Source organism: Ischnura elegans, assembly GCF_921293095.1.
Source record: "Ischnura elegans chromosome 13 unlocalized genomic scaffold, ioIscEleg1.1 SUPER_13_unloc_1, whole genome shotgun sequence".
NCBI lineage: Eukaryota > Metazoa > Arthropoda > Insecta > Odonata > Coenagrionidae > Ischnura > Ischnura elegans.
This window is the reverse complement of record NW_025791657.1, coordinates 12,119,549-12,185,600: the sequence shown is the minus strand read 5'-3', so window position 1 is coordinate 12,185,600 and position 66,052 is coordinate 12,119,549. Positions and strand designations below refer to the sequence as shown.

At 37.7% G+C, this 66,052-nt stretch overlaps 2 protein-coding genes across 2 annotated transcripts; both read left to right on the top strand.

Moving 5' to 3' along the window:
• Nucleotides 1–5,554: 5,554 nt before the first annotated feature.
• Nucleotides 5,555–44,075, top strand: LOC124172513 (zinc finger protein 41-like). The gene is given in 9 exon segments (XM_046551953.1): nt 5,555–5,677; nt 14,408–15,171; nt 16,089–16,256; nt 18,651–18,770; nt 23,607–23,804; nt 31,622–31,741; nt 38,885–38,957; nt 41,659–43,285; nt 43,287–44,075. Coding segments are annotated over 8 exon segments (3,075 nt in total). The 5' UTR covers nt 5,555–5,677; nt 14,408–14,628; the 3' UTR covers nt 43,513–44,075.
• An 11,527-nt stretch (nt 44,076–55,602) lies between these two features.
• Nucleotides 55,603–60,030, top strand: LOC124172512. The gene has a single exon (XM_046551952.1). It carries the CDS (start codon nt 56,066–56,068, stop codon nt 59,201–59,203), a length of 3,138 nt encoding a protein of 1,045 aa, XP_046407908.1. The 5' UTR covers nt 55,603–56,065; the 3' UTR covers nt 59,204–60,030.
• Nucleotides 60,031–66,052: the final 6,022 nt, after the last annotated feature.

The following is a 66,052-nucleotide window of genomic DNA, read 5'->3' as shown; positions in this document are numbered from 1 at the left end:
CAAGGTGGAAAGAAATTTTCAAAACTTGATATGTCAAATGCTTATAATCAATTAGAGCTAGGGGAAGAAACAAAACCTTTGTTGGCATGGAGTACACATAAAGGTATTTATATTCCTAATAGATTGCCATTTGGTGTGAAGCCAGCTTGTGCTATTTTTCAAAAAGAGTTGGAAAAAGTGTTGCAGGGTTTGGATGGCGTAAAAAATTTCTTGGATGATGTCATAGTCACTGGTAAAAGTGATGAAGAACATTTACATAACTTGAGGTTAGTTTTTTCCAGGCTTAGAGGAGCTGGATTTCGATTGAATTTTGATAAATGTGAATTTTTTGAAACAGAAATTTCATACTTAGGTCCTATTATTGATGCTGCGGGAATTAGGAAGGATCCTTGCAAGGTGAAAGCTATAGTTAAGGCGGCCAGGCCTACTAATGTGACTGAGGTTAGATCTTTCGTTGGTACCTGCAATCACTATGGGAAATTTGTTCCTAATATGTCAAAAGTATTAGGTCCATTGTATAAATTGTTGCAAAAAGGAGTAAAATATGAATGGAATGATGATTGTGAGAGAGCTTTCATTCAAGTTAAAAGAATTATGTCATCAGATGTGATATTAGTGCATTATAATCCTGATTTACCAGTAAAATTGATTTGCGATGCCAGCAGTAAGGGAATTGCTGGGGTGTTGGTGCATATTTTTGAGAATGGTGAGGAAAAACCTATATGCTTTGTGTCAAGAGTTCTATCACCTGCTGAAATGAATTATTCTGTAATTCACAAAGAAGCCTTAGCAATTTATTGGTCAATAAAAAAATTTTCTCAATACTTGTTGGGAAGAAAATTCATTTTGGAGACAGATCACAGGCCTTTGATAGCATTATTTGGTGAACATAAAGGTATTCCACAAATGGGAGCTAATCGGTTGCAGAGGTGGGCGTTGTTTCTGTCTGAATATGACTATACAATAAAATACATTAAAGGCAGCAGTAATTTGGCAGATGCATTCTCTCGACTACCAGTTGATGAAAATGACATTAAGGATGAAACTGAGAATTTTGTGAATGACTATATAAACTTAGTTAGTAATTGTGTACCTATTGATAATGATCAAATAAGAATTGCTACAAAAAAAAAGACAAGGTTCTTAGTAAGGTTTTGTATTACATTAAGTCAGGATGGTTAGATAATTGCGATTCATTGGAATTGAAGCCTTATTTTGTACGGAAAAATGAATTGTGTATTGAAAATGGAGCAATCATGTGGGGTTATAGAATAGTCATTCCAGAGAAGTTTAAAATTCAGTTATTAACTGAGCTGCATTCTACTCATATGGGAATGTCAAAGATGAAAAATTTAGCCAGAGGTTATTTTTGGTGGCCAAATTTAGATGATGAAATTGAAAAATTTTGTAAAAGTTGTAATGTTTGTATGTCAAATAGCATAAACCCAAAGAAATGTGAAGTGATCAATTGGCCAGAAACTAAAGAGGTATTTGATCGAATTCATGCAGATTTCCTAGGTCCAATTAAAGGTAAGCAGTATCTCATTGTAACAGACAGCTTTTCAAAATGGCCTGAGGTATATGAAATGGCAAAGCTAGATTCAGAAACAACTATTGAAAAATTGAGAGACATATTTGCAAGGTTTGGAATACCAAAATTGCTAGTGAGTGACAATGGGAGGCAATTTGTTTCACAAGAATTTGCAAACTTTTGTGCTGTGAATAAAATTAAACATGTTACTTCTGCTCCATTTCATTCAGCAACCAATGGTGCTGCTGAAAATGCTGTTAAGACTTTCAAATATTCTTTATGTAAACTGTTAAGTGATGATAAACACAAAGGTTGCTCATTAAATACACTGATAAATAGATTTTTGTTTAGCTATAGAAATACTCCACACTGGATAACCAATGAAAGTCCTTCTTATAGGATGTTCAATAGGAAAGTTAGAAGTAGATTTGATTATCTGAAAGAAACTACATTAGATTGCAAACCTTCTCGGAAACCAAGTGGTAGGGAGGTATACTTTGATGTAGGAGAAATTGTTTATGCTAGAGATTATCGGAATGCTAACAGAAGAGTATGGCAAAAATGTAGGGTGGAAGAAGTGTTGGGCTGCAGAAATTATATTGTTAAACTTGAAAATGAAGATTTAATATGGCGTAGACATGCTGATCAGATGATTAAAACGTGCGAGTTCAATTCAGGTTTGGAGCAAGGGCATGTTATGAATAGTGACTTCGAAGAAATTAACACTAAAAATGAGTTGTACAAGGAACCTTTTTATGGTAGAATTGAACCTTATTCAAGTCCAATTGATTGTGAAACTAATGACAAAGTGATGAACCCAATTGAGAGTGAAAGTGGTAGAATATTATTGAAACCTGTTGATGTTAAGGGTAATGAAGGTCCAAGTAAAGATTTGGATTGCAGGATTGAGAAAAATATTGGGTGTAAAAATAATGAAGAGATGACAACAACAAGTAGACCAAAAAGACTTATAAAACCACCAGATAGGTTAAATTTGTAATGCATAATTGTATTGTTATGTAATATGTAATTGTGATTTAAGGGTGTAAATTGAAATGTTATTGTAAATTTAATTGGAACTTGATGTGGGAGTGTTGTACATCTATTTTATTTATGTTGCTAAGTGTCTCTAGTAACTTGCCTCTTGGCAACTGTTTTGTTTGTGTTGCTAATTACCTGATTGTTATGCCAAGGAGGCTGATGTGTGTGCAATAGCAAATATCCATTTATACAGATGGAATTAATAAATAATGAGTTGCATCCAGATTAATAACTCAGATACTTGATTTACCACATATCTAAACTGTAAGTGCTGGAATTTAAAACCAAACAGGAGGTAAAAAGCAAAAGAAATACATCGAAAACATATTCCACAAAATTTTCATGATCATTGATATCTATTTTGAGTTGGGTATTCATGAACTCAAATGATTCACTTTTTCGGCTATGATTGAATTGTAAACACTTAGTTATACCAAAATAAAAAAACGACTTCACCCTTCACCATTGAGTAACCAGATGCGACTTAACTAATGCCTCGTCAGGATTAACTAATTCGGAAACACTATGTGGGACATTGGACTCTTTTCACTGTTCAGTCGATCATGCACAAGGGCCTTTAGTACCATCTTATGTTGTTCATTAACAAATTTAATACCCCATTAACTTTTGATGCCTAATCAAAGCGATTTTTAACAAACGTTGCACGTACCAGTTTGCTACAGTCATAAAGCATTTTACTTACCCCGTCGTAGCAAGTGCTTCATCAAATACACAATCAATTTACTTTTTAAAGTAACTGTTATAACCAGTTCAACCAACAAATACAAATATCTTGCTACATTTTTCATTCTCGTTGATATAAACTTAAAACTACTAATACTGGGCTACACGGTACATAATCACGAACAAGTTAATATCTGTTTGCGAGAACGATTTAACATCATGTGGAAGTTACACGAGGCATCCAATGAAAAAAATAATAAGCACTCACCCTGAAGTAATTTCTGGACGAAAATTTTCTCAGTTCTGCGTCCGATTCATGACAAATATTTTTGAAATCGCAGAATTCGATGATCTTTTTCAAGCACAATGGACATAAAGTGGCAGGCAGGCCATCTCCCACAGCAACCTAAGAAAGGAATGAAAACATATGCAAGAGATTTCAGACGTACCAAGGAAAATATGTACTCATAGAACGGAATAAAACAAGAGGTGAGGAAATCGATAACATGTAACCCGCCACTTACTTTTAAGTCGACTAAATCATATAAGGCATCCTCTACAGTTATCTGGCTTGCTACAATTGAAGTGAATATGTTATAATAATATTCATTTTTCTTCAAGCAAAGTCTGCACGGGGTGTCCTTAGAAATCCTGTCTAAAGACTCTAAGTAATTCCCAGTGGTAGCACTCATGGTTTCACAGCTATAACTAATTCAGTCTCTAAACCAGTTCACTTCTCAAGCAAAGCATCCACACAGCACTCAGTGATTACTAAATTCCTAATAAATTACGGTCATTTCCATTGCGTACACCAATGCAAAAACATTGGAATTATTAAGATAAAGGGCGTGTTAAGCTCACATTTAAATATGACCTCAAAAAGATATCACATCGCAGCAGAGTAATCAGCAAATACTTCAACAAATTCCATGTTTATTGACGTTCTACGATATAACAGACCAAGGTAGAAACGTTTAGTTCAGATACCAGACTTTAATTGCCTTTCTGACTACTAGAGGGTTACGTACGCAATAGGCCTACTTCGATAAATGATGTATTTGCAACGATGAGATATATCTAATTGAGCTACTTGAATTTTTTTAAACATAAATATTTAAAACTCTTTAAATTCAGCGTTCAAGATATTTTGTAACCTTTTTCATATTTAAAGATCGTAAATGAAATGTGATCGTGTGGAAGCTTAAGTCGGCCTTAAATTCAGTTTCTGTCCTAAGCATAGAATAATAATTAAACATAAATTATAATACTACCAAAAATTGAAAGAAAATTGGCGAATATATATTAAATGTCCCTTTATTTTTTCAAATGGAAAGAAATTTGTCTTGAAACGCGGATGTTTGGCCTGTTCTATAGGTGTGCTGTTTGTGGATAAAATGGGAACTAGATATCATCGATTCTAATCTGAGGCTTGATTGCATGTTCTTGTATTAACAAGTAAACGTTGCGGTCGTGCATGATGTATTCGTAAGATTTACAACTATGTCATAAATTGTTGAAAATATTCTCAGCCCTTTCTATTGAGTCGTGAAATGTCTCTCAGGCGATTGTTGTTCCTTGTTGGCGTCGCTGGTCCTTTCGTTGAGCATAATAATCATAAGTATTTTCATTTTCAAACATCAACGTACTGAATGTAGTTTCCTTGTGTGATTTTGAGATCTTTGTCAGTGAGTGGATGATGTCTTTGACGATGTACCTGATTAAAACAGTGAATGAGATTTTGAAGTGAAAACATAAGTCGCACCAGCGGGATTTTCACGGAATCTTCAGGAAGGAATTGCTGACTTAGTAGGAAAAATCATGATTATTATTACAATATATTCACTTCGGATGTAGCATGCAATAGTAGCTGTGAAGGATGCCCTACATGATTTAGTCGGCTTACATGTGAGTGGCACATAAAGTGCTATCGATTTTATTTACAATGGTGCTTCATTTATTTTGTTTTTTCCAAGATAATTACGAGATCTGTTGATGTATGATGATGCATGTGCCTTTATGACCAAAATCACTTTTGTAAATGCTTAGTTTATTTTCTGTTTTTAAGTTCATTTGTTGTTTTTTTATTTGTGAGTATGTTTGTTTTTATTTTTATTTATTTGTTTGAGACGATGCTATGGTGATAAAAGATAAAAAATAAATTGTTAATGAGAGAGCCATCTTGAAGTGGGTGTAAATAAAGTGTATTGAGAATAAAACAGAGTGTCTAGTGATATTTACATGAATTTTATCGCTGTGATACGTTATTAATTTGTTTATTAATATCTCAGATCTGTGGGAGATGGCCTGCCCACTACCAGACAAGTATGCTTGAAGAAACTTACGGAATGCAGTGTTTTCAAAAAGATTTTATCATCAGCAGACGCAGTTCAGACAGAATGTTTGCCGAGTAGTTGCTGCAGGGTGAGTACTTTTCCTTTTTTCTTATTTGATGACTGACGTGGTGTAAGTATGGCAGAGTTAAAGGTGACACTCTTCAGTTTTTGTCGACAACAGGAGGAATCTTGAAAGATAAATTTTGCGGACTGAAAAATTTGTTGTATAAAGTTGTGAGGATTAACTCTATATTGTAATCGATTAAATTCTTGGTGACACAATTGGAGAAATATAATGTTGTAGTACTACCGGTGGCCATTAATTGGAATGCTAACTAAAAAGGCGCTTCGATTAACGGTCAAAAGATAATTTAGCATACCTTTTGGTAATCTACAGTAATAGGGCACATGAAAGGTCCTCGTCCATGGTCTACGGAAAAAATGTAACAAGTCCAAATTCCAATAAACGGTTTTTCCTAATCTCTGAGCACTTGGCAGGATGCTATTTATGTTGCAGTTGGTTTTTCAGTGCCAAAGACTGAAGTCATTTCATCTTCTGGTAAAACTTAGTGTTTAATAGACAAATGATATTCAGGAAAATATGGGATTCGATTTCACCCTTTATCAACTTAGCAAGGCAATTCACACACATGGCTCTTCCATACTTGATCGGTTGTCAATTTTAGTTCCAAGTGCATGTAAACATATTATATTTCTTTTTTCTGTGTAAGAAAAGTTTAGAGGGTAATGCAAAATTGTTGCATGATTGGTTTTGCAAGTTTTAAGGATATGAATATCAGGTTTTTTTTATTTTTTTCATGAAATAATTTTGTAAGAGAAGATGACTTTGAGGTTTCTTTTTTCTAAAATAATGTTCTTGGTGCAACGGTAAAGGCCTGTTTACATGGTACCTACCTGTACTAGTTAATGTCTTCGTGTAGGAATGCATAAATGGACACGAAAATGCACAGTTGGACCACCCAAGTCGTATAAGTGCATGAAGAAAAAATAGAACCTGTTCTAATATGGTTCATACATTTGTACTTGTTCCATTCTGGTGTACTATAATCGCCCAAACTTTATCTTGTTCAAGTGTATGCATGGTGTGCACAGGCCAGAAAAGAACGGTGGTTATTTGTTTGCTCATGATTACTGTGTTATTGTTTTTTTTTCTGTTATAAGGGGGTCATTCCACGTCAAATCAACCAATATTTTGACCAAATGACACCCACCGACTCGGATTTTCATGAAACTTACCATGGTCATACATTTAGGTATGATTAGAAATTGTGTGCAATTTTAGCCTCCAATTATCATTTGTTAATGAAATATGAGCAATTGAAATTTGGGCGTGACCCCTAAAGTGCCGCAACGTGCAACACATGGTGATTTTTATTTTCATCCATAACTCCATTCCTGTGAGATGAAAAGTCATGATTTTTTTTCTGATGCTAAGTGGTCCATAATGATCCACCATTATCATTAGATATTCACTGCATGAAGTAATTCAGCTGCAAAAAAATTAAGTTTACAAAAAAATCTCCCTTGCACTATTTTCCATTATCAGCATCCACAGGGAAAGGCCATGCGAGTACAGACTCTTGGTTTAATTTAAAGTAATCACTAATGTATGAGCAAAGATCCTAATGAAATAAAATCGTGATTCCGGCGTTCCTTTTAGTAAAAAAAAATACTCGTTCATGTTCACGGGAAAAAAATGGCTCTTTTTCAAGGCACCTAGAAATTACACAATTTAGAGGAGATATAAGCTCAATGATTAAACAACTATCATGGTTATACAATATTGGATCATGCATTATCTCACTATGTTGTATGCTACTGGTTCTTAGAGTAGGAAACACAAAGGCAATCATGTGAATGTACTCCCCCACTTACTGCTAATTTTGTTCTATTAGAACTATTCGAGCAGAGGGAGTTTTAATAAAAAAACTGCATGATCCATTGTACTCTATTACATTCTACATACCTTTTAATCTGTGTCAAAGACCAAATACATTTCATATCCAGATGTATTTACATCACAGGAATGTACATTATCTAATGTCATAGGGAAACATCATCAAATTGTTGGAATTGAGAAATTTCTCCGGTACTTCATCCTAATGCTTATTTTCAATGTTTCATCTAGTCATTCTATATCATTGGAAATTTAGGCAAAAAGAGTAAAATTAATTCAATGACCTTACCAATTGATTTGAAAGTGAGCCTTCTCTTTTTAACTGGCTGTCCACATTCTAAGATGTCTCATTGTTTTTCACAAAGTCAAAATATTTTTTTCTAATGTTGTCCACTTCCTCCCTCAAGAAGTAGTATGGCCTCCTAAAGCTTGTGGTTGCATGAGAATTAAGCACACACAATAGGTGCCCTTATGGCACACGACCAACATCATATCTCTCTGGCCAAGAGAATGAAGGTGAGGGCCCTTTATGTGTCATGAATTTAACTGAAATATCACCATCTTCATGGTTGAAAGCTTTCATTGCTCCAATGTACCACGGCTTGCTATAAATACACACTGCATATGAACCAACAGCCAAATTATCTGGGAAATCCACTGTTTCAGAACAAAAATCAAATATAATGCTGTACTCATCATCCAGGCCAGTGAACTTTGCAGTGACTTTTCTATCTGATAAAGGCACAAAATGATGGAAATTTCTTGTTCCTGGAATTGTTTTTGCCTTGGTGGATCTTTCAAGAAGTTTACTACGTGACCAAGCCACATCCCTAAACTTAATGTAATATATGGATTTTGATGTTTTTCATATTATCTCTACAGAATTCATGTATCCCGGTGCTGTTTGTTATTTGCTGTGCCATTCGTTTAATGGTACCTCCTATACCATCACAAGAGGATTTTCCATGGCTTGTGGAAAAATAGACTGGGTTGCATTCATTCCATAGTCATTATAATAATGGCACAAATTTATAAAAGATTTGCAGTTTTTATATTGCCCAGCACATCCATCTGTGAAGTACTGAACCTCTTGGATCATAGGCGAAGTTCCCTTTAACAATTTTATCAGGTGACGTTGCACTTCCATAACCAAGGCCACATTATAGTTAAGGTCATCAGATATGAAACAATGAGATGAGGTAGTGAGTGCACCATCTTTCTTCTGGTAAATCAAGCAAGGGTGTATGATGCATGACAGATTTTCCCATTGATATTTTTGAACTTCATCCTGAATTAAAAATGAAAATTTTTCACTAAATTCCATTATGATAACTGCCTTTTCATGACTGAGGGTTTCTTTTCTTATTTAAAAAAACGAGGATTGTTCTTAGGTGACGTAATAATGTGGTATCAGTTTATTCATTTTGAGGCATAGAATGTCCAAGAGTTCATCAATGGATGATATATACAACTGAAGTTCTGTTCTATCAGTGGAAACCCACTGCCTATATTTCACTGTATCAGAAGGGTCATATTCACAAAACTTAGAAATGATGATATCCTTTAGCCTGGAAGGATCTGGATAGTAAAAACATTTTCTGAGCATACACTCTGCATTGTTTTTGTCACAGATGATGATAGCGATCAACTTCTTATGCTTTCTTCAATTGCAAGGCATTAATTAGCAGTTTCACATGTTGATGTATGACACAAACACAAACTGAATGAATCCTAGAAGCACCAGCCATCACACACCATTTTGGCTGAAGTGAACAAAATCTGGAGAACCCAATTTTTTCTTGTGGATATTGCTCTTTGAAGAGCACATAAAGTTTCTTGAGGATATATAAAATCAACCTCTTCTCCATATACTTACTCATTCTTACTCACACTGACTTTATCTTTGACTCCAGGAATCTGTCTAGGATTCTTGTCAAGCTGGTAAAATATTTTCTCCAGCTCTACTGGGGAGTTTAAACGTGGTTTCCCAGCACATGGTGATGGCATAGCAGGAATTCCCTTCTCATCAAGTAACTTTTTTGAATGTCTCACAGTGTAGTCTGAAACATGAAATTCACTTATAATCCTTTTCCTAGACCAAGATAAAGGGGCCAGGGTCAGCATTTTAATTTTACCCTGCCAACTAACTGTTGGCAATTAGTCTTAATTTTAGTCAGCAGGCCATCCAAGTTGGCTGCCTTTCGCTTGATGAGTTGACTGTCACTCCCATCTTTATTGCTACTTATATTTTCCAGGGATGGATTCACTAATTTCAATGCACCAGACACTTTAGAAACAAGGTCATGCTTAGCCTGTTTTATCTTTCCTTTTCCATGTGAGCGTCTACTGTTAGAAGACAAAGAATGTAATTTCAAAGGAGAGCAGTCTAAAGCCTCCAAGCTGCAGTTGGCTTCTTCTTATTTTCTATCATTTTCCAACACAGTCTTAACTGATGTAAGTTCTCTCTCGCTTTCCTCACTGCCATTGGAAACAACTTCACTTTTACAAATTTTGGAAATCCTCTTGTCACACCTACAGGAAAATTTTTCTCCAGGCTTCACCAGGATGCCCGCTGCTCTCATAGACATAGACTTTTTTTAGAGGTATGGTCGTCACAGGACCTTTATGTATAGCAAAGGAGTACAGCATTTAAGCTGATAACACTCGCATTTCTTTAAGTAGCAAAGAAGACGATGAGAGCACACAAGTCAACATAATCTGAGGTTTCAGGAGAGTTTGAGTGGAAACGTGACATAATGAAGAAGGAGCAATTTCCACAATTTTAAATTTATTGGTACTACCGGTTTCGCTTTACAGCATCATCAGTTACCTGATAGGTAGCTGATGCATGATCCAATATCGTTTAATCATGAGTATTAGCTTATATCTCCTCCAAATTGTGTAATTTCTAGGTGCCTTGAAAAAGAGCCATTTTTTTCCCGTGAACATGAACGAGTATTTTTTTTTACTGAAAGGAACGCCGGACTCACGATTTTTTTCATCAGGATCTTTGCTCAGACATTAGTGATTACTTTAAATTAAACCAGGAGACTGTACTCGCATGGCCTTTCCCTGTGGATGCTGATAATGGAAAATAGTGCAAGGGAGATTTTTTTGTAAACTTAATTTTTTTGCAGCTGAATTACTTCATGCAGTGAATATCTAATGATAATGGTGGATCATTATGGACCACTTAGCATCAGAAAAAAAATCATGACTTTTCATCTCACAGGAATGGAGTTATGGATGAAAATAAAAATCACCATGTGTTGCACGTTGCGGCACTTTAGGGGTCACGCCCAAATTTCAGTTGCTCATATTTCATTAACAAATGACAATTGGAGGCTAAAATTGCACACAATTTCCAATCATACCTAAATGTATGACCATGGTAAGTTTCATGAAAATCCGAGTCGGTGGGTGTCATGGCCTGGTTGATTTGAAATGGAATGACCCAAGGGTTATTTGAAAAAAATCGTGATAAAAAAAATATTTTTACCATAGAAGATGATTTTCTGTGTTGTTTTTGCAATTGTATTAAGATGGTAATTAATGGTAATATTACCACTCATTTCTATGGTTTGGTTGAAGAATAGTGGAAACCATACCTTTGGTCATGAAATCTCTAAAATTTTCTATCCTGGATGTAGTGTATCACAACTGTTTAAAAAAAGGGTTGTTTACATGCAGGCATACTAAAATTGTAATGATAGAACTCACAATGCTGGTTTAAGTAAAATCTATGGTAATCTGGATGGTCGAAGTTGATATAAATATAATAAATGTGATTATGATGTCACAAATTAGCAACTTGCATACAAATGGAACAAGTACATGAAGGTATGTCAGAAATATTTTGTTAATTTGTTTATAGAATTTTAATTTCAATTTTTAGAATTCAATATTGGACATTTTTTACTACGTAAAATAAGTTTTTAGTGCTTTACCACTTTTAATTTTTTTATGCTCTAATCAATTCACATGCATAATATAAAGTAGAAAATAAATTTCTGTAAGCCAGCAAGTATGTTTTTCATAATGATGTAAGCCCCAGAGATAATCTCTAAACATAAAGAAGACATCAAGAATGAAAGAAGTATATCTAAAGCATATGCTATGTCAATGGTTTCTATGGTAAGACTTGGGCTTAAATAAAATATATTAAGTGATATTGATAGTTATAACTCTTTACTCAGACATTCCTGATTTTCTAATTGAGTGCAGGAATAAAAAATGTTTCTTTTCATTCACTTAAATGTGAAAATGACAACCTTCATCAACATTGTTGTTAAGAATATAATTACAATTAAATTAAGGGAATAAAACCACATCTGCATGACGTCTAATACTCTAATCCATATGCATAATATATTTTTCTGTGAAAGGGCCCACTTTAAGGCCTTTGAAGGCTCAAAGGTCGTTGCATTGCCTGAATTAGAATCAAGTTTACCGAGTTTCTTCCTACCAAAATTATTTTCATTTGGTTCGGTAGTTTTCAAGCCATTTAGCAACAGATGGACAATAATCAATATTTAGTTGACTGTGTATAAAGAATATTTAAAAATCCTGTTTCATCAAGATTAGGAGCATATCTTCCTTTTTTACTTTGATGGAGGTGAGTTGCTTATCACAGGTACTTTCTCGGAAAGGAAATGAGGCGGCTGGTGACGAGTTGGATTTTTCTTCAGAGACAAAGGACTGCATGGGGGCTGTGAAGTGCCTTCAATCGCATCTGCATTCGAAATGCGGTTGGAGGCACTTCACAGCTCACATGCTTTGTCCTTACAACTGTGACACACATTCCTGTACCGGACTGTAATCTACTGAGAGCCAATGTGTTGGTTAGTTTCTTTCTCATCTATTGTGAAACCTGAGATAAAAAACCTCCAGATGCACTGAGTTCTTGGTGAAAGAAAGGAAGTGGGTTCGCCTAGTGGAAATATTTCTGCGGGAAGTCACTGTCAATTGTGCGAACTACAGGGGTATGACTTGTATGATATGAGGCAAAAAGCGTAACCATAATTATTTTCATTTAAGTCACTCTTAGTTTTAAATCACTAAAACACTGCTAATCTCCTAGGAGAAATGTCTTGTATCTAATGCAGTAGGCCAATGGTAAACAATCTCATTTCTATTTTCAAGGCAATAGTATTTGGTAAAACATGGCTGGAATGAGAGGTTGCTCTGTAAATGTTCAAGCAATCTTCCTGCTATACATCAGCTAAAGCACTAGCTATAAACCTACTGTCACCTCTTAATTAGAATGGGAAAAGCGAAGGAGAACACAATCCAATGTATTAATGAAGTAAATGGTTCTACAAAAGATAATAATTACCTGGATTTTGTTATCACTGTGCATTAGCAACTTTGCTCTAAAATCTAAATTAGCCACAGAAAAGGCATCTTGTGGTGCACAGGATATAAGTTGTATTGTTATGCTTTAAAAACACCTCACTTAGCATGAAATGTGCTAGTATGACACTCTTTAGGAACATGTTTATTGTTAAGTGAGGGGTACCTGAAATAGAAACAAAAATATTATGGGAGGAATTTTTTCATTTGCATGTTCTGATTTACTCACGAGAAGGCAAAAAATTAAAACGAGAATACGGACTTAGTTGTAAATGTTTCATTTTTTGCTATGAAATTTGAAGACTAATTCATGATAGAGTTTTTTTAAATTCCTTTCATTTACAGCTCAAATCCACACTCAGATATTTGGGAGATTACTCGGTTGCAAATACTTTGGGTACTGGTTGTTAGAAAACTTGTATGTTTACTCAGTTTGGCCCTATGGTGTGCCGTCTATGGCGTGAAATGCAGCCAGTGCTACATTAAAGCAACTTTCAGACAAAACAACTTTTCACCAGCCACCATTCGCAGCATGGTATGCTCAGTGGTACGAAATGGTGACAAGCTAAGTTCCAGTTTTGATTGACCAAATGCTTAAGTCTGCTCCTGAATCATTGAAATTAAGCCAAATGAGTTAGGCTTAATTTTTCAGCATTCTTTCTGTAGCAGGCATTGGGGTTTATTTTTGGTCTCTCTGTTTATGCCTCAGCATGCCTGATGTTAAAGGAGATTCCATGCGTGATGGTGTGATCAGCAACAGCACTAGTTTTTTTTACCTAAAATAATTGAAGGTTAAGGTTGACTGATTCTCTCTTTTATAAACTCTTACCAGCTGCATTGAAGACATTATGCATTGCATAACAGTACCAATAGGTATTCAATTGAGCAATTGGTTCTAAAACTAGCAGACATTTGCATCGTTAAAGCATCATCTTCAATTTTCATGGTTTTTAAAATTTGTCACTCTCAAACAGATGGGAATAATTTTAGCGTCCTTGCATCCAAACTGTGAGTCATTGGAATGAAAAATAAGGGATATTAAGGCTCGCAAACTTGGGAAACATGAATTTAAGTGCAATAATTATAATGAGAATAAACTAACATGTAATGAATGAAGCACTATGGAACGGAGGATTTTTATGACCTATCGCAACTGTGTACTCTCTCTCATGCTTCTGGTGGCAATGAAATTGATTGCTTCGTTCAGGCAAAAGAGCTCCTCAGAATTGGTTTTCTTGTTTAGTGATACACTTTGAATTAAATTTATCACATTGGTATGCACAATATAATCGTGAATTCTTTGAATGAGGACCTTTTTCCTAGTGACCTTTGGTCATTAACCTCGTCGTTTGATATCCACTCATTGCATTGGAAGGTTTCCCACTTCTTAATTTTTTAGTTGTTCGCAATGGATAAGCAAGATATAATAACATGTATCATAATAAGATAACAGTGTCTCTATGGGTTTCCATTACTATGTTGGGCAGTGTCTTTTACTGTTGTGAATTTATTTTATCTAAATGTGTATAATAACGTTTATTTTTTCAGGGTTTGTAGGCCTACTGCTATTAAAATACAAGCCATGGACATTTAATGATACCCTTCCTGGGAACTGATGCACAGCTGTTGATGTTCATATTTTACATTGCAACTAGTGGAAGATTGATCTCAAACATCATCCCAAATTTTATGCAAATTATTTGTTGACTAAAAAGCAGATATTTCTGTTTGATTTGTCTGTAGTGTTTATAAATTTGTATTAGGATATCATGAATCAATTTAAATCGCCATTACACTCCAAAACTGATAATGTGGTAGTGCATCTGGGAAGACTTCCTGAATGGATTAGTGAACAAAAAACGGTGAAAGTGTTGATAAAATCTCAGGAATGTGTAATTACCTCTCTACCATCTTCTATAACATGGAAGGAGTGTCGATTTATGAACAGCTTTTGTGGGAAAAACTTGTTGCCGTCACAAAACCAAGATTTGGTCAATGGTCAGAGGTTAACTCACTCTACTGTTGGGAACGTGATAGTGAATTTCATGGCCAAGTTACCTGATGACATAAATTATTGTTGTAAAATAATAGGGGCTTGCATTAACCCTTTCCTTGGATTTGATTGGTGTCATCATGCAATCGACTTACTGAACAATGAGGCCTTCCAGTGTCTTAGAAAAGTACAGGAGAACATGGATTTTGTGCTTAGTATGGCCATCACTGAAGCTCAGTGTTCTGATGTAGAGTGCAAAGAATGTTCATTGCTGATGGATGCACCCTGGCTAGCAGCATCAAATCCTGGAGGCAGCCTGGTAAGTTGTTGAGAGCACCAGGGAAAAGGTGGGAGTAAAGTTAAGTGGAATACATGTGGTCAAGTTATTAAAGAGTGAGGAGACATAATTTAGTTCTGGTAATGGTCCACTGAGTAATAGGAAAGCAGAATGTGGTAAAGACTTTTGTGGTATGGGATGCATGGGTTGCAGATAGAAAGGTAAGGGGAAGTGCGTGCATTGTGGCCATGCTGATTGCATGTTTTCAAAACCTTCTTTAACTGTTTCTAATTTTACCGCAAGAGACTCCATTTTGTTAACAGATTTTAGTGCTGAGAGGTCATCTGAGAAGGGAGGGATCATTTTGATGGCAGTCAATAGTGCCTAGTATTGGGGAAATATTATGATTATTTATTGCTAGCCTATTAAGTGTTCAGGGAGTGTGTTGTTCTCCAATATGTATCCTGTTACCTGGTCGGTGGGAAAAGCTGGTTTGCTAAAATAGTGTACAATCTCTTTCTCTCTCTCCCAATGTTGAAATTCCCTTTGCTGCTTGGCAATTCATGGAAGAGGCTCAGGTATTCAGCCAAAATGACCCTTCTCTACTTCACGTCCCTCTTTTCCAGCAGTTATTTGGGGAGAATTGATTCTTAAATAAACCAAAGAAAAAAGTGTTAGCTGAAGAGTACACCTTAATAACCATACCTCTGTACGTGTACTATTGTCACCCTGAAATATCCTCACCAATGCCTCGTGACAGTGTTTTCTAGATCTTTCGTCCTTAAATGCAGTTCAAGTGGAGTGGCTTAGCGATGCATGCTTGGCCCTTCAATCTAACGTAATCTTTTCTCGTATTAGAGGTAAGATTTCAATAATCCTTTTTCATTATATATAGGTGTGCCCCTAATTTGTTGACTTTGAAGAAGGTGAGTTGTTTATCTCCATTACTTTCTCTGCAGAGTATCAAAGAAGAGTGGACAGGTGATGACAATTTAGAGTCTTCTACTGACTCAAAGGACTGCTTGCAAAGTGCAAATGAAGGCACTTCACAGCTCCCATGTGCATTCCAAACTACTGAAATATACATTCCTGTGTCAGACTGCCAAGAAATGAGACCAGATGCTTTGGTAAGTTTTATTCTCACCTGCAGTAACACCTGAGTTGGACGACCTTGTGTTGTGTAAATTTCTCATCTGTATAATGAAAATGGGTGTGCCTGACATGAATAGATGCTATTCTCAATTCTATTCTACAACTCTCAGTTGTACGGAACAGCAAGTTTATGCGAGTCAAATAGCCTAGTCACTATTATCTATTTACACTTGTGGCGATGTTTGTTGTGGAACAGTCTTAATCTTATGGCAGAAATTTGCATGGCAAATGAATTGAGATAGCTTGAGTTTGCTTGCAAGCTAATAAATATTCTTATGTAAAACACTGATTGGTTTCAAGATACTTCCCTGTTTGTTCAATCTTCCCGCTTCACCTTGATTATGAAACGTGCCTAAACTCTCATGTTACCTCTTTATATAACGAATGAGGACCGAATAAGTCTTAGGTAACCATGTGATATATAATTTTGGTTCACTGTGTCCCCTTATATGTTATATCTTTGCAGTGTACATAGAAGGCTAAGTTCTTAAACGTTAATAATCGAACAGGTGTAGGTGAAGTGAGAAGAGACAAGTGTTACTTTTGTAATTTTTACAGTGATTCTGGCAATCAAGGCAAATCTTATGAATATTCTGGGAGCTTATATCCTGCAATTTAAAAAAATTAGGTCTTATGGGTTTTGAAATGTAAAGAATATGGGATAATAAGCAACGTGTCAAATAACCCAATGCCGCTGTGGAGTGGAGCTAGAAGAGCTGGTATTTTTTTTAGTACCGCAGAGACCCATTCCCTCATTGAGGACGTTTCCTTAGAGATGGACGGGTAAATGTGATGTGGTGTAGTGCGGCAGATAAGGTTTCACTCCTGGATTGGTGAGAGATAAAAAAGTATGGGTTATAGATGGTAGGAAAGAAGGAAAAGTATGAGCTCTTCTAAGGTGCAGAGAATCCATATGAGGGTTAAGGAAGATTGTTAGGTTCTTGCCCTCTATAAATACTACAGGGTGCATTTCAAAGGTAATTCAATTCATAGCTTTTCTATGCTTTCTCTAGCAACCTTAAACACTCTATTGCCAGTGTTGAGTAGAAATTTTACAATCTACACTTACTGCAGTGTTACCTAAAATGCAGGTCTCAGAGTTGGCGGCAGAATAAAGTACTTGTCTGACTAACTGAAGGTCGTGGGTTCGTGTGATCGTTGTTTAGTTGTTAATATCCGGGATATTGGTGATTATGATCATCTTTCCTTAACATTTGATAGATTTCCCTCCTTTAAAGGCACTGTTTTTGGGGTGGTGAAGATAAATATATGGGTTATTCACCCTTAATTCGTTCATTATTGTAAGAAAGCTCAAATTTACACATAGCATGGAATGAAGTTTTGTGTTTCAAGAGGCAGGTGTAAAACTGTGATTGAAGATGGATATCATTATATTAAGTATCTACTGTCACTTGTAAGAAGTAGCATTTAAGCACTTAAGAATTTGGTGGATTTTGCCCGCCGGAATATAAACCTCATTTTGCAGATCTAAGTACATATTGGATCAACTCGTAAGATATATCATAGAAAACTTAAGCATTTGGTGGAATATGCCATCAGAAATTTTAACTTCATTTTACAGATCTATTGGCAGCTTGGATCAAACACTAATTAATATTCAGTATGTGTTTTTAACGCCTAAATACCGAAAAATGCACTGGTTAGAGCCTGAATTGAATATTTTGCTTTGTTATGGAATTCCAATAAAAAACTCTTCTTAAAATAATTGGAAACAATTCTTGAGCTCCTCCTTAAGGTCATGTTCTAAATAAAAAAAGTGTATCAAAAGTTCAAAAGTATTAACTCATTCTCTAATCCATTGAATTTTTATGGTCTCATGATTTTGATCAAAAAAATAAATGACATTGGGCATAATTATTTATATGAAATTACAAATAATGGAAAGGATCGTAAAATTATTGTGGAGGTTGAACTAAATGTTCCTAACTTTGAAGTGGGAGTGAAAAGAATCTCATGATTACATGCATTTGGTCAGCTTGAGTGGTCTTGAGGTGAAAGAGAAAGTTTTATAGTTATCATTCAACACATTCAGTGCGGAGCACCTCAATTGATGTGCTCTGCTAGTAGGGCCGAGAGCCCTTTCTCCGCCTCCATATGTAACTAATATCCGCTTCCGATGGTGTGTATGGCCTTCAACAAGCTTCCCTCTTTCGAACCATGTGCGCCGTTTGTAAAAGCAGTATTTGAACGGAAATTATGTTGCAGAAACCTCCTGCTTTTGTTCTCTCTTATTATATTGGCCAATTATGATGACTTTAATGAAAATCAGGCCTACATTGAATGTGTTAAATAGGGTCTTAGTACTATTATTTTGCCTTTATTTAGTGGCACCTAGCATTCTATTCTAGTTTCATGTGAAAAAGGAGAACGAGGACCCTCTCAGTGAAGGGAATTATCCTGTGATGTACACTCCAAATCCACTGGAAATTTCAAGAGATGTAACAGATCCATTGGCAACTGATGAACTGGTGAGTGTACTCTTGCATGGGTCAGTGAAGTTGCACTATCATACAAATTCACTCCATGGTTGAATATTCCCAATGCCCCTCAGCAGGAAACCAACATTTTCCCTAAGTTGATGGAAGTTGAATCATAGAGTACAGAGGTATCATTAGTGACTGCATTCTTCAAAACGAACTGTGCATTTTAATGAAAAGAATAGGTTTGTACTGCCGCTCAACTTTGCTCAATGCTGGGGCGATCCAATGAATGCCACATTCACTCCAAGATACTTTGGACAGAAGTGTTGCAGAGCAGCACGCAGTGGCTATCTTCGCTACAAGAATTTCTTTTCAGATGGGTCAAGAGCAAAGTCAAAATGTAGGATGAATGAGGGGGGCTTAACATATTAAGAGATGCAAATTGAGGCAATAATTGTCACTGAATATTAATAATTATGGTCGAATATCTTTAAAATGAGATTTTATACAATATTCTGGTTCCACAAAGGTAAGGCTGAATTTGTCACACCTACCCCACATACCATGAATTTTGATGAAACTCATTACCCTGAACAGTAAAAAGTATTTTATTGCTTTAAAAAATGTTGAAGTTGGCACTTTTTTCTGGTTTTCAAACAATTGGAGCGAATATATTTCCCAACTAATTGAAGTTTCAACTTCTTTAATAATATTTCCTGAAAGTAACAACAAATTCATCTCTTACAAGAATCTTCCAACATTATGGTGTAACTTTTGCAAAATTTATAAACAAGTGAAAACTGACTGTTTCCCCTGGGATCAGAAAATAGGCCATTTTTATAATTTTACTAAATGGCCATTGTGAAATATCGACTTAGATTGATGAAAATGAGTATTATTTTTATTTGCCAAAATTGATGGTAATTAAATGAAGTATAACCTGATATGCTCTAAATCTCTAACTAAATTCTCTGATATTGAATATATTTGTTTTCTGTAAATATGTTTTAATGCATGGGTACTGAAATCATATGCCAGGTACTCCCTGGAGCAGCTCTCAAAATAAAAGAATATGATCTCCACGCAATCAGAAAGTAATGCATGCATCTAAATTTTTTTCCACTCTCAACACCAAATTCAAATACTCTTGACCGTTCTAAGCTGATTCCAAAGTACCGACACTGTGTGATTGTTTATCGATACCAGTTCCACAGGGCAAAAACCAGGTACCAGAACTTATCTCTAATTAATAACTTCCACCACATCATCATCAGCTGGTTTTCTGTCTTTCATTGGTAGTTGTCCCAAACACCAAAGAGGTCTCCACCTCATTCTGTCCAAGGCCTCCGTTTTGGTTCCCCTTCCACTTCATCCTAATCTCACCTTGTCCATCATCTTCAGTCCTATTCTTCTTCTTCTCTTTTCTCCTTCCACTGTTCCCTAACTGCTGTATTTAAAATCCCTATCCCTCTTAAAACATGCCTCATCCAAATCTTATTCCACCACATAGTGACACATAATTCTAAGATTGGTTTGACAGAGCTCTGCTATTAGTTGTTCTTGTATCACCTAGCCTTTTAACACTAACATAATTCTTCTACTTTACATCCTTGGACTCGTTTCTGTACTATGCCTTTCCAGAAAATAACACTTTTAGACATGGCACATCAGTGGGTGGGCTTAGTGCCACTTTCTTCGCGTACAAGTGCTCCTACACTCCATATGCGACCAGCCGTGGTATCCAGCCAGTTGTGAATTGAGAGTTGTGAAAAGGTTTTCGTCAGCAAAAATCACTAACCTATGGGGTGATTTCCTTTATCAAAGAAAGCAGAAGGCATTGGTTGCGATCTTTTACCCACCGTTAGTGCATTCATAGTATACAAATTGTTTGATTTTAGAAATCCCAGCTTAGATCAATGTTAATGATCAATTTTAACCTCACATGAAAAAGGCCAGATTGGCACCCATGCAATGCCAATCCACGTAACGTCACAGGGACCTATGCTAGAGGCTATGCGAGTGTCAGAAGTTTTACATCGTCTGAGATTAGCAATGCATGCATGAGGCACAGAGCTCAGGGAAACATCTCTTAATAATCACCTTATAAAATTGCCTATGGTCAGAAAGTATCCTCCTTTGATAGGGTATAGGATAGGGTAGGGTAACTCATTAAATCCCAAGCATGTTAACAATTTAAAAATTCCAAATATTTTGATGAATTAGCAATAAAACACTCAAATAAGGCAAATTATCCATTAATATATTTTTATTGTTTTTAGTTTGCCGTTAGTGAAACGTTGCGCATGTGCAACATTGGGATTTCCCGTGTCGAATGAGCCGTGTTGCACTTTTTTCAGAACTCTATTATTTTTGCAAATAATTCTTTTTTTTATAACCTAAATATATAATTAACCTAAAATATTTATTAAATTTTGTATTGTTCTTGAAATTTAGAAGAGCAATCAGCATGTTGATGAATATTGCACTTTTGGTAATCACTTATCCTCTGGCTGCTAGGAACTCGGCATCTTTGTTGTTAATTTTCGTCACGATTGTGGCCAACCTGTCTTTCCTTACTGCATTTTGCAAATTATTTAATCTATTATGTCCTATATTATGGCAATTTTAGTGACTATGAGGGTAGTTGTTCAAATCAAAACTTGAAGCTTGTACGTGGTGGAAGTCTCCATGTTATCAATAAGAGACACTTTGTGACTTCCATTAAGTATTTGTAAAAAATTAAACTATTTGACCCGTTTCGACTATTACACCATTATAAAGTACAGAAAATATAAAGCAACCGATCTAATAATGTAAATTTTATATCGTGGAAGTAACTTAGTGTCTGCTATTGATAAAGTGTTATTGCTCCTTCACTTTTTTCTTTTTTCTTGAGGTAACATAACACTTTTTCTTAACAAAAATGTGTAACTGATGGTTAATCCAATCACAACTTCAAATTTACAAATGTATCCAGTGTACCAAAATGTGGTAATACGTTCAGTTACATATCATGACAACTCAAAGAATAATGCATTCTTTTTACCGATCATATGATCAAAAGATCCTTACTTTCACTTGGACAGTTCCTTTTGAGTGCGAAGAAGGCACCTGATGACTCTATTTTCTCTCGCACTACAAGGGATTCTATAGTCATAATTTTGAAAAATCCCATTAGAGACAAAAGACTGCAATTTGGAGCCTTACCAGCTCATTATCATCAGTGGCCAGTGGGCATGAATTTCTCAGAAAATACTGTGATAATGTGATCCCTCCTGACTCTGCCTTCTTTTTGCTCACTCGCCAACCCCCACTGTGCACGGAGACGCACTGGTGCTGGGATGTCCCCGCCCAGCCTAGCTTTTTTCCCTCCCACTGCCTTCTCTTTGAATCCTAATCAACAATACCACGTAAATACGACTTTAGGATCTATTTCCTAACCCTCATATACTCACTTGCTTTTAGCATTATTGTCAACTGTGGTGAAAAGATCGTTCTTACCTTAGGATGCCAGCATATCTTGGAATTGCAGACGCTCACAGAGATCATTATATTTTCTGGACAACTCTAGAGCAAAGTTTTTATGCTTCTTTTATGTTTAAGTCACAGTGAATTCCCACTATAGCGTAAGTAAAGGCTGATTTAATATTGCTCGATACGTGATGTTAAAAATATCAAAGTCACAACTCTGTGAAAACCCACCACCTGCCAAACATTCTATTAAAGACCCTTCAAAACGTATGAAGATGTATATGTAGGACTAAAATATTGTACAATTGCCTGAAGCTATAGTGTAACCATAAAAATGTAACGTTTTCTTGATAACTTTTTCATTTTTCAGTCCAAAAAGAAAAACTCTAAACGACTACTGCCGTGGCTCACCCTTTCCCTGGATTACCGGGGTCCTTCCAATTTTGCATGAACGCAGCACTTCCTTTATTCTTTAATAATTTGAAAACCACTAAGTCAAATTCACTCAATTAGTTGTAATGGCCTAAAATACAAATTCATCATTATATTTGCAGAGAGATATAATCATCAAGAGCATCAGAATTTACATAATACGTTAACTTAGAAGATAATGTAAAATAATTACTTGCATATAAATGAAAAGGTCAATGTAAAAACAAAAGTTATAAACTTTATTCAGTAGAAAAATTCATAACATTTTAGGAAGCATTGAACTACCTATGTTAAAAATTTTAACTACTTATTAACGACAAATACGGAGAAAAAAAAATTGCAAAGTCTGCGTTGCGTTCACGCAACATTGGGAAGAAAAGGGTTAATAACCTTTATTTAACCCAAGTGCTACCTGCAGGCAGGGCACTCTGCTACCTGCTAGCATCCTGCATTGTAGAAGCATTCATAGCCTTGCACCAAGGAGGCCTCTCACAGCTGAGACCAGAATGACGTCGCACGGGCTTTTCTCAGCATTCATACTTAGCCATCGCGATTTCGGGTGCTTGAAAATTTTCAATTTTCATTTAGTCGTGAAAATTAAATATTGTCATTAAAAAATCTAAAAGAGTGTAATACATACTCCAGGAGTAAATAATCTTTTGATTTAAGCAATTTCTAAAAATTGAAAACCACCCTTTTGTCAAAAAGCACCCCTAGCGATCTACACACCAAAATGGAATTTATTTACAGGATATCCCTCGTATTTTATAAAAATTGTTATTTTCAATGTATATTTTTTATTTCAAAATTTCTGTTTCTATCTGGACAGTCCTTGTATTTATCTCATATGAGGACCACATTTGCCATTCTTCCCTTCCACAAGCTCCTCAATCATAATTTTCACTTAACTTTACTGTACATTGTTTATCTAGCATGTTTGGAACATAATATAATCGCTTACCTATTTATGCCTCCTTGAAGGAAGAATATGTGGAGGAATTGGGTGCAGAGGAGGGGCCGTTTGAAGGGACAGTGGGTAAGGAAGAGTGGTATGACGAGTATTATGAAGGGGGTTATGAGGAAATGATGGAAGAGGACACTGCTGAGGAGGGGCAACTAGATGAAGTAATGGATGTGAGAGCAGTTCCTGCATATGGCAGTGCGGTTGCTGTTGCACTGGTGAGTTCCAAATATAAAGCCTGCAGCTCGATTCTGTAAATGTCATACCTGTGCTTCGCGTGGTTCGAACCACAGTGGAGTTCTCACGCCTCTCACCGTGAAAGACGTTCAAGCGATCCTGTAAGCCTGTGTCGTGAGATGTTTGACGGATTGCGAACGATCACTTCAGTTTCTTATGTTGGTAGCTGTGCGGACGCGAGGAACGAATCAGAATCTCCGATACAAACTTACTTCAGCGGCCAACTGCAACTTCAGTTACCATAGAGAAACATATACAATGCCGTGGAATATTCACTCCCAAAGTAAATAATACTTCTTTACTCAATTTTGAGTGAGGTCTTTTCTTTTAAAAGTACCTATTAATGATAAGTTACGGTTGTTTAATTAGTTTATAGCTATAAACTGTGCATTACCTCTTTTATATGTTGTCAAGTGCTGCGTATCAAAGTCAGTTATCACGTAGCGGGCTCGTAATTGCACAATTAGCTCTAATTTCCTCATAATATGGAGCTAATGCTTACGCGGAATGAGAACAAGTGTTATTTTATTATTTAATAATGGTTCATTCTCGTATGCGTTTGAGCTGTTCTCATCATTTCAGTACATAATTTTAAATGCGCTGTGGTGCGTATACATATATGTCTGATTATGCAAGCACATGCCACTATTCACGATTTATACTGATGAAAATGTTTCTGGCGCGAATACGAGTAGATTATTAACAGTGTCTGCTAGAGGGCGAGATGTTTACATGTCTTAGTATTTCTATTATGTCAACAGAAAAACGAATCATGTTGGTCGTGTTACTGAACGGCAGCAATAATGCATGGAAGAGATGGAATAGATGATCAATGTTTATCTTAACGTACTAAAGTATGCCCCGGCAAGCCATCTAAACGTCTACGAATTAATCGTGGTGTGAACTCAGTGATCCATCGCCAATCTCGCGTCTCGAAGGGATTGATATCGCGTATCTGCCGCCGAAGTATATGCATCTATTGCCTCCGTCGACATTGGTGCTCATGCAATAGTTGCGGAGGTATGTAAAGAGCCTCCATTCTCGTTAATAAAAACAAATCGAAGGCTTGAACTTACGAAACAAATATTAAATAAATCTGTTAACATTCAATACTGTACAATACTTTTACCGTTGGTTCTACTCCAAATTATTATGAACATTAAGTTGTGAGTATTTTACTTGTACATTCTAGAAGATGCACAAATATAAGATAATTGTCAAACCCTCAGCGCAAGGTTTAACTTCCCACCAACTTCAATCGCAATGAAGGCCAATCAATTTAAATAGGACGCGAATGTAAATTTAACTTTAGGCATTTCTTTTATTTGTTTTTAATACATATTACTTATGGGAAGTGACAATATGAAATAGCCACCATCGTAATTAATGAATAATGTGCTATTAATTATCAATCACAGCGTAAATTCATAATGAAAAATTAGAGCGCATTGCCGCGACGAAGCTACCACGGGCCCTCTTGGGCGTGAATACTTTCACGGACGCGGCTGTGAGAGTGACGTCACTAAAAAGTTTCAGAATCGCTCCAGCGTCAAAGCCGTGAATACATTGACGAAATCCGCTTGTGACGGCCATATCACATTTACAGAATCGAGCTGCAGAAGTTATCAGTTATAAAATTAATACTACTCAGGCGGATTTTGATTTAACATCTTTGCATTTAATGTTTTTCTGCATTTAATACTTATTATCTGTGGTCTTGGTTCATTCCATCAGAGAACAATGTACAAATTATCCTCATTTAGCATTTCCACATTGCACATTAATTACCGTAAAAATGTTTACCCCGTAAGCAACCCGCCATGTTGTTGTTTAAATGAATAAATTAAAATTAACAATGGTAGTGAGGGACGCAGAAGGAAAAATAAGGGAGTCGTGTATGGAGAGAAGGAAGAGATAGACGTGTTATAAAAAGATCGGGAGAAAAGCAAGCGTAGTGTTGTATTGAGAGACCGGAGGAAGAGATACGGCAGAACTCAAGATCCCCACTGGTGCAGTTCATGGCAGTGGCTCAGTGAGTGATAGTACAAAAGGGATTGTAATAGTCGTGGCAGGAGGATGTGTATTTTTTGCTCCAGTGTTTTAAATTACAAAAGTTGTCCATAAAGTGTAATTAAATTATTTGTTAAGTTATAGAAAAAATATTAAAAAAACGTTACAGGCTCTAGTCTATTGAAAAAAGGAATCATATGTCATGAAAAAGTATTATATTTACCCAAAAAATTCAGTACAATGGAACGGATGAATGTGTCTGACTTTGTGACACAGATCCTATTTTCAAGTTACATATATATTATATACAATTGCATACAATCATGTATGTTTTACCAATTCAGAAAGTACCTCACTCAAAAATTTTATAACAACATATTTAATTTCCAATACTATTTCCCAGTGGCGAAAAGTTAGTTCAAAAGATATGCAAAGAATATTCTCCAGCGAAGCAACTTTAGTGCAAAGAATGTTCTTCATGAACGTCCAAAGAATCAACAAATGGCGCACTATCCGAGTTCAAAGAGCATTCTCCTGCTGTAGTTCAAAGGATGTTCTTTGGTTATTCATCTTGCACTACCTATGGCCAGATCGTGCAAAAAGAAGGTTCGAAGTTGCTTCTTAGGATATGTATCGTGAACTACCTCTTGCCAGAGGGTTAAAAGTTGCTTCATAGAACATGCATTTTGCACAACCTCTGGCTAGATGCTTCATTGGGAAGGTTCAAAGTTGCTTCATAGGACATGCATTTTGCACAACCCCTGGCTAGATGATTCATTGGGAAGGTTCAAAGTTGCGTCACAGTACATGCATTTTGCACCACCCCTGGCTAGATGCTACATTGAGAAGGTTCAAAGTTGCTTCTTAGGACATGCATTTTGCACTACCCCTGGCTAGATGCTACATTGAGGAGGTTCAAAGTTGCTTCATAGGATATGCGTCGTGTACTACCCCTAGCTTGATGCTACATCGAGAAGGTTCAAAGCTACTGCATAGGACATGCATTTTGCACAACCCCTGGCTAGATGATTCATTGAGAAGGTTCAAAGTTGCTTCATTGGATAAGCATCGTGTACTACCCCTAGCTTGATGCTACATCGAGAAGGTTCAAAGCTACTTCATAGGACATGCATTTTTCACAACCCCTGGCTAGGTGCTACATCGAGAAGGTTGAAATTTGCTTGATAGGACATGCATTTTGCACTACCCCTGGCTAGAAACTACATTGAGAAGGTTCAAAGGTGAAGACTTAACCCGCCTATTTTGTGGCAGGTAAATGGAGAAGCAGTGCACACCAATATGTGCAGAACAAACTTGTCATGTCAGCCATAATATGGTAGGAAAATGGCACATATAGATTTAACTTCATATCGACATATCTTGATAGGGGGATGTAGTTTTGCAAAATAAGTTATATGTATGAATAGTACGTTGCCTTCTAGCATACTGTTAAAAGCCCTATCCCAGCAACTACAGTAACAGGTCTGCAAAAGATATCTATAAAATGCACAATTTTATCGATCATAATTTCAACTGTAACAACTGCATTAGTTTTCTTTAACTTATATTTTATTTTGTAACTTATTTTTATTTACCAGTTAGAGTTTCAGTCCCTCACCTAAATAAATAAAAAAGATATAAGGGAAAAATCGAATTCCAGCATTTTTGATTCGATTTTTTTTTTCAGGGAAATGTGTCAAGCGGAATGTGCATCATTGCTAAATGTGACCTATATGTCAAAGATTATGTCTTTATATTTTTATTAACATCGCAAAAGAGGTAACTTGTATAAAACGATTTTAGTATATTCCCATTTACTTTACATTGGAAATATATTTCGGCATAAATTTAAAACTATGGTTGCCATGGAGACCAAAAGATAACAGAAATCTAAAGTCACCAATCACGTACTATCCTGAAAATTTCGGGCAGGCACGGCCGGGCTTTGTGAACTCCCATGTTAAAACGAGGTAGCCTCCCCTCACCTCCCCGCGCTTTTTCCTTAGACGTCGTAGTAATGGTAACTTTCATAGATGGCAGAACTAGCAATTAGCGGCAAAACTGGTTATTCAATTATGTGATCCAGTGACCGCAGTAATAGTAATACTCGCATTCTTTCTTTTCTTTTAAATAAAAACCTATATTAATTAAACTTTAAGTCATTTTTATTGATAAAAACAGTAATGCATAAAACACAAGGTAACATTAAAATTTGAAAAAGATCACTGAAAAACAATAGATCACCACTTCAACGCCTAACGTTCGAAACAGTTTTATTAAAATTGAAAATATACTAAGGCAATTAAATAGCCTCACATTCAGGGATAAGGAAAGAAATATTGCTTACTCGAACACATTGAGCAAAAGACAGTTGTGAATGCAGTGCATAAATAGGTGCATGAACAATGAATAGCAATCAGACAACTCGCTTCAACACTTGCATATGAAGCAAAAGGCAGTACACTCCAGCATAACCATGCAAGACAATTAAACCAACAGGCAGTCAGAGGCACTTCAACACAATCAGCAAAGGAAAGTTGTGAATGCAATGCATTAATAGGCGCATGAGCAATGAATAGCAATCTGACAGTTAGCTCAAACACTAGCATATGAAGTAAAAGTCAGTTCAACGCAGCATAACCATGCAAGACAATTAAATCGACAAGCAGTCGGAGGCACTTCGACACAATCAAGAAAGAGCATTTGAGAATGCAATGTATTAAAATAGGTGCGTGAGCAATGAATTGCAATCAAACAACTAGCTCAACACTGGCATATGAAGCAAATGGCAGTACACCACAGCATAACCATGCAGGACAATTGAACCAACAGTCGGAGGCACTTCAACGCTATCAGCAAATGACAGTTGTAAATGCAAAGCACTGAAAGGCGCGTGAGCACTGAATATAAATCAGACAACTGGCTTTAGCACTGACATACGAAGCAAAAGACAGTACACCACCTCCCATCCGAAATATGGGCACCACTACCCGAAACACTACGGTAGTGCTTCATTTTCACTTTATAAAAATAAAGACTTATCACACGGATCACGAGAGCTCCCCCCCACGATCGGCGGGACATCTTCCGCCAGGGGGCCCGTCAAAACCGGGTCGGTCCTTAAAACATCTGTCTCTTTCTCATTCAATAGCTAGGCCCTGCTCTTCCGAATACGATGCGGGGCAAAACCCCGACGTTCCTAAGGCCTGCGTGCTTCGTTGGGTTAAAGGATTTCTCGAGTCGCTTAGCCCAAATGGCCAAAATTCAATTTTGCCGACCGGGGCCGAGGCACGGAGACCCTCGCGCGACCCGTCTCGCCACTTCCCCATCGATCTTCGCTAGCCGGTGAGAGTCGAGTGACTCCACATAGCAGTCAAAACGCCAATACAAGGGGAATTCCACTCACGACAACAACGACGTCGAATTCCCTTAAGAAGAATAGATTATTGAGGACGGATGGCTTATGTGAGTAGATGCCTATCATATTGTTTGATGATTTTAATAATGATATATCTCTTGTAATAGATGGTTGATAAAATCGGCAAACGATACACACGAAAACGGAAAAAAGAAGCGCCAATTTTCTTCTGAAAAGCTTGTATCTCGTGTGACATTCCATTAATAACGCTTATTTGTATGGAAAAGCCCATTACAAGAACCAAATACTCCAGTGCTTCAATTACGACAACTTCCATATGTGATTACAGCATTCTACTTCATAGCCCTCAACGAAGGACCTCTTTAAGTCTCTATTGAACTCCAGAACGTCAGATGTGGTGAAAATTACTTCATCCATTTTTCACAACTGAGATATACATCAGTATTCGCTTCACAAAAGTGCTGAAAATACACCCGTTTCGTTCACCGCTAGGCTGTAGCATCAGCATCAGTAAACAAGCCGGCCGATCATCTACGTCTCATTTCTGAAATTGGCCACCAGATGTGAGCTACTTTGATTCCTGTTGCGAATAAGCCTTCGCACAGGCTGGGTACGGTAAATAGCAAATGAGAAAATGAGACCTATCGATATTATTTCATTTCGATATATCTTTATATAGAAACGTTGCTTATCAAAATAGTTCATATGCATGTAGAGAACATTGCTGTCTAAGCAATCAGTTAGAAATTTTATCCCCGTAACTATGTAAAGAAGTCTGAAAAAGGCATCTATCGAATGCACTCTTGGATCGATAATATCTTCCACTCTAATCATTCGATCCGCTAGATTTTACGTTTGTCTGATTAAACACGTTAGCAGTAATATTATACTTGAATTTCGTATTCATACTTTGAATAACAAAAAATTTATTAGCGAATAAAGCGTATCCAAAAAGATTTGTATCGATATAACTCAAATGAATCGATCCGGTGGAATGGCCAGCATTGTAAAAGTTGACTTTTTTCATAGCAGTTTTACCTTGAGAATTTCATTCGTCTAGCTTGAACGGTTGCCAAGTTATTCAAGATCGTGTACTTCACAAAATAATGGCAACAGTGATTTTTCATGTGCAGGATATTTTTTGGAATTTTAGTATGAATTGACCAAGAGGTTTACGGGAAAATCAGGGTAAATCGTGAGGATACGAAGTACCCTCAACGGTTTTTCCAGAAGATTCCAAATTTTCATATGGCACATGTCTCAAATTCGAGTTCGAAAATTCGTCATCTCAACAATGGAATATTGAAAATCGTTTATTCCTCGGAATTCTTTCAACTTATGAATATTCCAAGATAGGCCTGAAAGATAAGCATAGGAAATTTTCAAAAAATCATAAAAAATACTTTTTAACAAAATATCGCAATGACAACCACATAAAAAAATCAACAAAAAAATCTTGTTTTCGTCAGAGGAATTTCATTTTCCTCAGACATTCGTAAATACGCAATAAAAGGAAAAAAATTCTTAGTCCCATAAGGCTTTATCTTAATTCAAGTTGATATATCTCGAAAACTAATAGACTTTTTCGCGTTTTTGGAATTTTCCGCTGGATCATATCCGGTCCCCCTCCTGTGTATTAAATTTCAGCTCTCCAGCTCTTCTGGAAGTGAGTGAGTGAGTGGTTACACATGCGGTTGTATATATAAGGAGAAGATTCTGCTGTGTTGCTGTACATTTTAAAATTATTTATCTGAGCTTTTTTCCCTTTATATGCAGTATAACGTAGATTATTTAATTGAAATGATAAGTAGTAGACGATTCGCGGCAGTGTTTTTTAAGGTGTAAGGCATGCAAGCCTTAGGAGCTGTTTAGTTAGAAAAAATGGCCATGTATAAGCTTGATAATGCACATGTAGGGCAAGATCAGTTTATGCTGGGGCTGATGGTGTTCCAAGGGTCAGATGGCCCTGCAATGTCGATGAAACAAATGGCCCTTATTCTAAATAAATGTGAACAAATGGTGATAATAGCTTTATCTTTATTGATTGATGGAATTCAAGACTTTGAAGTCCTCTCCTACAATCAAGTTGAGAACATGCAAATATACCAAGGCCTGGACGGGGGAAGGCCACCAATTTGGGATTCGAACCTGTAATACCTGAGTCGAAAGGTGAAGATTTTACCCACTTCTACTGTGACTAGCACATTGAGAAGCATTCCACACCAAGGCGTGCAGAGTAAACTGGTTCTGTCAGCCATTTCATTTTAGATGGTCTCTAAAATCTTATGCAAACATGATTTCAGCCAGCTTGAGTGGTCTCAGGTGAAAGAGAAGGTTTAATTGTTATTTTTTATAATTATTTACATTTTTATTTTTCCCCATTGATTGGCACCCAGAATTATCTTCTAGGTATCTGTGAAAGAGGAGAACAAAGACCCTCTCAGAGATGATAATTATCCTGAGATATACACACCGTATCCAGCTGCAATTTCAAGTAATGCTTTGGATCCATTGGCAACTGAGGACTTGGTAAGTTCATGTTTGCTTTGTTAAGCATAGCTTTGCTACTACACAAATTTAGTCCTCCATTTATAAATTCAATATCATTTGCCACACTAAAAATGCCTTTTCTATTCCTTCATCAAATGATATAGTAAATGTTAGATGTGTCGTAAGTCGTAATTAGAACTTTCAGTGTTACCCATCATGTTGGTTAAAGAAAAGCTCCTCCACTATGTTGACATGCTAATTTTTTGCCTACCCCTACGTTTCCTGACCTATTTTGGTTGCTTTTTCAAGGAAGATTAAGGGAATCACAGTTCCTTAAGTTTTGGAAAATTGGACCAAATGTTTTTTTAAGTAACAAAGAGATGTGTCATTCTTGACAAAATCATTCAAAATGAATGGGTAATTGCACTGAACAGAATGGGGGCATACAGCTGCTCAGATCACACACCTTTGCTCATTGAGCAAGTGATACCATCTTTGGAGAGGGTATTGGATGTTGGCAAACCAGGTTGGTTGTTGACAGGCATCAATTATTTTCTGTAAGCTGATTTTGATGGAGCATGCTATATGTTCAACTTTGATTGAAATAAAATGTAATGGTTTCCTTAAATGGATGAAATCATCATTTTTGTCTGGACATGTAGACAAAAATTCTTGGTTGCCGATGAATGATGTCATGAGACCATCATTTCCCAAAATATTGCTGATAAATTTGTTCTTCTTTCTTGGGAAGATTTTCCTATGGCTAATTGACAAGGCAGAGTAACTTGGTGGCCCACATTTTGTTGGTCAATACATTTATCATGCCTTCATCTCTTGAGGTCAGAATACCATTCCAGGGAATTTTTCATTTGTGCATACATTTGATGTTTTGGTTGTGACATTTTTACTTCTTGTGCCAATTAGTGAAAACCCATAGCAATTTAGTGTTAATTCTCTTTCTAATAGAGTGGCATGGCAAAATGTGGGTCCCCTTGTGTAAAATTAGATCAGATCAGTGATGATGGAGGAGGATATGTGCACAATGATAGCACAGATGGGGCCACAAATGGCCTTGTGGCCCAAGCCTTTGTTCAGGTAATCATAATAATAATATTTAAATTGGTCCAGTGATTTGTTTGGACAAATATTGGGCATGTCAGTGAGTATGTAAGACACAAAAACAGTACTAATGAAAAAAGAAAAAAAAATGTTTATGAAGAAATTCATAATAATTATAAGTATAATTTTTTGCACAAACGTTAGCAGAAGACATTAATGCACATGTATGAGGTAATATAGTCAATTTTTGAAGTAGAGTGAGTCATGCTGTTTAAGCAGACATTTTACCTATAACCTATAATATCCTTGTATGAATTTTGAAGATTATTTTATAATTGGTTCTAGAGCCCCAGTTGAGGATACTAGACATCACATTCAGGTAGAATTCACTATAATAAATTGACAATAATACATCAATCACTAGTTTCTCTGATAGAATAAAAAAACAAGTAGATGTTATGTTCCTGTATAGCTTCTGAATTTATTGCTCCAAGGAGACTTGATTATTATGTTTTACACCCAGATAAGGAGAACTGTGATTATGTGGATTTCGTATCAGTTTTTACAGAGATAAGTAAGTGTAGAGCTGGTTGCATACACCGTTGAGTCCCATGAATTGGTAAACCTTAAAATTAAGTAAAATTAGTAAGATTAGTATTTTTAAAAGTTATATTCGTGTGCTTTAAGTTATACACCAGGGTTCCCACGCAACCGTGAAAACCTTAAAACCGTGAATAAGCGGTAAATTTCGTGTACCGTGAAAAACCTGGCAAAAGCCGTGAATTTTATAATGTAGTTAGAGTGGGACCCCTGTACGCATTTAATACAGTTACTACCCACGATGCTCCCCTAAAAAAGCACCAAAAATCTAAAAGCACCAAAAAAGAATTTTGCCATGAAATCTTAGAAATCTCTCAAACCTGAATGTAGAACTACCATTGGCAGATTGGCATACGTAAGTATGATATAAATGGAATATAAAACCCTCAATAACTTCAAATATAAAAGTTGTCATAGGAATAAAACAATAATGGGTTGTTGATTTTCACGAGAGAGAGAGCATGGACGTTTTCATAATATTTTAACGTCAAAAGATTAAGAGGAAGAATAAAAAAAAGAAAAACTGTTAGTTGTGATAAGAAAATTAATTCTATCGCTGCATTACGATAATATTATAAGAAAAATCGATATTTCGATCATGTTTTAAGGCCGAGTCATGTGCAGACCCTGCCCAGGCACTTATCTGCGCACGTGTATTTGAAGCACAATTATTAATTGGTCCGTGTGCCATGGCAGCACATTGACCTTAAACCTGTGTTTGGAAGACATTAACCCTGGCAAAAAAATTAGGTACTTCTTCACTTCCATGCCACCCTGCTCCCTCCATTTTTGCAACCACACCCTTTAGCCGGACCTGAATTTCGCTAACGATAGGAGACGTCATGAGAAGTAGCACTTTGATTGTGCGTTTGCATTCAAGGTATAAAATCTTGAAGAACCGAATCCAATTGAAGAATATCCCAGAGTTTTCTCCGCTTAATTGGGACAGCATGCCGCTTTATTGGGCCGTGAGTCGGCGACATTGACTCTATGCTCGCGACGAAATTAAAATTTTTTCGTATCAGAATACTGTTTATTAAATTTTCCTTCAAAAATTTAGTCTTATTTTTCTCAAGTGTACCTATTCTTGCCTTAATCTTAAAACTCTTGTTCTTATATCATCCGTGTGAGGAATCGGATGCTGTTTCCCGACCATGAGACCTCATTCAACGTAGTGATGTGTTCAAGAGGAGAGGACTCCTGTGGCAGGCTATAGGTGATAGAATGAGCCCGGGATAGTTAGAAAGTGCTGATGACACCCGTGGCGAGGGTGTAAGAGCGAGTACGGGAATTTCTAGGAATTACAGGCTGATTTTGAACAGAGGAGACAGTACGAGGCGAACAATTTCGCTAACAAAGAGCTTTTTGTTCGCAGCATCTTGAACAAAATTCAACTTACTCATGAAATCTATCCTTTCAATTCCTTTCCCTCTGTACAACCGAGTAGTCACTATCGGAAAATTACGTTTCTTCGTTCCTTTCTCTTTTTCCCATCACTCTCCCAGTAGTCTATGCATGCACAAAAGACATTTTTTTCTTCACTTGTACCTAGTCATCTGTGAACTAACAGTCTAAAACCAGTTTAAATGGTGCGCACATTTGGTGGGATTTATCTCGTGCTCTACGATCTAAGTGAACCTAGGATAGGTGATATTGTTTTAATTCTGAGATTCAGTGACGCTCCATTTCTTGAATAATATGTCACGTTAAGACCTTTTACTCGCTGAAATTTGCTATACTCGACAAAAATAAAGATTATCCTCAATCCAGTCATCTCCGTTTGGCTGAGATTACCGGGATGCCGAAATTGACGATAGCTCAGATGGAGTCAAAAAGGAAAGCAGGCATCGTCTATGAAACGCAAGCGTCAACGTAAGGATCCAGATGTTGAGGACGCTTTAAATCAATGGTATTCCATTGTAAGCGATCGAGGGATTTGTGTAAGCGGTCCAATGTTAAATAAGAAGTCGGAGGAACTAGCTTTGAAACTTGGTCATGACCATTTTAAGGCAACAGATGGTTGGTATCTCGATGGAAGACCAGAAACAAAATAAAATTCAAGAGAGCTAACGGAGAAAAAAGTGCTAATGTTGTGAGTGCCGAGGAGTGGCCATTGAACAAACTGCCCAACTCACTCCTGAATTTTTGCGCTGATGGCATTTACAATGCCAATGAAACGGGACTGTAATATCGAGCAGCACCAAATGGCTCTTCTTATTACAGTCTTGTAGGACCAACGGGCTTCAAAAAATCGATGGATTGCATCACTGTTTAGTATTGTTTAAATGTTTCGGGAACTGACAAAAAACTCTTCTGGCAATTCTGGAAAGTGCTGAGCCTCAATGCTTTAAAGGGTTAAGAATAAGCAGTTTACCATCAATGTACGAAGCCAATAGCAAGGTAGCGATGACAGTGAGTCTCTTTACGCAATGATTGACCAGTGGGGATATAGAATTAGCATGGAAATCAAGAAAGGTTCTTCTTGTACTTGACAACTGTACGGCACATGCTAATTGCAAAATTGTGTGTTAAAAAATTATCAGTTGGAATTTCTGCTTGGAAACGTAACGTCCTTGGAGCAACCAATGGATATGGGGATCATTAAAAATTTGAGAACACTTTACCGTGGGAAATAAGTAGATAATATTCTAGAATCTATAGAAGATAACCTTCTGATATCATCATCCACCGCCAACGCGCTAAGCTCAAAGGTGAACATTCAGCAAGCAATATTGTTTCTGGCTAAAGGCTGGCCCGATGTCAAATGTCAAAAAATTCAAAATTGTTTTTTCATTGCGATTTCTAAAGTTTCAGTGCAGTGTACAACATTACAGCAGAATCTGAAAATGTATTCAACTCCAAACTGTGCCACATAACAAGCCATGAAGTGCTCGATAATATTCACTGCAATTTGGACCAATGAAAACTGTGAACTTGATATTGCTGAAACCATATTACACAGGCAACAGTGAAGCTGAAGGTGAGTATGGTGATGGAGATGAAATCGCACCTGAACGTAGCTAAGTGATAACTCTGGATGCAAGGAGGTTCATTGAGGGTTTACGACTCTTCTTCATGTAAAAGGCAATGAAGATAGCCCAAGGTCGTCATTGGATTTCTGTGCCGACTTGGGTCGTACGACGAGGATGACGAGAATGCTGCAGAGAACATTAGACAAATTCCTTGGACAAGGAGATACGATTTGAAATGAAAGTACTTGCGTGTTTAGGAATTTAAGGAATCACATATTATTAACTAATTAACCGTGAATTTTCCTTCAATAGGAGTTAGTAAATGACATTCATCCAGCATCGCCTGAGACTGAAAAATATTTTCAACTAAGATTTATCTCCACCCCATCCGCGAACCCCTCACTTCTACATTCTACCGAATATTCACAAAGAAAGCAATCCTGGTCGCCCAATCGTCTCCTCTTTAAATTCCCCCACGTAACGAATCTCTTCATTTGTTGACTATTATCTTCAGCCTCTTGTACACTCCCTTCCTTCCTACATTAAAGATACGTACGATTTCCTCAATCGCCTCCATTATACCTCTCTCCCTGTTGATAAAGACATCATTATGGTCACTATCGACGTGACCTCACTATACACCTCTATACCTCATGTAGAAGGCCTTGCCTCCCTTCGACACTTTCTGGACAATCGACCTACACCTCAGATACCCAGCACTGACTTTTTATTCGATCTGTCTCACCTAATCCTCACTAAAAACGCCTTCTCCTTCAACGATAAACATTATCTGCAGATCAAAGGTTACGCCATGGGAAGCAGATTCAGCCCCTCATACGCACATTTATTTCTTGGTCTCCTTGAAGAATCCTTCCTATCATCCTACCCACTTCAACCTTCACTTTGGCTTCGCTTAATAGACGATATTTTCCTTCTCTGGCCTCATGGAGAAGACTCATTGAGCTCTTTCATTTCAGCACTCAATGAATTCTCCGAACTGTCCTTAACCTCTAACCACTCCCCCTCCCGGATAACATTTCTCGATGTTACCATTTCCCTAGAAAATAAAATTTTCATCACTTCAGTCCACATTAAACCTACTAACAAACAACAATATCTTCACTTCAACAGCTGTCACCCCTCACATACTAAAAAATCCCTTCCTTACTCTCTCTCAGTAAGAGGCCACAGAATTTGCAATAATCCCGAATCCTTGGACATTTTTCTTAATAATCTTCACCACTCCCTTCTTCGTAGAGGATATCCTGAGAACCTTCTGCGTAAGAAAATCCTACACAATACTTACAAACCCAAAATTCATACCAAGAAACAACCCACACACCTCTCGCTTTCCACCACATACTTCCCGGGCGTGCAGGCTTTGAACAGAATCATGAAAAGCCTTTTTCCGATTCTTTCTAACAATGTCACTACTGGAAAAATCTTCTCTAGCTGTCCATCCTTATCCTTCTGTCGACCGCCAAATCTATCTTCCATTCTCAAAACGACTAAACCACTCTCAAGGTTCACCACCCGTACTAGCTCTTTACCTATCCCTTGCCAACGACCCCGGTGCAAAACGTGTGCTATCCTCATTACCCAGTCACTTCCTAACAAATTTCTCACTTTTCCGCTTCCTTCCACTCCATTCCGCACCTGTACAACTAGCAATGTAATTTATATCCTTTTATGCAATTCCTGCCCCGCCTTCTACATTGGTTTAACCACCACCTCACTCAACCTACGGATTAACAACCATCGAGCTTCTTGCAAACCCACTTCCCAATCTGCTTCGCTTCCTGTCCCTACTCACGCCTTTTCCCACAATTTAGAATTTGATGATAGCTTTCACATAGGAATACTTGCCTCTCTCCCACCCTCCGCCTCACCGTTAGAATTGAAAACTCTTGAGCAGTCTTCCATTTGGCAATACCAAGCTTTCAACCCGCCTGGCCTTAACAGGGCCCACTGATCTCTATAGCCTTCTCCTCTTTCCCATCCCCCAATCCCCACCCTCTCCCTTCCCCTATCTTATCCTAATCCCCTCAGCCTTTGGGCATCCTCTGTCCTCCTCCTCAGTATCTCCTTGTCTCCTTCCCGACGAAGACCCTAAGGGGTAGAAAATTTGAAACTAACGTGTGAGTTCTCTTTTATTTGTGTCTATGTTTTTGTGGCCTATCATGGCATTAATATATATATATATATATATATATATATATATATATATATATATATATATATATATATATATTTTAAAGCTAATAATAAATAATAGAAGAACTAACTCTGCAGAAGACCTGTTGCCCCGCAATATTTGTACCGTGCCTTTGTTTATCTTTTTGCCCACCTTTTTTCCTGGAAAGGAGTGTATATATTAGTTATTAGGACAGTATATTATTGGAGAGTGTTTAGGATTAATGTTGGTGTTGCAACTTCATATGTTATTTTATTCAAACCAGAGATTAACAAGAATTTAAGATTTTTGTTTCATTATTTTATGATTTTTGAGATGTATTTGTATTTGGTAAATCTGAAATCTGCTTGCTTTCAGCCTGCTGATACAGAGAATGGAGAGCTGATTCAGAATCACTCAATGGCCATGGAGTTTATGACAGAAGCGGAAGGTGAGTGATCTTCAGTGTTTGAAAATGACACTTCACAGAAAAGACTTGTAACTAATTCTGATTAGGCCAAGTCCAAAAACGGGGCATCAGAATTCAATCAAATTTTGAATTTGAATTTTTTGTGTTTTATTTCTACACCCTATTTTACAAAAGCTTGTTTTTCCTCAATAATTTCTTTAAGTTCACTGAAAATTTTATTTTTACATGTGTCCCGACCCCGGGTCCTCGGTGTGACAACTGCGCACTTTAACCACTGGACTAATGATCGCCCTTTGCAGAGTGGCTCTTATGCATAAATGTATTTGAACTTGAAATGTTTAACTCCATTACGGTGCAAACTATTTGGTTATAAATCCCCATATGGGGGCTATTTCAAGAATAGTTACCAATGGACTATGTATAACACAAGAAAATTTCATTCAAATCTGAGACCCGGTTTTTAGACACTTCCCTTGTGAAGGATGTAGTCTCTGTATTTGTCATCCATGTATACATTCATTACTTTATGATTTATAGTTCTGCTTGAGAATGTAATCAGGTCGGCAAATATCTAGTAAAATTTTTTTCGTGCTTCAATGACATTAACCAATATATGCAGTCATGTGCATTCATATGGGAATTCCAGTGTACTTTACGTAACAATTTCGTCTCTAAGACTGGGTAATAGAAAATATTCCCAATATATCATTTGTGAAGAATACCAAGCATAAGATTCCAGTTATGTACCATATCAAATGAAGCCTCCTTAGACAAAATGAACATGGAACTTGTTGAAATGAGCTGAACTGGTTTTTTCAGTTTTAAAATGATGGTAAAATTTTGCTTTCATACAACTCCAATCAATTCACTGTTTTTTGCAACTGTCTTTCAATAAGCCTAACGGTTTTTCATGGAAAAAGTGGGATGTGGGAAACAACTAATTCGGCTACAAATAGGATTAACTCATTTTCAATACCTTATGTGCCGTAGTTGGAGTTCTGCAGAGTAATGAAAGTGGGCAACCAGGCCTTGCTTACTTATTCTCTTTAGCTAAGATTTTAAGGTTATATCTTCATCCAAATCGTTAAATTTTGTGCAGGGAAGTACAAGGCATCTTTGAGGGTGCATATGAGAAGTTTGAATTATTAGGATGTTAATTTAACTTATAACTATTAAGTGTATTTTTATTAGGATGTTCTAGTGGTATTTTCTACATTGCTTCGCATTCTAAGTACTTTGAGTTTTATGAAAATTCAGTCTGGTCGTATTCAAAATTAAAATATTATTGTGATGATTGCTTATGAAAATCGATAAATTATAAGGGAAGTATTAGGGAATTGGAAAATGGATGCATGTGTACAACCTGGAAATCGGATATCTTTGCCGATTTTAAGCTTTTTCATCTGAAGTCTGTGAATTGACGAAGTGAGGAAATTAAATAGGTATTCTTACAGACTTGCTCATGAATCAGGCTTCATGGTGATTGCTTGCTAGGCCAAATCCATGGTGAATTCAACCCTTATACTGGGTCAGCAAGTGAAACCAGACGATTGTATATGGCCCTCTTACGGCGTCGGGAAGTAGTGTGGGGGAAAGGCTACTGATATGTTACAATATGTACTGTCTACCATTTCAGTGCGCCTTTGCGTGCAAAGCCTTTTATCAAAATGTTGGACGCATTGTGCAAACATAACAAGTTTTTTGTTATGTTAAAATTCTGCATACTTGGTCTGTTCTGATGGTTTTTTAAACCAATCCATCCTGAACCATCCATGCTCTCAAACTAAGACTGGCAGAAAGATATATCAGCGGCACTGTGAGGGCGCATTCAAGGAGAGAGTTAGAACCATTTCCACTCTTCTCAGTTAGGGTGTGCTTTCACTGAGCAGTTATATAAAATTTCGGATCCAGATCCGTTGCCTTCCGCAACTTTGGATCCAATGTATCCAATGATGGGCAATTACCATGGATAATTGGATGTGCGGCATCCCATCTACCATGCCTAATGTTAATCTAGGTATGAGATCATTAATACCCCATCCCTTTATACTTGAAATAATTTGATAAATAATGCAAGGCGATTTGGTTATGAAAATTTCGTTAGAAATATAAAGGTGTGCCACTCAGAGAATTTGATCTTCTTTTACTGCTATTGTTGTTCATACAAAATTTTAATACATGTTTTTCTTGGAGGTAAGTTCTTATAATATGCCATTTTTGCCCCTACACCTTCATCTCTATGATTTTTTAAGCTGGCAATGATTTTTTGTGAGCTTTAATTACCTTCTAGCCCCTCTGCTACCTTTGCATTTCTATATTACATATTTTAAGGTTTGTAATGTAATGAAGCATTGTTTTTTTATAATAATGATCATTGTTTCAATTCAATGTTATGTGTATTTTTACGATTTGTAAATTGAGTTTATGATTACCTCTGTGCATGAAAAAGTGCATTGAGGTGTTTTGTGGCGTAGATACTTGAGGTTAGTATGCAATATTTTGCTCATTTTCTCTTAGAAGCAGTGCCGCTTCATTTGTGAAGAAATATATGGAGACCACCGTATAAAATTAATTGACACCTTGATATAAGTATAGCATCTAACCAAAGGATCGGTTTAAGTAGCTACCTTGATATCTGTCTAAATGCTGTTATGAAATAGTTCAAAATATCTTAGAATTCATGCCTGACTTTACTTATTTTTAATGTGAAATTCTTTTCTAGATCTCCCAGCTTCAGAAATAGCCTCAGCCTTGTTTGCAGCCCTTGTACCGAAGATTAGATCATCACATTCAAGGAAAGGAAAGGAGGTGATGGATAAAGACGTTGAAACATGTGATACCTTGGTTGCTGATAAAATAATGTCGTGTTCAATTCCTAATGATGAACGGTTACATTCTAAATCTAGATATGCGTCTAAAATCAGAGGGGATAGAGCAACAATGACTATTGCTGGGAAGAGAGGTGGTTGTGATAATGCAGGCTCCGTAACGTGTTTCAGGAGAACTGAGAATGTAAAGAATGGCCCCGAGGCAGTTCTACTGGAAAACAAAGATAGAAGTACTTTCATGGTCAAAAATCCTCGAAAGCTTGCAAGTTCAACGAAAAAGTCTTATCATTGCTTCAACTGCAGAGATGCGTTCCATACCAAATATGATCTCATTAAGCACCTCGAGATTCATTTCGGTTCTGGTAATTTGGATAATGATTCAAATTTGTCAATCGGAAAGGATGCGTCCCTTAAAACCTTTGTTTCTAGAAGAGAAACTAAAACTTCTTGTCTGCCCATCTCCTACAAAAGTTTAAATCAGCTGATGTGTAAAAGACAAGGGATGAGACAAAGAGGAAATGGGCTTCTTAAGGATAACCTCGGAGGAACAAGGAAGAAAAAAATTTTTAGGGAAATGAGGAGAAGCTTCATGGAAGATGGGAAATCATGCACAGGTAGTCCAGACACAGCAAAGAAGCCTTATGCCTGCAGTGAATGTGATAAGTCTTTCACTCAAAAGAGTAACCTCGTCTGTCACATTCGGACTCATACGAAGGAGAAACCTTATACCTGCGATGAATGTGAAAAGTCTTTCTCTCAAAAGTGTAACCTCGTCCGTCACAATCGCACTCATACGAAGGAGAAACCCTATTTGTGCAATGAATGTGATAAGTCTTTCTCTTATAAGAGTCAACTTGTCAGTCACATTCGGACTCATACGAAGGAGAAACCTTATTCTTGCAATGAATGTGATAAGTCTTTCTCTGAAAAGAATCACCTTCTCTGTCACATGCGGACTCACACGAAGGAGAAATCTTACTGTTGCAATGAATGTGATAAGTCTTTCACTCAAAGGAACACCCTTGTCAATCACATTCGGACTCATACGAAGGAGAAACCTTATTCTTGCAATGTATGTGATAAGTCTTTCACTCTAAGGAGCACTCTTGTCCGTCACATTCGGACTCATACGAAGGAGAAACCTTATACTTGCAATGAATGTGAAAAGTCTTTCACTCTAAGGAGCACTCTTGTCCGTCACATTCGGACTCATACGAAGGAGAAACCTTATACTTGCAATGAATGTGAAAAGTCTTTCTCTGTAAAGAGTCAACTTGTCCGTCACATTCGGACTCATACGAAGGAGAAACCTTATTCTTGCAATGTATGTGGTAAGTCTTTCACTCTAAGGAGCACTCTTGTCCGTCACATTCGGACTCATACGAAGGAGAAACCTTACTGTTGCAATGAATGTGATAAGTCTTTCACTCAAAGGAACACCCTTGTCAGTCACATTCGGACTCATACGAAGGAGAAACCTTATACTTGCAATGAATGTGATAAGTCTCTCTGTAAAGAGTCAACTTGTCCGTCACATTCAGACTCATACGAAGGAGAAACCTTATACTTGCAATGAATGTGATAAGTCTTTCTCTGTAAAGAGTCAACTTGTCAGTCACATTCGGACTCATACGAAGGAGAAACCTTATTCATGCAATGAATGTGATAAATCTTTCTCTCAAAACAGCCTCCTTGTACGTCACATTCGGTTTCATACTAAGGAAAAACCTTATTTATGCAATGAATGAGAAAAGTCTAACACTACCAAAGAAAACCTTGTCTTACGCATGCGGGTACATCGGAAAGAAGCTTTATTCTTTAAATGAATGTGATAAGACTTGCTCCTGGTAGATCCACCTTTTCTTTCACTTGGAAACACACAGGGTTAGGTCTTAGTTGTCTAATTGATTGGTATTCATTATCAATGTCAATCAATATTAATCAAGGGAAAATATTCTTATTATTACGAGTACTGCTTGTATGAAAAGCAAAAACGTCCCATAATGTTGAAAATTATAAAAAATATTTAGTTAGGCCTGTGACCTTATTTCATTTATGTTCAAGTATATTTATTCTGCTTTATTTTCAAGGACTAAATAATTTATTACTGTATATTAACTACTAATTTTTTTAACTGGTTGAAAATTATTTACATTTAAATGTAAGCCATGCATTTCAAAACTATCGATACAAACTCTAGGCACTTAGTGGCAAAGATAATTTTCAATGTAATGTCAATTTTAATTGTGTGATTGATCAATGTTTAATCGCCTGATCAATGTGAGGATGTAGTGCTTCTATTTAATTTACATGCAATATCAAGTTAACCCATTACCGGCCGAGTAAAGAAATACTTGAAAATATATATTTATTCTCTTCATTTTACCTAATAACATGCTAAATAAGGTACATTGAAAATATGGGCTTCAAAAAAATTTGCTTATGGTAAAAAAAATGTTGCGTGTCCGCCACGTTGGCCGAATCCGGTATCTGTATGCAGTTATGCAATCCGCATCCCAATACATTGCCGTCTTGTAGGAATTTGCTGTTTTTACTGTCGTATATAATCCTATACCTTTTTATGCCACGTATATGATAAATAGCGTCATATTGGATTAATAAAATCCTTAAATATTATGTTTCCAATAATATGTTGTTATTTGACCTAAATACACTATAAAATAGATATGATTTACGATATGAAAGAAATAAGTCAAAGCGAATATTTTCTCAGAAGAGCTCAAAAGATGTATTTCACATATTTTCATTGACTTAAATTTTATCATTGCAGATTGTATTACAGCAATAAATGGCTAGTTATGAAATACTCAAGCATTTTGGGTGCAATGGAACATAAACTTTCGTACATTCATCCATGGTAGGGCTTTTACACTGTTTCGGCAACTACTGAATTTTTTTAACTCTATGGCCAGATTCGTCCTTTCATGCTTCACGAATCAGCGATGAACTACATGACCTAACTTTTTCTATGTTTAAGGACGCGAATTGTATAGGGGTACGTCATCTACTGACTGATTCACTTCTTTTTTTAGATGCGTCGCTGCTAGATACGATTTGAAGTCCCCCAGTGAAATTTACTTCCGTTGCATAACCTGTACAATCTCCTGGCGTTAGTGCAAACGCTGTCCAGGAAGTGGATAAGCTCGGACCTTTTTTCCCCTAAATTCTAGTTCGGTAATTTGGATTACCTAGTAGGTCCATTCCACCCATGTATTTACTATACTCCCCAATAACACGAATAGTATTTTCTTTTATTAACATAAAGTAGTATGTGAAATAGTATTTTCTTTTTTCTGCTGAAACTTTTCCCTGTGCCCAATGGAAGCAAAAAACTTGTATTGCTGTCAACAGGGACAATCTATTTATCATTCCATCGAACAAAACTAAGACCTTCGGCTTTATCAAATGTTTGTTTTCATGTTCCTCTCGGTTTCACGTCGACGATTTTATTATATTCTATCAGGCACTCCTCTGTTATATTTTCATAGATGGCTCCAGTTACAAATAATCCTTTTTCTTTCAAAACAATAAATTATCTTCAAGATGAAAAGAAGTTATCGAAAAACATACGATGATTCAAGGGATCAGGGATAACCTTGACAAATTCTAGAATAACACTTGCTTCCAAGCCTAAATTTCGATGGAAGTAATTTTCTATCGCCTGGTTGAACCCTAAAACCGTCTGAATAACATAAGCACCAAAGTTAAAAGCAAAATCTAAAAGAGTTGTTTTAAAAGAACACATATGCACTCTAGTGACCAAAGTAAGGTACCATGTGGTCATTATTTCAAAATCTATGCGCAAATATTCCGAATTGTAATAATTTTTAATTCAAGCTGTCAAAAAGAGGTCATAATTTAGAAATCTGTCATTTTTGTCCAGACAGGAATTGTCTGAAAAGTGTAGATTATTTTTTATTAATCTAAATATGTTTTCTTTCAATCATTTCCAAACCAAATCAACGCCTTATCATCTTATTTCACCCAATATCTTGTTGTGGAAGTCAGTGATATCGCTGAATCGTGAAGTAAGGAAGGACTAATTCGGATTGAATGTACAAAGTTTCGTGTTACATTGCACCCGAAATGCTTTCATGTATTTCATAAATAGTCATTATTTGTTGTAATTCATTCTGTTGTGATAAAAATGACAATTAAAAACTGGAAAATACGTTATCTTCTGTAAAAATATTCACTTTGACTCATTTCTTTCAAGCCGTAATGCATCTCTAATTTATATTGGATTAAGGTAAAATAATGCAGCATCTCATTGGAAATATAATATCTAAGAATTTTAATAATCAAATATGACGATATCTGTCAAATACGAGGCAAAAAAAGACGTAGGATTATATCTGACAGTAAAAACGGCATAAATCTACGAGGCGGAAATATGTGGTGATGCGGGTTGCATAAATGCCAAAGATACCGGATTCGGCCAACGTTGCGAAAACGCAACATTTTTTTTCAGGATCTGATTTTGGCTTAATGTTGACTGACTGACGAAATATAAGCTTTAATATCTATTAATTGAAGTTTCTACGTTCACATGGACGAATAAAAAACTTAATAAAGGGAATAGTTACTCTTAGGAAAAATTATTTATCTTGCTTAACAGGAGACTATAAAATTGACATATTTTCAGCATTTTTATAAATATCTAAATACTTATTAAATGTCATTATAATCTCACTAAAAATCAATTTAAAACTTATTTTTATCGAATAAAGCGAATTCAACATGAATAAAATTCAATTGAAACATTTATTTTGCATTTCTCAATAATGTTGCGTTTCCGCAACGTTGGCCGTAAATGGGTTAATAATAATACACGATTGATGAAGAGAATGCTGCACTGAGTGACTCGTCTGTTTTAATTGTTGATGTACCCACATTCCTTTCAATGATAACATCAGTAATGGGTTGTCGTTTGAATGCCTGCACCACAATCACCATGCAATTATTTGTTCAAATGACAATAATATTTCCTCTTGAAAACATTGCTAGCCATGGTTAAGGCTCAAAATGATCGATGCAAGGAATTTCTTTCTAACTGGGAATTTCTGGTAACTGTGTTGCGTTTGTGCAACTTGCCTGCTGTGTATTATTACATTGTTTAGTTAATTGGTATTATAACACGCGTGGTTTTGCTTGTTGAGATATGCCAATTGAGATGATTTTATCATGGTCAAAATATTTCACATAAAATTGTGGTCAATATACATATTTTTATCGCAGGGAATGAAAAGCCCCGGTTTTCTAAGTCCGCAAAGGCATTGCTATCATGAAGATATTTTGGAAGCAAAGTCATAAAAATTTAATCATACAACTTGTCTGTCTTACATTTTTGTGTTACTCTTTCCAAAATATAAGTCAACTTCTTCAACAAAAAGATTGAAGAGGAAGGAATTTACTTTGCATTTAGTATTGTGTTTTACAATTAACAATTCTATAGCTCTGTTCACGTTGCTAATTTTAGTAACTACATTTAATATCCCATACTTTTTATCATACTCAAATGTTATTTAGTATTTATAATTTTTTTGAGTGAATTATGCAGATAAATTAATAATTCAACGCTGCATTAATAATTCTATTCACTTGTAGGGCAATTAGTCTATGCCCATGCAGTGTATGAAAGAAATTAGGTTGCTGTGGATTCTGCGTGATGAATGATGAGATTTCATGTTGACTCGATTTTAGTGAATTTGTGCCGTATGAATGAAAAATTGAAATAAAGACACGAAACGCCAAGGTAGCTCGGATCTAGCTTTTGTTGACAGTAATTTTGAAAAAATTTTCTGACAAAAAGCAAAATAATTGTTATATATACGATTTAGCAACAGCCTTGGGCTGATAGCCTTCTCCCATTTCAGTCCACATATTAACCGGGAGCCCTCGAGTATTGGCTGGACCTTAACCATTTCTAAAATATTTCAGTGTCATTGCTGGTAATGAACCTTACGCCTTTTTGATTGGTGCTGTGTTGTTTGCGCTCCGAGTCATGTTTTCATCCACAGTACCTCCTAGAAATTTCATAGTGTTTTGCTTCGCCTGATTCTATATTTGCCATGGTAAATCAGGATTCATGTTGAGTGTTTATTCTTCCTTGTGAACTGTATCACTTGATTTTTAAGGGTTAAATTGAAGCTTCCTGGTGGTAATCCAGTCTTCGACTTAGTCCAGGTGTTACGGGATGCAGTCCACATCCGTGATTTGTTTGAAGGACGTGCGACAATGGAGAAGTATTCAGTGTGGAGGATGAATGTTCATCCGAGTGGATAGGTCACAATTGAAGACGTTTGGATTACATATCCGCAGATGTGGATTGGGGACTGAATTTATCGTTGTGGAGCATTGCATGTGATAGGGTGAACGTAGAAACGGAAATAGCTTACGGGGAAGAATGGCGTTCGATCTGAAGGTTAACATTGGGTGATTTTGATGAAATGAATGGGAATAGGAGAGTTGTTCGCAAATGAAACCCTTTTAACAGACTCATGTCATATCCTTTGGACTGGTCCAGAAACACCCCAGTCATATATTTCCTGATATTGAAGACATACTGCGTTTGTTCCATGGGCCGGGGTATTTGGTGTACCATGGATTGGCCGGCTCTGATGCTTGCATTCCCATACAAAAACAATCTGTGCTGTGACGGCACTAAATCTGCACCATTACTGGATTAACTGCAAAGTGTGTCCAACAAAATATTTACTTTTCCATGGCTTGTTAACTAAGGAGTTTCGACCCCATGTTTATTGGATGTATTTTATTTTTTCCTCAAGTTTGCATGCGCTATATTGTGTTACTATATTACGTTCAAGTGGTTGTCTGTGTGCACTGCCTTGCAAATATCTTACTGTCGGCGTCAAAATGATGTGCCGCTGTAATTTGCAAATTCATATCTGGACCTTTGTGCATGCAATTATAATGAATGAAACGTCATTTTAAAGGAAATTTTATTCTAAATCCCGATTTATTTTTTATGAAAATTTCAAAATTCAACACACGCTACTGCAAGTTTTGTTGTAATATAACGAAAATGTTTATACACTATTTAGTCCTATATTACTTATTTTGCATTTTGTTTTAATACTAGCTGACCCGGCGAACTTCGTACCGCCTAACAATCAATGAACTTACCCATACAAAAAAATCTGTGATGTGGCTGTACTAAAGCTGCACTGTAACTGTGCTAAAAGGGCTGTTCTGTGACTCTACTTAGACTGCACTTGAATTAAAACATCCCAGTACAGTTATAGCACGGTCAGAGTGCAGTTGTCGTAGCACAGTCACAGTGGAGTTGTCATAGCACAGTCACAGTGGAGTTGTCTTAGCACAGTCATAGTGCAGTTGCCATAGCACAGCCACAGTGCAGCTGCTATAGCTGAGTCACAGTGCAGTTGCCATAGCACAGTTTTTACTGTAATACTCTTTCCATGAATCAATAATTGACAGTCTTGATGTGGCTATTGCATTCCCTGTATATCTTATTGAAAATAAGAAGCAGAATTAAATCAAGATAGGCCAATTAGCAGAGATATATAGTTCCCTTTTTAGGTGTTTAAGATTGGTTGCCTGATCCAATCAGAAAACCGCAAAGAGATAACAGTGGCCAAAACGACTACACTCATTTGAATGTTGACTAGTCTAAGGAAAGATAAACCATATTCCTAGCAGACACTCACTGAATTTGTTACGTTCCATTTCCTTAATATGAACAAAGTTTATGGTGCTAAAAATATTGCTATCGAAGCACTTAGGTTCTATAAGAAAAATTGACAAATCCTATTCTGCACATCACCGGGCACTCTACATAAAAACCACCAACATTTACTTCTGTGCTATTTGTCTAGTTGCCACAAATATGCCCACCTCGATAGTTTTTGTTGATGAAGTTTCAGTACTAACGCCCTAAACTAAGTCATTAACTAAAAATTAACTTAAGTCAGTTCAGTACGTGGAGCACAATAAATGACAATAAGATATGAAAATAATAGAAATTTATTAAATACAAATATACTCATGATTATAAACATAAAAATGAAAGTCTTGTTAAGGCATGGCCGCTCAATTCATTTGCCTCTTTGGCTTCCTTCCTGAAATTAAAAGGAAAACACATTACGTACTGATATCTAATAAAGTGTTACGTCAAAATTTGACTGTTTAAGTTTGTCTAAATTTAATTTTAGAGAAGTTGAGTACTTACCCCCAGCAGCAGAGTATAAATAAAGATATGTCTTTTTTCAACTCTCTCGTGCTTCAAAAGGAGTAGATTGCGAGTCGTCGGAATCAATCGTGGAAAGTTGATTCATCGCGAGCCACACGGATTTCAGCAAAATATCACTTCACCCGCAAGAAAAATTCCCGGCTAAGTAGCTAATTTTGATGTAATTGAAGTAAAGTTCACTTCTTCACGTTCTTAGCGTCGATCTTACATCGACGCATCCATCGTACAGCGTAGAATTCAGAGGATGAGAGCACGTAAACAAGTAATGTTACAACCGGTTCAACACTAATGCTGTCCAAGAAAGATGGCTGAGTATCGGCGGAAGTTGTTCTTTTGACCATGCTTTACCAAAATAATAAGCAAGCTGGAGCTATGCATTGCCGCGGTAATGTCAACATAATTTTTTATATAATTTACGTATTCATTTTCTCATAGAAATTATAGTTAATCGTAATATGAAATAATGTAGGAATTACTTTCTCCCGTCAATGACTAATGAAAGTCCAGTTCTTTCACAGTGCAGTTTGAGCCATAGTACAGTTCCAGTCATGTTATCTAGCCCTGTCACAGTCCAGTTTGAGCTATAGTACAGTTCCAGTCCAGTTACCCGGCCCAGTCATAGTGCAGTCTGAGCTCTAGCACAGTTCCAGCACAGTGATTCAGCACTGTTACAGTACAGTTCTTCTCAAGTTCTAGCTACCATAGTACAGTGTAGTACAGAAAAGTGAACGGTGACTGCGCTAAACACAGAGTTTAGTCCAGTTACAGTGCAGATTTAGTGCAGTCACAGCACAGATATTTTTGTATGGGTGACCATTAACATTCGTCTAAACAGGATTACCTAAAACCAAATGATTTGTATTTAATGAAGACGCTAATGTTGGGTAACGATCGTTACAATCAAAACTTTTCCTTTTCTTTAATGAAGGAAACTACACTATTTTATTAGAGGACATTTGACGCATTAATATGATTTGAAAACAAACGGAATACTAAAAAATTCCATTTTGTAATATTGTGATGGTAATGCAGTTTTATTATAAATCTTGTGCCACTTGGGTTTGTACTCTGTTTAAATCTTGTTCCTTAACCGGCACACAACAAGCATTTCGGGAGTAATTTTGATCAGGCTCTTAAGAAGCAGGGGTCAGTTGGTTGTATGTTTCACTGGTCATGATACGAACAGAAAACAGTGATGAGGCTCTTTCAAGGCAGGGGTAGGTTGGTTGTGTTACTCCTCAGACATGGAATGAACTAACAACAGTACGCATGCTCTCCCCCTTTGAAAAAAAACTGAAAATTTGAATGGATTTTCCCAATTTTCTATGTATTTCCAAATATTCAATTGATTTTTCAAATGCTCCATTGAACTTTCAAATATTCGATCGAATTTCTAAATATTAAATCGAATACGCGGAAGTTTAATTGAATTATTAGAAGAAAATATCATCCGCTAAATCAGAAACTATGTCTGCTTGAAATCATAATCACGAGCGTCAAACGAATGCAACATGAATGATATGTCCATTGCCTCAGTCCACTCTTTTTGAATTTCCGCCATTAGGTGAATCGCTCCTCACCTTGCAGTGTACTCTTTCGTTCGGCGTTGCCACGTTGCGTTGGTCTTTCCGCTCGCGAGTCGATAAGAACTCGTCTTTGAAAATGGATGCTGTGTATCAGCAAAAAATGCAGACTAAAGCCGACGCCCCACGGTCAAATTTGCATCAAAATTTGATGCAAAATTTGATATTGTATATGTATTATTGAATGAATTTCCTTTGTATTCATACATATGTAAAAGTGGTACGTGTTACACGATAAATACATTTGTATTTTTTGTGTATTTTTGAAATTTGGATACTTATGTAAATGTGGTCAAAAATACACAAAAAATACAAATGTATTTATCGTGTAACACGTACCACTTTTACATATGTATGAATACAGAGGAAATACATATGTAAATGTGGTCAAAAATACACAAAATATACATTGTATATTTCCTGTAGTACTTGGGAGGTAGATTTTCGTGGCGTCTTGCGAAATGTTCATAAACATTTTTTCCCGAAATAATATATTCACATCAAACGCCAGATTTCCTTAATTTAATGATAATTCATCCATTCGAATTTATACCCGGAAAGCTTAAAAATGAATCATATACTGGTCGATGTGAACAAGGGTTGTAAATATGGCGGCCATTTATGTTAATTTGTAAATGCACGCGAAATACAGACGTATTTCATATGTAAAATTCAGTTTCCATCCGCGAAATATACACATGGAAAAATGGTTCACAATACATGAAAAATACAAAACATAGTACTTGCACAGAGCAAAAGTAAAAGCGAAGTTTAATTTTTTTAACAATATTTTAATGTTACTGTTTAAACAAAAAAATTAAATTTTCAATTCCGCGGCTCCACTGTCGCTAGGAAAGTGAGTGGGAGTGATACAGTTATAATCTCGTTGACAGTTAACCTCGGCATTTCGTTCGAGACTACGAGAACGTGCTGTAGGAGGAACTCCGGCATCTACGCTAATAACCAAAAGGAAATCCGTACTTAATTAGCTCCTGATGTATAGTTAATTTTATATTTGTTTGTATTATTTTACGTATTGGCAGAATTGACATAGTGTTTTAATCCTCGATAACCGGTGCGTGTGGATGGTGTGGTCAACCCGAAGCTATGTTTTGCTGGAAATGTGCTTCAATCCCGCACGTTATTGCGATTCGTGCAAGCCAGCTCCAACAGTTTCCTTTCACTGGATAATTAAGGTAAGGTATGATTTATCTTTTATTATATTGTACGCCTACATAGACTACATTAATTATGTTATTTGAGTATATTTGGATACAACTATTGGCGCAATGTGTTGACCACATTGCGCCAATAGAGGTAACTATTTTGTTTATGTTTGGCTATTGTTTTCCTTTTTTGTTGAGTTATGTATCGAGGAGACTGACCTCCATTGAAGTTATATGGTAAAACATAGTTATGTCAATCTTGTACGTATAAATTAATAGATTGCGCGTCGTATAGTAATTCCGTGCTTCGCGGCTGAAGTTACATTTTTTTCTTCTCTTAATTAAGAGCAGAAAAAATTGTTTAAAGGAATGTTTTCGTTCACGTGTAAGTTGGTTTATCGCCATTTATTACCACAACCTACTGTATTGTAGTTCTTGCATTCCTAGTTATCCTATGCATTAGTCATAACATCTTTGACCGTAGACTTATCAGCGTAGCCTTGTGACTAATAGATTCCTCGAGGTTCCGAGCCGTTTTGCCCACTACTTCTAATTATTTAACGAACAAGAAGTATTGGTCGTGTAATATCGGTTCCCTTAAAGCAAAATGTAATATTTCTTTCATCTTGAAATGCAGTCAATCAAGGTGCATTTCGTCATTATTACTAACACAAGATAAATACGTAATTTTCATGCGAAAGTTTGTCATTATATGTCAGAAAAAGGTGCGTACGGGCCTAATTAATTAATTATAATTTTCTTTTCATGCTCTTTCGCGCATACCCAGGAGGCGACGATGTAAATAGCTTGGCCTGGACAAGAGGAGAATGGATTACGAAAAAAACGACCAAGCAAAGCCAGAAGACCATGTGGAATTGTTACCGAGGTTAGGTTTGAGGGGAAAATTTTTTTTATACATAATGGAGAGGTTTCTTTAACCTTTTCCCTACCGTACACGTATATATACGTGTGGACGTTTCCTGATCCGGGAGACCACGGACGTATATGTAAGTGTGAGATTTTCCCGGTCAAGAAAACGAAACCCGTATATATACGTTTTCTAGCTCTCCCCCTTTCAGGACGGTCGTGGGTTTAGGTCGCCTTTGTCTCGGGACCCAACGCTTCGGGGTTAAGGATTAACCCTCCGAATCCGGGAGCAGGTACCCGGACCTTTCGTCTTTTATAACCCCTCTCAGCGGTAAGGGACAGCGGTCATACAATTGTGTATATAGTCAATTTTGGAAATAAATATTTGTTCATTTCTCAAGAAATATAAACTAAGAATTGAATTGTTTGTCTTTTGAGCAGCGTTTAGAATTTTTAAACGAAATTCTACGACAAATATTAACTTATATCTCGAGTTATGTATAAACATCAACATGGAAATTGTTGCTGCGTTAAATGCTTTGATAATGGCCTTAGAACTTCGTTTAAAATTTGACAATGCTCAGATAAAAATGAGGAATTGTATTCAATGCCTGTAATTTACGTGCAAGCAACAATTATCCATTTGCTAAATACATATAAGCAATACATAAGTTGACCGCGAACCAATGCCGCAGGTATGGTCGTAAACCCGGAAAGGAGGGAGCACAACTACTCTCGGAGTCCGAGATAATGCGGAGTCCCACCGTGGAGGGGTCGAAAAAGGTTCAGCGAGACCCTTCTTAACGAATGCCCTCCAAAAATGCTCCGTACCACGAGAAAGAAGAGTCTCTTGGGGCTCGGTACAGCAGTCAAGCTAAGACGAAAACTCCGCGGTCTCGAAAGGGTTAAGTTAAACCTGAAATTATCGGTTGTATGAAATTTATTTGTTTGAAAATTTGATATCACAAGTTTAAATTTTTTCTGTGCGAATCATCCGCTACTAAACCATGGTACTAATATATTAGTATCATGTATTAAATAAGCTTACCTATGGATACACTTTTTCCTAGTTAATTTATTTAAAAGTAGTCATATGATCTTTTCTCATATTTCTCATTCTTCTTAAGAGAAAGGCTTAAACTTATGTCTTACTTATGTCTGGAATGTCTTAAAACTTATGTCTGGAATCTAGCAGAGAAACCAAACTTTCATTTGCATTCAGAATACAGAATTAGTACTAAAATTACGGACTTCACAGAATACTGACTGCCTATATGAATTGAAAAAAATTAAAATTGAAAGGCCTTGAGCTCCTATTAAGATCTTACAAAAAGATATATTTTTGCATGACTTTTAAACTTGACTTCTTCTTTTCTCCTTTCAGGAAGTGGCTAATGGTGCAGAGTTGGTTTCCTGAATTCAGGTTTCATCTTGTGCAATGGGTTACAACGCTTGTTCCGTGCTAACATTTTTTTCTATTTTCCAACTCAAACCATTGTTTGTACTTGATTTATCTTTGTGCCATTTTTTAAAACTAAGTTTCACCTCCTCTTTGCTGGCCCTTAACGCTTGTTAACAGTATTCATGGCCACACTTGTTATTTGTGTGTATTCTTTTATTTTCTCTTTGAATAAATGTTTTATTATCTGTATGTTCTGGTTTCCTTATATTTATTCATCCGTTTGATCCATATTGATATTAAGTGGATGTGGATCAGAAAATCAATATGTATAATTCATGTACGAGGGCCTGCAGATACATATGTGTTACGCGGAAATGTTGGCCGCCGCGTGACCCGTGGAATGGCTCGTAAGGTGATGGGGGGAGAGAAGGGAGTGACAAACGGACTGGAGGGGAAAGACTGTGATGGAGGGGAAGGAGGGGAGTGACCAGTGGATGGAGGGGGAAGGATTGTGATGGAGGGGAAGGAGGGGAGTGACTGTGGACACGAGGGGAATGACGGTGACGGGGGGGCGGGAAGAGGGGAAGGGCAGTGAGAGACAGAGTGAGCTGGTGGACGGATGTAAAAAGGAAGTCTGAATATTAAATGGGTGAAAAAGTGTTTCTGGGTGTCATTTCGTAACAAATCAGAAGTGGGATCAGAACGGAGGTCGAGACGAAGCAACACTGAAGCTGCACCACATCAGACGCTTGAGAAAAGGACACCTGGATTGGAATCTTCAACGGCACCCTTTCACGGCGACTCCGAGGACGTGATTGTTATCGGTGGTCCAAAGTGACGTTTTCGGGACCGTGAGTACATTTCCAACGACACGAGTGAACCCATCACAGACAAGGTTAGTTGTGGTGCTACGAGGGCTGTTGAATTGTTCCCGCGAAGAGCACGTGTCTGACAGTTTCCCGCCAAGAGAAGCGTCAGCGGGTAGGGAGGGTGACCTTGACGATACGCGCGGCGAGGAGCGGCTCCGCAATGGCAGATCAAGGAGAGAGGACCGATGGTGGCTGGCATTTATGTGATGATTTACGAGAAGTGAAGGTGGAGAGCGGTTTCGGTGGCGTTGGAACAGATTTAGGGATTATTACGGGGGGAGTAGCTGAAATGCGTTTTGACGAAGACAGACAAGTGGTGGAAAGGCGTGGAGAAAATTCGCGAGAAAGAGAGTTGTTGAGGAGGGAATTGGAGCTAGTTCAGAGAGAACGAGAACTTTTAAATCGTGAGAGAGCGATGATTTCACGGAGGGAAAGAAGTGAAGCATCAGTGATGTCGTGTAGGGATCTGGCGGAGAGGTTGTTACCTACCTTCAACCCGTCGGAAAAGAATGGGATGACGGCCGCGCAGTGGGTTAAAAGAGTTGAGGGTATTGCGGACGCATACTCATGGAGTAATGCCATGCTATTGACTCAGGCGGTCGGGAAACTAGGTGGGGCCGCTAAGTTCTGGTTCGATAGTATTGTTGAAGACATGAGAACATGGGCGGACTTCAGAGATAAGTTGGTGTGTGGGTTCCCATCGTCTGTCGATCAGGCGGATGTGCACCTAGAGCTGATGAGAAGACAAAAGGGGAGAAATGAGACGTACGAGATGTATGTGTACACCATGAAGACCATTGCGAAGAAAGGGGAAGTGGATGATAGCTCTCTGATAAAATACATTTTGAGCGGCATCGGAGATAAGGAGTTAAGTAAAGTCTTGGCATTGATCGAATTTACTTCGATAGAACATCTACTACGTAGCATAAAGAGATATGAGAACCTGTGCGAGAGGAACCGACCTAGCGATGGACGAAACATAGATCAACCGGGGCGGCAGCAAACTCCGCGAGGGGTTACATCAGAGACAGTATCGGTAACGGGAGGGGATGGCCTAGTACCAGGAAAGGGTAGCTACAGAGAAATGAGGTGTTTTAATTGCAATGAAGGTGGTCACTTGGCAAGAGAATGTGTAAAGAGACCGAAAATGGTATGCTACTCCTGTGGAAAGGAGGGTCATATGGCGCGGCAGTGCCCGAGGGCAACTCCCCGTCGAGAAGAGGGCCGCAACATCCGAAGAATCCTACAAGACCATACCAATCTGAAAGACGAGTACTATAAAAGGGTTAAGATCGACGGGAAAACAGTCGCAGGATTTGTAGATTTGGGAAGTGACTGCGTCACTTTAACGGAATCGGCGGCGGAATCATTGGGAATGACCTACCTACGGAACGGGGTTCCAAAGGTATTGAAAGGATTTGGTAGAGGTGTGTGCAGACCCTCAGGGACGAAGGAAACGCTTCTTGAAATAGACGGAATCAAGATTGACGTGGAAATCCTGATTGTACCCGACGAGGCGCAGGAGGAAGACCTCATCATCGGGAGGAGTGCCCTAGACCGAGATGGGATTACCATAGTTAAGACCACTGGAAAATTGGAAATTACGAGCGATGGAAGTGCTGGGAAAGGGACGGAAAGACCGGACGGGAATGTCAGGAGGATCCAGGAAGTGGACAACAGGGCCCCCTGCGAGGTGATATGCGACGAGTGTGTTGGAGGAGAAGATCTGGAGAGACTCAAAGGACTGGTTGAAGACTTCAAGGAATGCTTCGCAGAAAGTGTATTCGAGGTAGGAAAAACTCAGTTTATTACGATGTCAATTAATTTGTCCAAGGAAGAAACAGTTGACGGTAAACCCTACCATTTACCGTATGCCAAACGAGCTGTGGTGAATGAAGCGGTGCAAGAGCTTCTCTCTGCCGGGATCATAAGGGAATCGACGTCAGAGTACGCCAGTCCAGTACTGTTGGTCAAGAAAAAGACAGGAGAAGAACGGCTGTGCGTGGATTATAGACGTCTCAACGCCATAACTAAAAAGGAACGCGCAATAGTATCGCCAATCGAGGAACAGCTTGATCAGCTTGCCGGGAATGAGTACTTCACAACCCTTGATCTGGCTTGCGGATACTATCAAGTACCGGTTGCGGAAGAGTCAAAACATCTGACGGCATTCGTGACAAGTGACGGGCTGTATGCATTCAACAGAATGCCGTTCGGGTTAGTGAATGCCCCAGCGGTATTTTCAAGAATGATGAAGATAGTAGAGAGAAAGATGAAGCCACTCAAAATATTAGTCTATATGGACGACATTTTGATCCCCAGTGCAACAATTGAAGAGGGATTCGAGAAGTTAGAACGGTTTCTACAGATAATGAGGGAAGAAGGTCTAACTCTACGACTAAAAAAGTGCAAGTTCTTTCAGAAAAGAGTGGATTTCCTAGGATATGAGATTACATCGAAGGGTATCAGACCGGGGAAGACAAAGATAGCTGCCGTAGAAGACTTCAAAACACCTACTACAGTACACGAGGTTAGGCGATTCTGCGGTCTGGCCTCATATTTTCGGAAGTTCATCGAAGGTTATGCAGCGATAGCGAAGCCGTTAACAAAGCTTCTGCGTAAAGATGAAAAATTTGTTTGGGGAGAGGACCAGCAGAGAGCATTTGAAGAGATAAAGCGGAAACTTATAACCAGACCAATCCTGGTATTATATGATCCGGAGAAGAACCACAAGTTGGACACCGACGCTAGCAAATGTGGCGTGGCAGGTATCTTGCTTCAAGAAGAAGGTACGGAGTGGAAACCAGTAGCGTACTACAGCAGACAAACCAGTGAGGCGGAGTCGCGTTATCATAGCTATGAGTTAGAAGCTCTCGCGGTGGTGGAGTCGGTCGAAAGATTCAGAATCTATCTCTTGGGAAAACATTTCCAAGTATTCACCGACTGTAATGTACTCAAGGCAACCATGACGAAGAAAGACTTAGTCCCGCGTGTGGGAAGATGGTGGTTAAAGTTACAAGAATTTGATTTTGAGTTACAATACAAACCTGGGGTGCAAATGCAGCACGTAGATGCCCTCAGTAGGCAACCCGAAGGAGAACCAAAGGAAACTGAAGTGGCAACCCTCAGCGTCTGGACGACGAGGATAAGTCAAGAGGACTGGTTACTTACGATGCAGATGCAAGACGCAGAGTTGAGGAACATACGGGAGTTACTCCAGAGGGCGCCAAAAACACCGGAAGAAAAGCAAATACACACCGATTATGAGATGAAAATGAAAGGGTCTGTCGACGGATAGATGGGAAGGCTTTGTGGGTCGTGCCGAAGCCAATTAGATGGAGAGTTGTGCGGGGAAGCCATGATGAAATGGGTCACTTTGGGGAAGGAAAGACTCTAAGACACCTGAAGCAGCATTATTGGTTCCCTAGAATGACTCGATTTGTCAAGAAAAACATTAAAGCATGCGTGGAGTGTGCATATCATAAGAAAGTGGCTGGGAGAGAACAAGGAGAACTGCATAACATACCTAGGGTCCCTATCCCATTTCATACAATCCATTTGGACCACTTGGGACCTTTTCCAGAAAGTTCAGAGCGGAACAAGTACATCATTGCATGTGTAGACAATTTTACAAAATATGTGATCCTGCGAGCGGTAAAGACGGTGGAAGCGAAACCGGCATGCAGATTTCTAGAGGACATCATAAGCATCTTCGGATCTCCCTCCCGGGTGATCACAGACCAGGGCACTGCTTTTTCGGCGAAGAAATTCGAAGATTTGTGTCAAGAAAATGATATCAGTCACGTTAAAAATGCGACGGCAACTCCTAGGGCGAACGGTCAAGTGGAACGCGTAAACCGGACGATCCTGACAGCGGTAACAACAATGACTACTCGTGATGATGGGAAAGATTGGGACAAGAAAATAAGGGAAATACAATGGGCGCTCAATAGCCTTCAGAACGAGACCACTAGAAGTACACCGCACGAACTATTGTTCGGTTTCCAACCTCGGACGGCCCTTAAAAATAAGCTCACTTTAGAAATACAGAATCAGAGAGATCCTGAAGTCGAGGGGCGGTTACAGGAGAGGAGACTTCAAGCACTTGGGGAGATAGAAAGGAGTCAAGTTGCGCAAAAACGAAGGTATGATAGCAGGCATAAACCACCTCGGACGTACAAGGTCGGGGATATGGTATTAGTTTTTAGGGAAGCGGCTAGCTGTGGGCAGACTCGAAAGTTAGCCGCCAAATACAAGGGTCCGTATCAGGTGAAGACAGTATTGGGAAATGACCGGTATGTTTTGGGTGACATCGCGGGGGCAGAGAGGACGCAGCGGGCATTCCACTCTGTGTTTGCAGCCAACCGGATGAAGCCCTGGTGCGAAGAAGACGAGGAGCCGAGCAGTTCCGAAGAGGACGAAGACGCCCGAGTCGAGGACGACTCGGCGGTCAGGATGGCCGAGCTGTTACGCGGAAATGTTGGCCGCCGCGTGACCCGTGGAATGGCTCGTAAGGTGATGGGGGGAGAGAAGGGAGTGACAAACGGAATGGAGGGGAAAGACTGTGATGGAGGGGAAGGAGGGGAGTGACCAGTGGACTGGAGGGGGAAGGATTGTGATGGAGGGGAAGGAGGGGAGTGACTGTGGACACGAGGGGAATGACGGTGACGGGGGGGGCGGGAAGAGGGGAAGGGCAGTGAGAGACAGAGTGAGCTGGTGGACGGATGTAAAAAGGAAGTCTGAATATTAAATGGGTGAAAAAGTGTTTCTGGGTGTCATTTCGTAACATATGTATATTGCATGTAAGGGTATTCAGATTTCCAAATCGTAATACGCATGTATACATACATCCTGAGGGACTTTTGAGTCACTTTTACGTGAAATATACCGATGTAATACGATTGTATTCCATCGTATACATATGTTTAATTCATGTATGGGTATTCAGATTTCCAATTTGTAATACGCACGTAAACATACATCCATAGGGACTTTTGAACCACTTTTACGTGAAATATACCGATGTAATACGATCGTATTCCATCTTATACATATGTATTTGGTCACGTATTTTTTGTGTATTATTGATGTAATACAGATGTAATACAAATGCCGTGTTATCTGGGATAACATTTTGGGAGTTAGTGAACATATGTTACAAATGCTCGCACGTAGGTATTTGCAATGTAATAAATATGTACCATTCACCCATTTACCGTAACGTTATTTTCTTTACGATTCTTTTCTGCATAGTAAAATTTTTCAATTTTCTTTTTCCACTCCAACATTGTGTATTTCAGCTTTTCGAGTATAAATGCATGTAATACTGGCGTTGCTAGATATGTTTTTCCATACTCATCAATCATCATGAATTCACCAATGAAAGTATCCACAGTGCAAAAAATATGCCATATATTTCATCAATGAATACAGCGGCCGTTTGTATACAAGATTACCTACATCTAAAACATTAAAATGCTTTGGTGTTACGCAATAGTCTCTCCTTTTACAATGGTATAATATACTCTTTTGTATGTACTAATGAACAAATATGTTTGCTATGGATTTATATCGATTTATCCACTGCCAATTATAATTTCGATGTATCAATTTCTTTTATTTGAAAGTTTGACTTTAATGATTAATGAGTAGCCCTTATTATAAGTGAGAATCGTTTGATTTCCCGCTCGTTTTTTCATTTGAAACAAAGCATTTATATTGGTTCTTCACGGAATCGCCGGCTTCGGATTCAATATTTATCATACCTATCTGCTCTTCCTATCCGATACCGAGAATTAGAGTTTTCTCCGGTAGCGGCCAGGAACTGATGTTTTCTCCGCCAAGTTACGAACTACAGTCGGGAGAAAACTACGGGAGAATACACTTTCTCCGGAGAAAGGAGAATTCAAGTTGCGGACTTCGGCCCCAGATTACAAAAACCCGTGATAAAATTCTTATCATATCTTGAATGTTATGCACTGCAGCCTTGCCTACGAAATTAGGGGTGTTGCGTTTTAAAAGGATGACCACTCAAGGCTGGAAAATGCTGGCCTGTTTGTTCACGTATTATTTTCCAATAAAATGTTTCACATCAAATATTTGACCCCGCAACGCTGTGATGCGCACCGACAACGCTTACTGATCTTCTTCAAGAAAAATTTTTTGTCCCTCAAACATTTTATTTTAAATTATAACAAATTACAGTGTTTTTTGAAGGAATGTTATTTTTCTCTACGGTTTTCATCGTGATTTTATTTCTTCGAGTTTTTTTGTAATGTTTCGATGAAATTCTGTTTCATACCGCCGATTTTACTAATTTCGTCCCAAAATTAAGGGCCTTTCTTCAACTTCACTACCTTGAAAACCGCCGCCTACTCTGCTTGTGAGACGTCAAGAAGAGTCAGCTCCTCTAGCATAAGACACTACATCTTCCTCATTGGCTCACTGTCCTCGCTCTGTCTCTCTCTTGTGTGTCGTCACCTCAAGGCCCCAGTATGTTGGGTTTGCTTCGTTATTCCTAAGCGAAGGGGCCACGTGGTTCGATCTGCATTTCTTCTATCACGGACAGTAGTCAACGAGAATTTCTTAACAGTCAGCATGTACCAAGGCTCCTTCGAGATATTTTCTCTTCTGTAAGATTTACGACCATTACTGGTCCGTCAGAGGAAGTACAGGGAACAGAATTGAAAGATTTTTAGAGATTAAGACCATTCTTTTATTGCCACTGTTTCTCATCAAGGACGCGGCACAGCGGAGGCTTACATGGTGGGAGCTGCTGTGAAATGACCGTTACTTTAGAAATTATAGTATTACCTTTGATGTTTATTGTGACGCCACACCCTGGAAAGTGGCGTGGTTATGTAAAGAGCTGGACTTTGTCGAGATTTGGGCGTTGCCTAAACAAACGCCGATTTAATTGGCCGAATGTATCGCCGCCTTGAAGGTCGCTAATCACATTTACTCTCTGACCCCAATTGAGTCACACGTAACTGTTTTTACTGACAACACAGCAGCAATGCATAGCCTACAACGAGGCAAAGGTTTAGTGTTTAGAAAGAACAATGTTAAAAGTTTATATGTTCGATTAATAAAGGATACGTCACGGTACGTGACCTGGCGCTTCATCCCGACGGCCCAAAATCCGGCCGACTGTCCTTCTCGGGCCGTCCTGCCTCCCAATGCCAAGTCGGCGGGCTTTTCGAGGTCCGCCGGCTGGGTATATAGGTAGGACGTAGCCTGGGAAGGGCAGTTGGTCGGAAACTGGGCTAGGTGGATGAGGTGCCAGATCTCTCCACCTTAGGCGTCCCCACGTGATCGGCATTCACCTCTCCGATTCGTTGCCATCGCCATGGCGTGTGAGGCTCGTAGGTCGCTGATGTTGCAGTACCTATTGGTGGGAAAGGAGCGACCGGAAACCAGAGGGATGTGCAGGTAAGGTGCAAGCAGAGGAAAGGAACGGAGAGAGCGTGGGATGCTTAGGTAGGTGCTTTCGAACATGACGAGCCAGCATCCGGTCTCTTACACTTCTCTCGATAGAGTTCGAAACCACGCTTTTCGGTCCTCCAAACCATTTCTGCTGTGTGGTTCTCTTTGAGGCAGTGTGTTGTAATTCTCGTCGGGTTTACATCCTGTGCGTGGTTATTTTTAAAATATGGACACCGCGTAATGGCTTCAGAGGCATAAAAATATTACAATTTCCAATTCACATCAGACTATTAAAGAATTATTAGCAAGTGATCCAGAGGAGAGTGAAAGTTAGAAAAAATGATGAAGAAGAAACCCTGAATGAATGTATCAATGAACGATCTGAAATAGGCCCACTACGGCTGAAACGTCTATTTGTCAGTATATCAATGTTTTAATACGATTAATGGCGTCACTCGCTAGGATGACTCATTATATGTTTTTTCCCTCGGTTCTAACCTGGCATGGATTTGCAATAGAAAATACTAACCCTTGTTAAGTTTTGAAGGATCTAAGGTTTTCCCGGCGAATAGACTGGAGGGAGAGGTCTCGGGTTTCTAGCTGGGTCCAAGTGTTCCAAAAAAATCTTGGACCCCGGACCCGAGAACTACCCCTCAATTGTAAGTTTTGTTTGCATGAACATGCATGTATATTTTGCTAGCATGCGTAATATTTCTATGACCTTGCGGTGTACATGTGGCGGTCCTCTTGCATGCTGCATGTTGGCGATTGGTCACCTCCTGCCAAACACCCTAGAGGTGGCTCGCAGGGTATTATGTAGATATAGAAGTTTTATATCCGCAACGAGCTTTACTTTCAAATTGTAATCCTTGTGTTTATGCAATAAAAACAACATTGAGTTATTGAGGTTGCACGAACATTAGGATGCGTCTGTGAACATTTCATAGTAGGTAGTGGGTACTTCCATATAAAGTGGTTGTCTTTTTTGCGAAAATTGTTCAACCTTGACCTCATGCAGCTACGCCTAAGTTGTATCTACAATATACATGTTCCTAAAAATATTAGCCCGGTCAAAATAGACATCGACCGTTGCATAAATTCCCAACAAGCTAATAATTCACAGGAACGCTAAGAATAGCATTCTAATAAAATCCTAAAAAGAACCAATCGATCCCGTGTGTGCAAAGAAATTTATTCAAGGTCAAAGGTCACGAAAATGAGTTTTATTGCATTTTTGGGCCAAACGGTTAGTTTTTCAATAAAAATTGCTCAGATCAAAATTGTAGACCATATATATACGAAATTGTTTGTGTACTTTTTTTCTCTAACATTTACCATTTATGATTGTTGTTTTGTTGTGATTGTTTGATATATGTAAATTATGAAAATTACAAGAAATTTAAGTGCAAGTTTGTATTTTCCGTGTTTTCCGATTATTCGTGTCGCTCATCCTCATCATTGGCCCGGATAATCGGGAGTTGCTGTATAAAAAATAAATAAATATAAGTGTGTAAATTTATCTTTTGATAAGGCGAGAACCGAATAACTTCATGAAAGTATTATTCGACAAGGTTATTTTGGTGGCTTTTTAGATTCCTGCTCAGTTTCAAGGAAAGAATTCACCAAACTATAGACTATAGAAACACAATGCATTATTATATTATATAAGATGAAAATATACATTTATTATGAGATGTAACCTTTCATAGTATTTTAGTAGCAATTGGAACCGTTCAATAATGTTCGGAGAGCGGAGAAAATACACTCGCAGCTAATTTTCGAATGGCTTTTTCTCGGAAATGGTAAATGTTAGAGAAGATATTAAAATTATATTTTTTTAGATAATTTCCTGATTTGAAATTAAATAAAGGGTGATTTCGTATTTCATTTTTTATTGCCTAAATCGAAAGATTACTCCTTGAGAACGTATTTCACGCTTTTAGCTTTTTAATGACGATATCTATTTTTAAGGATCAAATGAAATGTGAAAATTTTCAAGCGCGCGAGAACGCGACGGCGAAGTATGAATGCTGGGAAAAGCCCGTGTGACGTCATTCTGGTTTTTGACGCCGCGGTGTGATGCCATCTAGGTGCGAGGCAATAAGCACCGCTGTTAGCAGGTAGCGCTTGGCTTAAATAAGGATTATAAATTCTCTATAAATCGAAGGAAACTTTCCGACCAAAGGCAATATTAATAGGTGATTATTAAGACATGTTTCCCTGAGATCTGTGCCTCATGCATACACTGCTATATTTATATCATATTGACGGTCACCCATGATATATTATATCATGAGTGACACACCGCGCGGAAGAGATGGGAAAGGGTTGATCTGATTGCATCGGTTCCATTTTAATCTGTTTTCAAAACAGTCCGCGATGTGTGCCATGCGATCAACTCAACTTGCGAGTAATAGCAATGAAAAGTAATGAATTTATCAGATAATACCATCATTGGTGTGACTTTCGGTTGTCATCACTTATTACACTTTATTTCCCCGTGAAACTCGGATTAATTTTCTCCGTCAGCGACGCGAGTGGCGACTTTGGTAAACACACTTGAATGCGCTGTGGACGAAGAGACATTCAGATGCTTGATTAACTTCCTCTATATCAGGGTTACCACTCTAACTTAATTATAATATTCACGGTTATTTTCAGGTTTTCACGGTCTAAATGGCGTCAAAATCACGGTCTGTTAATAAGCCATTTTAGAAAGAAA

Bases quoted from the DNA above. Each gene is read 5' to 3' on its own strand.
- LOC124172512 (XM_046551952.1), top strand. From the start codon at position 56,066: ATGGCAGATCAAGGAGAGAGGACCGATGGTGGCTGGCATTTATGTGAT.